At 36.4% G+C, this 62,554-nt stretch overlaps 8 protein-coding genes across 14 annotated transcripts in view; 5 read left to right on the top strand and 3 right to left on the bottom strand.

The window, feature by feature from the left end:
- Positions 1–849: 849 nt before the first annotated feature.
- Positions 850–4,334, top strand: LOC141445494 (proton channel OtopLc-like). The gene is made up of 5 exons (XM_074111335.1): positions 850–975; positions 1,155–1,269; positions 1,345–1,499; positions 3,237–3,383; positions 3,892–4,334. The coding sequence occupies exons 1-5, from the start codon at positions 937–939 to the stop codon at positions 4,060–4,062; spliced, it is 627 nt and encodes a 208-aa protein (XP_073967436.1). The 5' UTR covers positions 850–936; the 3' UTR covers positions 4,063–4,334.
- Positions 4,335–8,418: 4,084 nt separating this feature from the next.
- Positions 8,419–20,061, top strand: LOC141445493 (proton channel OtopLc-like). Of its 5 annotated transcripts, none has more exons than XM_074111332.1 (11): positions 8,419–8,553; positions 9,215–9,316; positions 10,828–10,971; positions 12,425–12,542; positions 12,636–12,720; positions 14,543–14,751; positions 16,033–16,449; positions 17,586–17,804; positions 18,636–18,859; positions 19,216–19,411; positions 19,825–20,061. In XM_074111332.1, the coding sequence occupies exons 2-11, from the start codon at positions 9,225–9,227 to the stop codon at positions 20,002–20,004; spliced, it is 1,884 nt and encodes a 627-aa protein (XP_073967433.1). In that variant the 5' UTR covers positions 8,419–8,553; positions 9,215–9,224; the 3' UTR covers positions 20,005–20,061. The 5 variants fall into 5 exon arrangements, with proteins under 5 accessions (XP_073967433.1, XP_073967432.1, XP_073967431.1 ...); XM_074111331.1 differs by having other exon boundaries at positions 9,206–9,316; XM_074111330.1 differs by having other exon boundaries at positions 9,197–9,316.
- A 3,047-nt stretch (positions 20,062–23,108) lies between these two features.
- Roc1a (Regulator of cullins 1a) lies at positions 23,109–26,096 on the top strand. Its single transcript, XM_074107732.1, has 5 exons — positions 23,109–23,315; positions 23,406–23,433; positions 23,530–23,651; positions 23,777–23,862; positions 25,522–26,096. The coding sequence occupies exons 1-5, from the start codon at positions 23,223–23,225 to the stop codon at positions 25,532–25,534; spliced, it is 342 nt and encodes a 113-aa protein (XP_073963833.1). The 5' UTR covers positions 23,109–23,222; the 3' UTR covers positions 25,535–26,096.
- A 4,399-nt stretch (positions 26,097–30,495) lies between these two features.
- Positions 30,496–34,529, bottom strand: Hmt4-20 (Histone methyltransferase 4-20). Of its 3 annotated transcripts, none has more exons than XM_074107703.1 (3): positions 34,283–34,529; positions 33,626–33,958; positions 30,496–33,233 (listed from the first exon to the last, which is right to left on the bottom strand). In XM_074107703.1, the coding sequence occupies exons 2-3, from the start codon at positions 33,947–33,949 to the stop codon at positions 31,473–31,475; spliced, it is 2,085 nt and encodes a 694-aa protein (XP_073963804.1). In that variant the 5' UTR covers positions 33,950–33,958; positions 34,283–34,529; the 3' UTR covers positions 30,496–31,472. The 3 variants fall into 3 exon arrangements, with proteins under 3 accessions (XP_073963804.1, XP_073963820.1, XP_073963813.1); XM_074107719.1 differs by lacking the exon at positions 34,283–34,529 and adding an exon at positions 34,152–34,230; XM_074107712.1 differs by lacking the exon at positions 34,283–34,529 and adding an exon at positions 34,108–34,201.
- Positions 34,530–35,053: 524 nt separating this feature from the next.
- Positions 35,054–47,950, top strand: LOC141442648 (mitochondrial ornithine transporter 1). The gene is made up of 7 exons (XM_074107692.1): positions 35,054–35,334; positions 35,563–35,656; positions 37,289–37,533; positions 40,318–40,464; positions 41,224–41,356; positions 44,405–44,602; positions 46,193–47,950. Exons 2-7 carry the CDS (start codon positions 35,590–35,592, stop codon positions 46,309–46,311), a joined length of 909 nt encoding a protein of 302 aa, XP_073963793.1. The 5' UTR covers positions 35,054–35,334; positions 35,563–35,589; the 3' UTR covers positions 46,312–47,950.
- A 914-nt stretch (positions 47,951–48,864) lies between these two features.
- On the top strand, positions 48,865–52,972 carry LOC141442637 (uncharacterized). The gene is made up of 2 exons (XM_074107666.1): positions 48,865–52,013; positions 52,224–52,972. The coding sequence occupies exons 1-2, from the start codon at positions 51,703–51,705 to the stop codon at positions 52,456–52,458; spliced, it is 546 nt and encodes a 181-aa protein (XP_073963767.1). The 5' UTR covers positions 48,865–51,702; the 3' UTR covers positions 52,459–52,972.
- SkpA (S-phase kinase associated protein 1 SKP1-related A) lies at positions 52,673–54,869 on the bottom strand (the record flags this gene model as incomplete). The annotated part of the gene is given in 2 exon segments (XM_074107681.1): positions 52,673–54,500; positions 54,613–54,869. A coding segment is annotated over 1 exon segment (489 nt). The 3' UTR covers positions 52,673–54,011.
- Positions 54,870–61,152: 6,283 nt separating this feature from the next.
- Positions 61,153–62,554, bottom strand: part of LOC141445445 (transmembrane reductase CYB561D2-like) — a 5,828-nt gene continuing 4,426 nt past the window's right edge. Inside the window, exon 2 of the mRNA XM_074111290.1 lies at positions 61,153–61,812. Within this exon, the coding sequence (XP_073967391.1) occupies positions 61,229–61,812 (584 nt within the window). The 3' untranslated portion in view covers positions 61,153–61,228. The remainder of the gene's footprint in view (positions 61,813–62,554) is intronic.

Below are 62,554 nucleotides of genomic sequence, written 5' to 3'. Positions count from 1 at the left end.
AATCATGTTTTAAACCGTCATATATGTATGTTCAGTTCTATGTTCTCAGCTCTGTAGCTACGTCAAAATCATAAAACTGTCATAAGCCAGCTTGGGTTAATCGGTTTTGAGGAAACAGAAAATGGTCTCAATTTTTTCCTTGGCCGGATTTTTTTTGAACTTACGACTAGGAATTTGTATCAGTTATAACATGATAATGACTATAAAATAAATAATAATAATTAAGATGATTTAATATTCAGGTAAACCTGTTTTTTTTTTCAGGTCAAATGCACTCCTGAAGATTTCGAGAAAAAGTTTCACTTCGCCAAAAATAAATCGAGAAACAATTCAGTCACTCCCGAAAAAATTCTTCAACAATTTGGTAATTTTAAACAGCTTATTTTCTTCTATAAACCTGCTATAATAGCCAAGTATATAGTGCTTCGGCGTCGAATGTTGAATAAATCGGTTTTAAACGATTATAAAATTAAAGAAACTTTTGCATTTAGTCTATCTAAATGTATAGGTATTCCGAATATTTTGCGCCTTCTAATGATTTTTAATAAATAAAATAAATAAATAATATCACGGGACACTTGACACCAGTTGACCTAGTCCCAAACTAAGCAAAGCTTGTACTATGGATACTAGGCAACGGATAAAATACTTATATAGATAAATACATACTCAAAAACATATGTAATATTGTACCTTAGACACAAGTTCTCCAAGTTCAAGAAAATTAAAACTTAACTTTAAACGTTAACGTTAAGCCGCAGAATTGATGTTAAACTTAACGGTAATGAAATTCAACCTTTCAGCTGGCATGTTGGGTGTGGGTTCTCCGTACGGCAGCCGCGCGCCCTTCACCACTTCTCCGTGGACTGCTCGCACGCACACCGCGGTCTCTTCTCCGGCATTCTCGTCATCGTGGTCACCATCATATCACTCATCATGTTCTTTGTGCTCTCGAGTAATCCTGCTACAATCAATGTAAGTGTACCATGTTTTGTTTAATATTTCAAGGACAGTTCCGAAAGTTGTTAATCTGTCTTGTCCGTTATTTTATGATCAGCCATATCAATTCAAATGGCTGTTACTTGACAACTAACATTTTGTTTTGCAATGTTTATAAAGAAAGGTTTTAATAAATTTTACCATTAATTTTACAGGATGCCATATTCCAAGTGAATATATGCGAGTTGATCCTGTATACATTGACGATAGCTGCTTGTTGTGCAGCGATAAAACAAATGAGAGTACTGCCGTACAAAAGAAAGTCTCAAGGTATAGTACCGCATTATGTTTGAATCCAATCCAATTATTATTAAAGCTACTTACTAATTTGAGTTTTTTTTTCAGCTGTATTGCAACTGGACACTTCACTCCTGATTCTGGCTCAATCCGGGATGTTTGTATACTGTATGTTCAGTCTGATCGGATGCCACCACACTCTATCGAGCGACACTAGCGCCGGCCTTACTGGATTTTTTTCAGAATTCTTATCACTAAACCAGGTACGAGTATATCGAGTTCCTCTAGAAACTAAAAGTACCGAAACTACTAAAATAACTATTTGCCTCCTTTCCACTTGATGAAATTGGGTCTCTATTGTTTCCCATAAAATTTTAACTCCGATTTAAACAATCCATAACGTTATTCATCATAATTTTTGGAAGTCATATTATCTTAAGTCATAACATTAAACAGTATAAAGTGAAGTTCCGATTTTCGCAGGTCATAATTATTGTAAGTCATAAAATTGGTTAGTTTAAACATTCGATATCCATATAGTATACCATTCCATAATATTAAAGGCAATAAACTAGTTTATAATAACTGTTGTAAGGTCTTTTTTCGCAGGTGATAATGATTGATAGTCACCTGATAAGTTAGTCATAAAATTTTACGTCATAATGTTAAATTAAATAAAAACACTCATCCATACTATCCATACTTAATATTATAAATGCGAAAGTAACTCTGTCTGTCTGTCTGTCTGTCTGTTACGCTTTCACGCAAAAACCGCTGAACCGATTTGGATGAAATTTGGTACAAAGATAGAATAGACCATGGGAAAGAACATAGGCTATCTTTTATCGCGAAAAAAAGGCTTTAAGGGGTTGAAATAGGGGGTGAAAGTTTATATGGTGGAAGTTCGTCGCTGTTGGAAATAAAACCATGAAACTTGGCATTTAGGCACTTAATAAGAAATAAGTCGGTATGTGTTTTAGCTTTTTTGAAAATTCGACCTGTGAGGGGATAAATGGGGATGAAATAGGGGATGAAAGCTCATATGGAAGGTCGTCATTATCGAAGATAAATCGATGTTCTTTATGAAACTTGGTATTTGGGCACGTGATAAGAGATAAATAATTGTTCGAGCGTTTTTTTAAATTCTTCTCTTCTTAACCGGTTAAAATCGACTCGAACTCGCGCGTCAAGGGTTCCGTGCATAGGTATTTATGAATATCAAGTGTTAGCAGAGCCAAGCTCATAAGCAAAATGTACGCTATGGGATTTTACATGGCTTATTAACATAGACAGTCAGACATGAAAAATTATGATTTTCAGATTTTACTTAGTTATTTTTGCTATAAAGGGAATAAATTTGCTATAAGAGCTTCCTTATACAAAATTTCAAGTTTCTAGGACAGCCGAAAGTACCCTATAACTATGTTTACGGGATAAAGGGTCTTGACAGACAGACGGACGGACGGACAGCAAAGTCATCCTATAAGAGTTCCATTTTTTTCCTTTTGAGGTACGGACCCTAAAAAACATTTGTTCCGGCTCTTTTCAAATTTCGTCATTTTTCATACCTACTTGAAAATATGCGGATGAAAGTTCGTAAGGAATTCCAAACAAATTTACTATAAGTATAGAAATATGTGTAGCAATGCTTAGTAAGAATGCCGTCTTAATAATAATCCTACCCTCCTAACTTACAATACAGGACGTAAGATGTCAAGAGCTCACTATGAAGAATTAGTCTTTTGTGTTGGCAGGGTAGAATACTTATGTTTTACCAAAGAATGGAAGAACAAAAAAAAATAGTTTAGATATAAAGCAATGTATTAAAATAGGTTATTTTCAGTAAACCGTAGAAGTTTCTATGTGCTATTATTGGCAGAATAGGTACCCTAAATAAATTAAATACTTTCCAAAGTTACTATTCCACGCGGACGAAGTCGCGGGCAAAAGCTAGTGTATAATAAGTATTCATGCTTCTTCTTCTTATTCCAATATTGCAGACAATACTCCAATCGTTGTTCATAATTGACGCTTGGTGGCGACGCAGCAGCACTTCAGAGCAGCGGCGCGATAAACCAGGCCGGCAGCTCGTGACGTTCCTACTTGTCGCCAACATGGCCATGTGGGCTATCAACACCCTAGAAAAGGTCTCTATTAAAAGCAATAATTCAAAAATAATATTTAAATTTGGGATTGGATTCGACTTTGAAGCCTATGTACTCTTTTGGAAAACGTTAATAAACTACATAAGGGACATTGTGGGGATATGGGTACATGTAAGGTACCTACCTATATCCCCACAAAAATATTAAGCTCATTACTTTACAATGCCGAATACTTACGGAAATGTATAAATATTCCGTAATAATTAGAAGAAACCTTATAGTATAACTCTCTACTTTTCATTCATCCAACCTACCATTCTAAGAAAAATACTTTTATCCATTTTATTGTTCCATTGATGCTTCTTATAACTTTCATATATGTTTAATTTTGGAGTTTAAATAGTTACTACAAGATACTACAAAACCACCTTATTATTTTGCTTGGTTTCAATGAATTCTTACAAGAATTTGATTCAATGCTCTAGGTAGTATTAGTTAGATTTGAGAATTACATAAAAAAATATAATCTGTATCATGTTTTTTCTTCTAGAATCGAGCCGAGTTCAGGCCAGCTCATTTGGAGTTCTACGGCCCCTGGGCTTGGACGATCATCACCCACGTCTCAATGCCCCTAGCTATCTTCTACCGATTCCACTCCACGATCTGCCTCTTCGAGATTTGGAAGAACTGCTTCAAGAATAAACCCTTATACATAGCGTAACATCAGAAACGGGAAACATAATAGCATTTAAAATTCAGGAATTTATATTGTTCACTTTGTTCTTAACTTAACTAAACGTTTGTTTACGTTAAGTAGTTGTTAAACGTGAAATGCAAAAAGTTTTTATGCCGATTGAACGGCACAATGTAAGTAGGCCTAATTATATATATATGTAGAAAAGATAATCGATTTAATTTTAGGATATTCAAGAAAAATACAAGTTTTGAATACCTAAGCCATATTTAGGTACTATGACATCTCGTTTGATAGAGGAAGCAGAAACGAAAGCAAAAGACCAAGATCAATTATTGTGGTACAATGTTTAGAAAATAAAGGAGCCTTTAAAAGTGTCGGCTTTGTTTTATTTCCACCTAAACTCTTCCATTAGAATTAAGGTTTTTAACTGATCAGCTAAGCAAATAAAGTGTCGTGATATTGCTCTAAAGTCAACACTTAGGTAGATGATTTTAAGGGACGGTAAACTTGAATGTTTATAAATCAGTTGGTGCAGATATCTGACTTGGTATAGAACATCCACAATTTAATAATCTAATTTCTGGTTTATCAGACTAAAGAATAAGGTAACGAGATCGATTTCTTCTTTGAACAGGTGCTGCTAAATAAAAACGTTTAATTTACATGTTGGGATATCCATATTAATATCATAACGTTATCTGTCTGTCTGTTACATCTTCACACTTCAACCGCTAAACCGATTTAGATGACATTTGGTATGGAAATAGTTTGAAACCAGGAAAGACAGGCTATTTTGTTTCTGGAAAATTCCATAGTTCTAGCAGGCGCGCACTTACTTAGTCGAAAGTTTATTAGGCGAGCGTGCTCCATCTTAATTCACATCTTCGCTTACCATCCGACGTGATTGTGTTAGCCTATTTCTAATTTTCTACATATAAAAAATACGATTATGGGTGAAGACCAAAAAGTTGCACACAGTTAACTTTTTCCATTGTGACTGCGAGTGTGATTAATTAATTATTAATGAATTAGTTTTCGTGTCACAATGGAAAAAGTTAATGGAAATTATAACCACCTGCTAACGCAGCTTCAACGGTGTGCAAATTTTTGGTCTTCACTCTTATATCGATTCAAGTTGTACTTTTACAAGGACATTATGCATTGCATTGCATACCTACATGAGCACATAAAAACATTTATTGAGAAGAAACCTTGAAAGAATTTTATGTAAGTACCTAATCAAATTTGTAGATACGTTTTGCACATGTTCATTACCCACCCTTAGTACTAAAAATCAATCGACGTAAAAATTTTCACTATATTTTATTTATTTATCTCTGAAACGAGGTAGGTTGACCGCGACAAACAAGTCTCGCACATTGCGCTAGCCATGAGCTTCAATTAACGCATCGGACGCCCTTTGTCACGGCCCGCCAGCCCACAATGCCCGGCTAACTGTTTGCATTAACTCCACGGCACTGATAATTATTTCCATTATGTACCTTTCATGCATGACCCAATAAATATGACAATTCATAACGCTTACAGATAATTTACTAATTTCATGAAATTCGTCTGGCTTTGAATTTTAGCTATAACAGACTAGTACACTGTCGATAAATAGACTTCCTACATAAGCTGAAACATAATACAGCAGTAACAGCGATAAAGCCAGAACTGAATGAAAGTTTCTACTGTCGCTATGTTATTATTTGTATCTGGCTAACTTTGAACTACTGAGCAAAATTATTAAGATCGGCATATACGAGTATTAATTTGTCACTCAGTTCAGTACGTCGTTGTCTATGCTTATGTATAGGTATGCAAGTTACAATGAGACAAATAAAGAACAAACACGTTCCAGCCTCTACTTTTTGGAGTTCTGATGTACCTACGTAGGCGAATGCGTTCACTGAATAGACGCACTCGAATAATTCTACTAAACTGAACAGGTGAACAAACTCACGATTAAACATTGGTTATGACAAAGTCATTGTAACCTCCGGGCTTCGAGAAGATCGTGGCAACTGTGATAAGGCAAAAAATTGCTTTGAAAACTTGTTCTGTGTTAGGTATAAGAGGGTACAATTTATGCAATAAAAAAAACGTTAAGTTTTTCTCGATGCAAAATCATAATAATACAACTAAGTAATAACAGTAATTAGATGCGTTACTAGTTGACGTCAGATCTCAGTGATGATCGAGGACGTCACTGATATATCACTCTGAAGCCTAATCCTAGAGATAAGGACTCTAAGATACTAGTCAAGTTTAGATAAAAACTGTGACAACGCTTTATTGTAGCCGAAAATGCAACGTAAACATGGAAAATGTAGATAATATTAAAGAATTGCCCCGCGAAAAAGTAAAACGAAGATTGCATTACACGTGCACAAAAGCAATATGGAAGACGTCATTGAAGAATACGTAGAAATACATATAAAAATAATGCAAGTCTTAGGGGCTGTTTCACCATCCATTGATTAGCGTTAACCGACGGTTAAATGTGATGCCGTCTCCGTCTATTCGAACAAAACAAATAGAGACGGCATCACACCTAACCGCCAGTTAACACTAATTAATGGATGGTGAAACAGCCCCTTAGAAATTAACGCCAGGAACAATAATGAAAAACTAAAATACGCTCTTAGACCAGCTCTAAGTTTTGCGAAATTCGAAAGTAAAAAAAAACGGTGGCTTTCAGTGAAACACATTCTCCCTCAGTTTATTCTATTCTCCTTCGTATTTTAAGTATGTTTATCCGATGCCTAGTATCCATAGAACAAACTTTGACCTAGGTCAATTGTTGTCTATTCTCATGATATTTATCTATATTTATTTACATTATATGCATGTGAATTGTACTTTCATTAAAATAATTTAAGATCTTTACTAATGATTTAAATGCACCTATCGCTATCTTTGCGTACTTACCTAAAGTACGGGTATAAACTGGGTGCCTATAAGTAGTTACGGAGCTAACACACCACCCCATGCTCCAATTTTCCATAACCATCCTCCTTTTATAAATTAAATCCGGATAATCCCTCATCCACCTTCTCGGCAATGAACTTACCGGTACACTGCACACATTATTTTTTTCCCTAAGCCTATTTTTAAATACGACAGTAAATGCAGCATGCAACCACAGAACTAGTAAAGAAATGGAAATGTTATCGTCCCCGACGATACGATACAGATGTTGTCACGTTTCGCCTCTCTTGCTAATTCATTTCCGTGTGTTTTTAGTGTTTTCATAGATTTTACTAAAAAGCCTACTACTTTTTGAGGCCCAAACTCCGCTATTGAACATTTTCTGAGCATTTAACAAAAGCAGCGATCAGGCTTCAGCAGTGAGCCGGAAGAATAAATATTTGGTTTGTAGCCAGGTAGGTGCCTCGCACTTTTGGCTTACGTGACATCTCTGTTCCTCTTATAGTTAATTCTGTGGGTGCAGCCAGGGGGAGTGGGGAGCGTGCGGCTCGTTAGGAGGACTCTGAAAGTGACACCGGTGACGCTAATTACCCGTAAGGACAACATCTTCTAGCCACTGCGAATTCTAAATTATACAGGTGGGGCTAAAAGTAGAGAGGTTTATCTAGAGTTAAGCCCGGTAATGTCGTTTTCTGCTTGGTTAAAAACATAAATACGTATGGTAGAGTCATGTGAGGCAAGGCAAACGTACCTACTGCGTACGTTTACCCTACATGACTCTACTAGCGATGCTTAGCGTATTGTGTCTTATCTTGCGCGTAATTTGAAAAAACGATTTAATAGAAATCTACATAGACTCGTCATTATTGTTCATCATCACCATCATTATTATCTTCAGTACTTATATACTTATACGTCCCTCTGCTTGATACAGGCTTCCTCTCAAAATGTTAGGGCTTATGTAAATCGTGAGAAATCCTGTACTTATCTGCAAAGCAATTCGATCATGTGTGTGAAGTTCCCAATATAAAACGCTTATTGTAGAACAGAACAAATTAATTAACAATAGTCAATCAAAACTTAGTATTGTCATAAACTTAGCTTAGTATTATATTACCTCAGCATTAGTTCTCGCAATTTGCCGTACCCTACACTGCACGTGGCCCGATACGAATTTAGCTGGATTTCCTTTTAAAATACGGTAATTAGGTACATTAATTAAAAACCCTATTTCATCAGTACTTTAATCTTTTTACATTTAATTATAGGCATAGTTACTAGTGTAATTAATTCGTATGATATATTCCTATTACGTTGTAAATCCTTTTCATAACATGTAACAGTCATTTGAAAACATGTTTAGCTGCAGCTTGTTAAAATCGGACTTATTGACTTACATGCTGTTAATGTGGTACAGGGACAGTAGTCACTCGCAGTGGTCAGCCGAGAAGTGTCCGACGCGCCCTCGGTCAACGTCAGAAGCATTTTATCTTAACTCGGAGTTATTAAAATCCTTTTAAACGTGGTGCAGTCGTGAACGTGTGATCCGGATGCGATAAACATTAAACGCGTCTACTCACGGTTTGATTTTGCATTAAAACTTTAGTTTCCTGTTGTTCAGAGTCGAATGCAATGTAAACTATACAACTTGAACTTTATAAGGTGTCTTAAAATTGATACGTGATATTTCGCTGTAGAAGTTTTTCATCGGAAATTTTGATTCAAGATGAAATCGTTCTTTTGACGCCATAGATTTTGTATATGTACCTATACATATATACATAGTTATGGAAACATTAGATATACAATTTTTTTTTTAAAAATACAAATATTTATAGTCATGTTTAAGCCAAGTCAATCGTGCAACCCAACCATTGCTGGAATATTTAATATTTTTAAGACATGTGTAAATAGTTGGTTTCAATAATCGATAAATTAAGCTTAAAGATTGCATGCTCATTATTTATTTATTCATTTTCAAATTAACTTTATTTGTAAGAATATAGTAATATATAATAAGTATATATAATATTTATTTATTATGTTGAACAGTTTATCCCTAGAACAAGTAATTGAGTTGATTCAATTTTCTGCAACTTTCGGTCAGATTGACGCAACTTTCAATCAGTCAAATGTCATGAAATAACCGCAATTTAAAATAGAGCCATGATCAAAGGTGTATCTCGGCTTCGACTTATAAAATGCAAATTCAAACCGTGAGTAGACGCTTTAGCTCTCTCAGGAAGCGCTCTATGGCAAAAAATAAAGATAAATCCAATCAAAATGCAGCTAAAGAGTGGCGGGAGAGGCCCGAGCCGCTCCTGGCCGTGCCTGAGGATGAAAGGTGAGTCCGAGGCGCCTCATTAAATCCACTATTAAGCATTAACAAACAAAACAACTTGCTTTCCATGCAACGCGGTACTCGTGTCGACAAATTAGAAGCTTCGGCGTCAAATAAACTGATAAGGCCTAAAATTTGTAACTTAACCAAAAGCCAACCGGTTAAAAGTTTTAGTACATAATTTTCCAGTACAAATGGTATGACAGACACTGTTTAACCAAATTATAAATTATTTGAGCTATGGAAACAGGACGATTACATTATTTTGATCTCGATAAGTGCTTATTTAATTACAACTATCTATAAATTAGTAGGTTAACGATTTCAAATCCTTATTTTTCTACATTTCGGGTGATCTAAACAAGTAGTAAACCATATCGGATGAACCAACCCTACCGCATTCAATTAGTTAAGATAACTTCCACATAGAATTATATCGTACTGATACTAGTGAGATTAACATTATTTTTATGTTAAAATAAAAAGTATTACATTATATATTTAATAAATGCATGGTCACTCTGCCATTAAACGCGTGGGGTTTACTTATATGTGATTGTGAATTGTGAACGATCCATTATCAAATACTGAGGGCATAGGGCTGGTCATACTCACGTTTCCGGAACACCCAGTAGCGTATTTTTCGTGTTTTTAAAAGTTTTCTTTAGCTTGCCCTATTTGTTACAAGCTTTTATTTAACTTGCCCGTTCGTTTGTTTATATATTTGGGTCAAATCTTTCAAGTTAAATTTGACCCACTTCCAGTAGTCCAATCGACTTGAAATTTGGTAAACTTAGGTACTGGTGACAATACAATAATCTGATAGTACATTCTGGTAGTCCTGCCAGGATCGTCTCCACAGGACGGAACTCTTCAACGGTTAATGGCATCGACTTGAAATTTGGTATCCAAAAATTTAGTTTAGGTGACAATACAAGTACAGTCAGCAAACAAAGCTTGTATCAAAAATGTTTTTTTATCAAAAACTTATTTATTTATTGGTTTGTTTGTTGGGGTCAAATCTTGGAAGCTAAATTTGATCTACTTTCAGTGGTCCGATCGATTTGAAATTAGGTTAGGCATACTTATGTAAATTTGGTGACAATACATTAATCTGGTAGTGACAACTTGGTGGTCCTGCCAGGATCGTCTCCGCAGGAGGAACTCCTCAATGGTTAATAGTACCGACTTGAACTTTGGTACGGATATGTAATTTAGATGACAATGCCAGTATAGTCACTAAAAAGTACAGTCGGAAAAAAGCTTGTATTTAAATTATTTTTTTAACATTAACTTATCTTCATTTTAATTAATCATAGACATATGTTTCCTCTTCGAGGTCCATCTTGAAACATACTACTTCGCACGCTACACTAATCGCTAACTACAGCCGGTGTCTGAATAGAACACATTTTTGCATTCCAAAACGCGCGGAAATCGCACGATTCTGAAACCGCGTGGTTCCCGCCAGTCTGAACGGGCTGTAATAGCTACTCATGCGCCGGGCTTTTCAGAGAGCATCCGCCGCACTCGCTGCCGAGGCTAAGCGTGGTGGCGCCCTGCAGTCACAGCTCCAGTGCTGACCCGCTGCCGCCCAGTCACACCTCCAGTGCTGACCCGCTGCCGCCGCCACCGCGCGTACAACTTTCACATGGCGAGTATGTCAAGCCCGTGGCTTCGTTCCCGGGATACAATAAAATAGCTAGTCCTTTATCCAGCAGGAAATTCTGAATTTCTCTACTTTGATATTTAAGATTTTTTATTTATTTATTTATTTTTTTATTTGAATGGATGGCAAACGAGCAAGGGGGTCTCCTGATGGTAAGAGATCACACCCCGCCCATTAACAACTCTGATTTAATTTAGTATCTTCATACCTTGTATAGTGAAGATATACTTAATCTGCCTAATTTATAATTTCTGGCCACAGTTGTTTAGGCTGTGCATTGTTAGTCAGTCACATAAATAATATGTTATTGTTAATGAAAAGTCCACTCCTTTTTCCATACAAAATTCTTTTTTAGGGTTCCGGAGCCAAAATAGCAAAAACGGAACCCTTATAGTTTCGCCATGTCTGTCTGTCTGCCTGTCTGTCCGTCCGTCCGCGGCTTTGCTCAGGGACTATCAATGCTAGAAAGCTGTAATTTTGCACGGATATATTAGTAAACTATGCCGACAAAATGGTATTTTTTTTTTTTAATTTTTTAGGGTAGGTACCTCCCATAGACGTAAACTGAGGGTGATTTTTTTTTCTCATCCAACCCTATAGTATGGGGTATCGTTGGATAGGTATTTTAAAACCATTAGGGGTTTGCTAAGACGGTTTTTCGATGCAGTGATTTGTTTGCAAAATATTCAACTTTAAAGTGCAATTCATTAAAATCAAGCGTCCCCCCCCCCCCCTCAAAATCTAAACCGGTGGGTGGAAATTTTTTTAAAAATTCAGGATGGTTGTAAGTAAGTATATCAAACTTTCAAGGAAAACTACAACGGCTAAGTTTGCTTGAGAATTATTAGTAGTTTATGAGTAAATAGCAGTTTAAGGTATAAAATATACCTAAACTTGGAAGATTCCGTATGAAATACGAAATCCTTAGAAAAATATTACTTGATTTTTTCGTAATCGCTACGGAACCCTAATTTGGGCGTGTCCGACACGCTGTTGGCCGGTTTTATTGTTAGGTTTTATACCTATCCGTTTTTAATTGTTTTTTTTTGGGACCATAAAATACTTCTTTCTTTTCTGTCTCTCTTTTTCTTTGTTTGTTTTAAATGTTTTTATTAAGATCACCCACCGTACACACTGCTGCTGCTCTAACCAACGACTCCCAAAAGGTCACATAAAGTCCTAGTCTCACTCTACAGTGGGGTAATTTTAAACAACACACATCCACTGCAATAATATACTAAATTTCTAGTTGCATAATTTATAAATTTCTAGTTGCATAGTTAATAATTATAAATTGTCATGCAAGCTTAATATTTATCAGCTCTTCATCAATTAATTTTATTTAATTCAACCAGTAAGCATTTCTAACTAATTTTAATTAGTGTTTGTGTTACATGCTCGTATTATTTCGTTAATTGAAGCAATGTATCATTTTGTTTTAGTGAATCAATGACTGTGGTCCTGTCAGCGTTTTATGCAAAGCTATTAATAGTTCTAGGGGTAGCTTTTCCCATCACGAGCACTATTCAAAATGAAGTTTATACAAATTTCACGTCTGACGTAAGTGTGTTAGCGATTTTTTTATATCTCTTTACAAGCTGTAAATACATAGACAAAAATAGGTACATTGTAGTTTATTCCTTTTGCTTTCAGATCTTCACAATATATTTATATATAGTCAGCATTATGTTTCTGGCATACACTTTTAATCATCTAAGGGTCGCGAGAAGAGCAAATGGTGAGAACTATAAACAATGTCTGTAATGTGCTGTGCCAGATAGACTTACAAGTAAGTTCACACTTGTGGCTCGGCGAGTCTTCCGCTTGTGTGTTGCTCGTTCGAGTTCACAAACTTACTTGGCATACGAGCGTTAAAACGGTTTATTCGTAGTAGTTCCTTTGGCAGTACAAAAAAAGAAGATTTTTTATTATGGAAGGAATTAAAGGAACTACTGCGAGTAATCCAAAAATACCCTGCCGAGCTAACAAGTACGCAAACTTGTTCGTATGTCTATTTAGCTCTTTAAACTGTAACATGTCGTATAATTAGAGGCAACCTAATCACCGCTACTGACGTGGCTCATAAGCCTCTGTTCAAACCCAGAGTGCTGCTAAATTTGTATAATTATTATGCAAATGAGGCCTCTATTATGTTACATAATGTGTCAACTAGAAACCCAAAATCTATCGTTGGCATGAAACCGTTGCTGTCACTTTGTAAGTAATTTCAATGCACAGAATTCCCATGTACATACTTAATGTTTTAAAACACTAATAGTGTAACCGCAAAAACATTTTTGTATTAAGTACCTAAGTATTTTGTAGTACCACGATTTTTTTGTATATGCAAAAGTTCGCCCATTAATCCCTAATAGTACCTATCTATGTGTTTCCTTTGAAAATAAAGTTGTAAGACAGTCGTTTGTTTAGAAGTCACAAACGCAAATTTGATATGATTATGTCAGTGATGATGATGTTATAGATTCCTGTTTTAATTCGTAGTTTTCTACATATACCTGAAATCACAACATTTACTTAGAATTTATTTAAAAAAGCTTATTTTTCTAGAAACAGAAACACTGTGATTGACTGCAAAATTATAATTGCCGTACTTACCAATTTGGATAAAATTTATAATCTACGGAATCTGAACGTATTAGTACCTACCTGTTCAAATAAAAATAAAAACTTTTTCTAATCGGTTCAGAAATTACAATGATCTGAGGTAAAAAGAAAAAACGAGAATAGAAAATACAATCAGGTTGGAAAAAATTTCCTCTTTTCATGAACAAAACTTGTGGTAGGTACCTACTCGGCGATCACGCCGTCGCGCGTAAAAAAGAGAGCTTCATTTATCCGACGCTTACAAGCTATGTGATTGCACTATGTTTATTTTACATATACGTGACGGATTACTTACTAGTAAGACGCAATTATTAATAAACACTAGTCAAAATATCTGTTAAATTTGTGCTAGAGGTATCAACGACTTACGAACGTCAAAAATTCTATTGCTGGTTCTGAAAAGAGCTCTGTTGAGATTGAGAATAAACCGTCGCGAAACTCAAGAAAGCATATTATTTTTAGAAAAAATCTAATGTCTATCACGCACATGCATACGTACAAAAAAAAACTCAATTAGTGAAGATACGTGTTTTGGGTAAATACTTACTTGGGTAAACTCTTTTCTATTTTATTATGTTTTTAATACCTATTTCAACACGCTTTTAGCTTCGATGAATTTAATGGAATCTTTGAACTTTATTTTCATCCACTTGTCATTGTGGTATTGATTAACTTGGCAAATACATAACAGACCAGACAAGTGCCAACACATAATTTACTACCATCAAACGGATCTAATGATGGAGCCTGAAGACACTTTACTCCAAGACCAACGTAACCTAGTGTCGGGGCTTGTTAGAATAGTCTTAGGTTGTAATTTGAACGAGAATGGCATCCAAGTTCTGATGGTCCCCCTCAAGTTGAGCACGACCATATCATTCTTTTATAACTTAATTGTGGATGAAGCAAGAAGTTTGATTTTTTTATTATTACAGTGAACGCGCCTCGTACCCGCTATGGCAGCTTGTACCTCCACATGGGGGTGGCGGGGTTCAGCGTGGGCTCCATCATCTACTCGTTCCTGCAATTCGGCGGCTACTTCGACCTCTCCGGGGACTGCCAGTTGCTGATCGTCGCCATCAAGCCAACTATGCGGATCCTGTTCATGGTGGCGCAGACTGTGTTTATATTCTCCTATACTGACGTAAGGATATACCCACAAACTAAGAGTTATAGGTACCTACCTATACTCAGCTCTCTCTCAGCTCAGCGTGTGATGAAGATTCTCTCGGTTTAATTGATAGACAAATGGGTTACTGAATTTATCTACAATCAAATAAGAGTTACAATTAGGTGGATACAGATTTCTCATATTCTATTAAGTATAAGATGAACTACCTATATCATTTTTATTATTCAGACATGTCCACAAAACTGGGCAAACACTTAGGTAGGTACCTATATCATCATACATTATTCTACATGTTTTTAAAATGAGTCAACTTTTAAAGGTGTTAACAGTATTGCTTTCGTTCATTCAATAGGTACAAATGCCACCCTAATGGGGAAATCACGTTTTCGATATTTTATGCACACTAAATACAGATGCTCTAGCAGTGTTAACACTTAAGGCAAGCAGCTGTCACATGAATGAGAAATGTCTTCAGAAGAGTTTATTAGGTACCATCTGGAGGAAATATTTGATTTGAACTCTACGTCTTTGATTTTAGATTAGATTTCGAAATGTCACAGAAATCGCAAAAAGTCCTTTTGAAAAATACGTGTGCAATAATTGTAACAGTTTCCGTGTTTGCTTTGCACACTGAACATATCGATGCTGCAACTGCGACGTGACGATAGGAATAGTACATTGTGCATTAAGGGGCGTAAGAAGGGTATTACTAACGAGAGTCTATTAGAAGCCCGACACCGAAGGCGGAGGGCTTTTAATGACCCGAGTTTGTAATCCCCTTACGGCCCGTGATACGAGTACACACAATGATTTTCATCACATTGCGAGGAAAAATGCAAAAATTTAAATTATTTTGTGTCCAAACACTTCACAGCTCAGCAAAAACAAGACGCTAAGAAAACAACTGAATAAAATATGGCTACCCGCGAATCGGGGGCTACTACAAAATTCGAAAATCGTGCTTACCGTCCCTCTGACTCTCGTATTAAATAATATTAGCGTCAGGAAAACGATATGAACTTCGATTTTCGAATTTCTTGGTAGCTCTCCTGATTGTCATTTTTTTCGAGTTGTCTACCATAGATAATACTAAGAACCGTGTTAAGTTTAGAATTCGAAAGATCTTACGGCCAGATTATTCCAACATCATTCATCATCTTCATTTGGGACCATTTCGTGATCGTGATACGTAATTTTTTAGTTTTATTATAATGTATTTTGTGTAATCGTGTCACGAATAAATATTTTCTTTCTTTTTTTTCATAATAAAGTAATCGTCTTATTTTCTTTCAGATATTGGATCCAATGCGAGGCGTAGTGCTCGATAGATTCGGGTTAATGCATCTAATTGCCACGAACGTGTGTGAATGGCTAAACGTCGTCATTCAAGAGACTAGAGACGATATAATTGCCGTTGCCTATGACCAGCCAGCGCTACTCGGATACGCTAATATCAACGGACCATCGAAGCTGGTCATTGCTGATCAAGTAGACAATATCACCTTTATAGAACAACATTTCAAAACGAACGCTACATTTGCAAATGTAACGATGAAAAATGAAACGTGGCAGTGCAACGTTTCCGATATGATAACACCTTTGATACGGAATTTTAATCCTTATTTAAGGCCTTGTGGAGTCGAATACAGCCTGCTCTGCTCTGTGATTATTGTTGTATTTTGGAGTGATCTATGCACGGTACCTGGGTCGGTAGGTGTATTAAAATATGGTACTAATTAAGCTTAAGACGCAGTTGTAGTACAGTTGAGTAGGTTGAGTTTATAAACTTGTCAACAAAAATTTGACCAAAAATATACGAATACGACTCTATTGGTAACGGCGTAGAAACGTGTTCAGATATTTTAGATAAAATTTTAGCTTACAAGTTTATGAACTCGACTGTACCTACTAGTGATGTAACGAATGTCATTTTATGAACATTCGCGAATGCGAATGCGAATATTCAGTTTTAGTTCTGGCGCCAATTGTCTATGGCAGTCTCGTTTGAACGAAGTGCGTTCCGTTTGTATTTTGTTACGAGAATTACCGAGTTTATACGAATGCATCGCAAAGTAAATAAATAAATAATACCAAATGATTATACGAGGTTAATTTATTTTTTGTTGTATAAAAAACAAAAGAAATTAACATATTTTGATTTTATTAACCTACTATTATGTAATAATTGTATTTTTTTCTGATATTCATATTCGCAAAACATTCGCAGAACATTTGCGAATGCGAATATGGAAAAATAATGCGAATGCGAATATTCGTTACATCACTAGTACCTACCTACATTGTGTGCACATGATATCGTTACCTCATGTCAGTGGGCACGAATTAGATTTCCAGCGAACTCTGACTCAATAATGAGTGTTATTTAATATTTAATTATAGAGAAAAATAATGAATCAAAAAAACGAACTCTGAATAAGACCTAAGTCCAAGTCTTAAGTTTCAAAAATGAAACAACTTAAGCTACTTTTACATTTCCCAGGTTTCATAATGATATCTTGCTACTTCCACGGTCATCTAGTGATCTGGTTTGGTTTTCCTTATCAAGCCCTTATTTTTGTTTCATAGCTGTCTTCACACGGCACTTGGCCACTTAGAAAGCTATCATGTTCAGTTTTAATAACATGGCATTCGGTGAAACATAGGTGAAAATACGAGAGATGTGAAAAAGAGAAATCAAAACTGATAAAATACTGCTCGTTATCGCAAAATGTGACCATTCCAAGTCAATTCTACCTAGCTAATAGAAACTTCAAGCAACTAAAATTACTCCTTCAGATTCCAAATAGATTGCAACTAAATCTAGAATACGACAATTTTATTTCCAGAAATCACTGAAATCGTGGTCGGTTAATCCGACACTAAGCAGGGACATGAAGCAAACGATTCTGCGAGTAAAGTCGACCAACCACTTCTCGGTGGACTGCGGCAGCGCGCACAAGGGGCTGTTTATGGGCGTGGCGGTGCTCGCGGGCACCATCGTCAGTCTCATGCTGTTTAATGGGCTGTTCCAAAACGCTCAACACGTGGAGCTTGCTCTGCTACAGGTGAAGAAATCGACCAATTTTGGCTTTTACTATAGGATTTGATTGATATACAGTCGAGGAAATACAATCACGTACCAGGATGGAACTTGTTGCCAAAAAAATCAGAGCTAAACATTCGAGCGTAGGTATGATTTACGTGGGCACATTTGTATTTTGTTGGCATGGTAGAAGATTCTGTTATAGTTTTTAGGTTAGGTATCTAATAGAAGTAGGTAAGTACAGGACGTGTAAAAATAATCGAAAATTTCATCAAATTCTACAGCTCATTCAAATAAAAACCGGCCAAGAGCGTGTCGGACACGCCCAAAATAGGGTTCCGTAGCCATTACGAAAAAAATAAGTAATATTTTTCTAAGGATTTCGTATTTTATACGGAATCTTCCAAGTTTAGGTATATTTTATACCTTAGGCTGATATTTACTCTTACTACTAATAATTCTCAAGCAAACTTAGTCGTTATAGTTTTCCTTGAAAGTTTGATATACTTACTGCCATCCTGAATTTTTTCAAAATTTTCCACCCATCGGTATAGATTTTAAAGGGGTGGACGCTCAATTTTAATGAAAATTTGCACTTTAAAGTTGAATATTTTGCATACAAATCACTGAACACACTATAGGGTTGAATGAGAAAAAAAATCACCCCCACTTTACGTCTATGGGAGGTAGGCAAAGCCGCGGACGGACGGACAGACAGACAGACAGACATGGCGAAACTATAAGGGTTCCGTTTTTGCCATTTTGGCTCCGGAACCCTAAAAATGTGACCACGAAAGGGAAACGGTTAAAACGCTCGAATAATGACCCCTCAATCGTAACGTCCTCTTCACAGATCAACGTCTGGGAGACAATCCTCTTCATCCTAATGGCGGTAAGCTCGGCGGCGTGCATCCGTCGCATGCGCACGCTGCCTCTCCGGCGCGCCGTGGCCGCCATGCCGCTGGAGCACGCGCTGCTCCTGGTCACACAGTGCGGCGTGTACTTGTACTACTTGTTCCAGATCATCGGAGCTGGCTTCTTGATACATCGGTACCCTGAGGGCAGGAGAGCAACGAGGTATATTATCATTTATTACTGAGGTTTATCTCAAAAGTTGAATTTAGTTAGTCTCGTTGGTCAGTTTTCAGGACTCTGTCCATAGAAGGACAATTTTATTAGTCTCAAAGTTAGGGGTCATTCGAGTATTACATTAGCAGAATTTCAATAGACCCTCAACTCTCTCTCCCTTATCAACAAACGTAAGTAAATAAGCAAATATCTAGACACACATGCACGTGTAAGTACCCGAACTAACCCAAGCATCCGCAACTGAAATATTGCGAGTTCAATTTTATGACAAAGTTATCGACACTTGTGGACCTCTCTCGTTTGTTTCATTCAATACTTAACTTTATCCTAACTCCCTTGTCCAGGATAATTTCGCCCCTCTGCGCCGTGATCCAGAGCTCGTGCCAGACGCTGCTTGTCCTGGACGCGTGGTCGCGGCGCTGCGCTGACACCGGTCAGCGCGCCGGCCGGCAACTCGTCACCTTCTTACTCGTTGGCAACTTCGCGCTGTGGCTGCTCAACCGAGTAAAGAACGCGCGGGCCGAGTTCCATCCGCTACAGGTCCGTGTGCCGTGCCCCACACAATCGCACTGCTCCTCCATCTATTCATCGCACTGCCTAATTGTGAAATATAGCAGCCACACACTGCACTATCGCGCAAGCCTTCCCTGTCTCTCTTGCCAGCTACGACGAGAGAGAGAACACCTGGTCGTGGTGACGAGCAACGTAGCTACGCGACGTCTCTATTTCCTTGCGTCACTTCTTCACATAAGTCACTCGTTGAGTGTGTGGTGTGGCGCAAGCAAAGATATTCCGCACCCACAGCAACAAATGAGGAGCGAATGATTAATTGAAATGAAGACTAAATAAAACGATAAAATTAACACTACTTATCCTACTATTCCGTGTCTGATTCTATTTACTTTCAAGTGTTTCAAGTATTTTCTGCCTAATTTCTTTATTTACTTATCTAGATGGAGTTTTTTGGCGTGTGGGCTTGGACTCTGATCACACACGTATCCGTCCCGCTGCTGGTCTGCTACAGATTTCAAGCCACTGTTTGCTTCTATGAAATTTGGAAGAACTCTTATAAAAGAAAGAAGGAGTATCAAGAAACTGACATTGACGATATTGAGTTAAAAATTACCACGTAGCATAGTAAAAATCATCAACTTCACTGACTTTTACTTGAACCATTACCACTATTATATCCTACCCAAATTCATGAAAATTAATAAGTATTTAATTTTATTGTGTTAAAATGTCTATGAAATACCTACAGATTGTGATTCTTATTTAACGCTGCGAAGCTTAAAAAGAAACCCAACATCACGGGCCCATAACCACCAAATCAAGATTAGGCACAGTAAAGCAGTATACTTAAGTAAACGGTTATTAAATTATGAAGCTTATTTAAAGTCCTTCACTACATATTTGGAGAAGTTAAAAAAACCCAAACATTATAATTTCAAAAGTCAATATCTCAAAAGCAGCTGAACCGATTTTGAAACATAGTTAAGAACAACCGCAAGAAAACTTGCTTTCGCGGAAAAAGACCGTATCGAAATCGGTCCATACGTTGAGAACTACGATACTACAGACAGACATAGCGTCGAAACTCATAACTCCCCTCTTTTTCGGTGGGGGTTAAAAATACGATGTACTACGCAATTATGAACGCGTGTGTACAACACCGACTTAACTTGGACTCGTAATTAGTGTGAAAATTAATGGAACCAACATCCCTAATCCAAGTCCCATGATTTAAATATTTTAACCGTAGACCTTAATAATGGTTTATAAAATTTTAGATGTATAAAATGTTATGTAGAGGCATCGTAGAATATAAGTCAATGTGTAGAGGTCACTCGCTCGTGTACAGCAGGGCTACTACGAAACTCGAAACACGAAGTTTGTATCGTACCGTCCCTCTCGCTCTCGTATTAAATAGTAAAAGTGTCAGAGGGACCGCACGACACGAACTTCGAGTTTCGAGTTTCGTAGTAGCTCTGCAGGCCTATTACTGCGAAGTGCAAAATTCGAACTTCGTATCTTGCTCTCCCGCTGACGCTAAATGTTATTATACGAGAGTAGGAGGAACGGTACAGTCAGGGGCATAGATACAAGGTGTTCATTAAATAACTGCAATACCTCAGACACCCCAAAAAAAAATTTTTTTTTCATTTTAAGTTTGTTAATTTCATTTATTATTGAATATCTTCATTATTTTAAAAGATATTCGTGTGTTTTGCTAAGTCAATAAATCTACTTTATTTCTAACTCTACACTCATAATACATAATGTTGTTGTTGTTGTTGTTTTTTTAGAAAAATATGGCGCTGTCCATTGAAGGACAATTTTGCCAGTGTTTTGCCGTTGTACGGTAAAAAATTCTAGAAAACGAATTATGAGACGTAATGGTGGATGAACGATGACAGTGCGAAATCCAATATAAAATAGAAATAGAAATCATTTCTTCGTGACAAAGTAACGTAGCATAACAAAAAGGTATTAAAAATTAAGAAAGTTGTATGTCACGAAATGTTCCCAAATCCGCAAAATTGCAAAATATAATGTATGTTTGTCAGTTGCGTTTTGACGTTTTTAGAAAAAAAACACACATTGAAAGCAAAACGGCCAGTAGGTACCTATTAAATTATCGAAGTAGTATGCAACCTCGCTAAATATGTAATTGGTACCTGTTGCAGTCGTAACTTTTAGACTGGGCACAGTAAAAAAGGGATTTAATAAAAAACATTAAATTTAAAAAATCAAAAAACCCGACTGCCTTAAAAACTAAAAGGAAGAAAATAAGTCTCGTGGTTTAGAACTAAAATCTCTTAGTAATGGGTTGAACATTAAAATTTAATGTTCAACAGTCGGGACCCATTACTAAGAGATTTTAGTTCTAGACCATTAGGCTTATTTTCTTCCTTTTAGTTTTGGCCGTCGGGTTTTTTAATTTTTTAAATTTAATGTTTATTATTTTATACTTTTTTGATATTTCTGTGGAAATAGTAGAATAAAAGTATTATAACCCATATATATTTAGAATATGCTAATTATTAGCTTTCATTTGATCCCCATATTGTTACAATACAAAAGTTTTTTTTTTTATTCCTTTGCCATATATTTTTTCGCAGACGCCATATTGAAATATTATATACCCTATGTCACTCCGACAGTCATGACGAATCCAATGATACCTCATATGTTACAATCCGTCCAGCCGTTTAGGCTGCAGCGAGGACCAAAGAAATGGACATACATACCCACATACATACATACATACATACATACATAGGAGTAAATAGCAGCTGAGCAGCTAAGCCCTTCCCCCGTGATGAAATACCTAACGGTGACCCCATGGGGAGGAAGAAGGCAGAGGAAACGAGGTGGTTTTTTAGTCGGTATAGGGCGCTACCAGCCCGAGTCCGACATACGGGGCGCAAAACACCATAGCCCTATGATACGCAATCGTATTTTTCCCCTCAAGAAAAAAAAAACATACTTACATACATACATACATACATACATACATACATACATACATACATACATACATACATACATACATACATACATACATACATACATACATACATACATACATACATACATACTTACATACATACATACATATACGCTCGAAAAACATAACCCTCCTTCGGGCAGTCGGGTAAAAATATCTGTACACCTTTATGCCACTGACAATAAGGTTGATGTATACATATATTTGGACACTATGTACTGCATCTACGCCGTTAAAAATATAGTCGTGTTCAGATATTTTTGATCAAAATTTTGCTCACAAGTTTAAGAACTCGACGAACTATACTAACTTCGATTTTCAAATTTCTTAGTAGCCCCCCTGAAGTTCGTGTCGTATCGTCCCTCTCGCTTTCGTATAAATAGTATATCAGAGGTACCGCACGACACGAACTTCGAGTTTAGAGTTTCATAGTAGCCCTGCTGGCCCTATCCTATAAAGTGCAAAATTCGAACTTCTTAGAATTAGAACGCCTTAGATAATTAACGACATGAGTGTGCGGCGTGTTTCCTCGCCCCCCGGACGATTTGGCCTTGCTGGACGCTAATATTATTTAATACGAGAGTGAGAGGGACAGTACGATACGAACTTCGATTTAGTGTAGTGATAAAATCTAGTCTAAAAAAATAAAAACGATGGTTTTTCATTTGGCTTAAATAACTTCTGCAACAACTCACGTCAATTGTTGTCTGTGGAATAGCGCAATAAAAAAAATAAACGTCAAACAACCCACTAAGCAAGTTAGTCCTACCGCCGTCAAACATAAATTGCTGTACAGTTTTTATTAATTATTTGAAAGTTAAAAGGTATTTTTGAAATAAAATGGCTTCCGCTATGGATGTTGATGAAGAGGAGGTAGAAATGGCTTCGTGTAGCAGCAGCAAAGGTGATAAAAAAAGATTCGAAGTCAAAAAGGTAATTCGCAGCATCATCATGGTTTTTAGATCTTTGTCATTTCTGTTTCTGGTTATGTTTATTAAATAACATCTTTTTTTTCAATTTCAGTGGAATGCCGTTGCTTTATGGGCTTGGGGTACGTAAGAACCTTAATATAATCAACCAATTGTAACCAATCATTTTAAATGTGTCATTTTTTTGTATATAATAAGCCTTTGTTTGTTTGATTCAGATATTGTCGTGGATAACTGCGCTATCTGCCGTAATCACATAATGGATCTGTGCATAGAATGCCAGGCCAACCAGGCATCTGCCACAAGTGAAGAGTGCACAGTAGCATGGGGAGTCTGCAATGTGAGTATAAAAAATTACAGTTAAAAATATTAATTAGCCATCACACAACTATTTTTTTTTTCAAATTCAAGGGTTATTTGATATTTGTTCAATGTCACCAATTTTAATAGATTTTATTTTCACAGCATGCATTCCACTTCCATTGCATCTCACGTTGGCTGAAGACTCGCCAAGTATGTCCTCTAGACAACAGAGAGTGGGAGTTCCAAAAGTAAGTATATTGTGTAATCAGTTTAATCAGAATTGGCACTCTTCTATATACCTAGTAGTAGTAAAATATCAGAACATGCACTCTATTATTCAGCAGGGCTACTACAAAACTCGAAGTTTGTATCATACTGTCCCTCTTGCTCTCATATTAAATAGTATAAGTGTCAGAGGCACTACACAACACAAACTTCGAGTTTCGTAGTAGCCCTGCCGGTATTACAGTTCATGTTTCGATATTTTTGATCACCTTGGCCACACCAAAATATCTGATGGCGACTGTACTTGTACAAAAGCATGCCAGTAACTAGTAATAAAATGCTACTAGTGCATGTATTGAGATTCTGTCTATAGGTTGCATACATACATAGCTGGCCAAATCAGAACTCATTCAATTTTGTTCCCTCGCAGGGAAGTGATACTGGTATGTCTGCACTAGACACATCAGTACAGGCTATATGGGTCTGGAGGTTTTAAAGGCCTTGGGGCCACAAAGGAGTGGGGGGGGCCCTAAGGTGAAAAAAAAATGTCTATTGTGATACACCTTCCCATGTAGAGGCCAAGGCCACAGGGCTGTAGTCCCAGATGCCCTCCCCTAACTGGTACTGGTAGGCCTGGTGGGCCTGGCTACTGGTACTGGTAGGCCTGGTGGGCCTGGCTACTGGTAGTAATAGGGCTTCACAGAATGCAAGTATGCTGGTTGGCAAGCACCTGGCATGCCATTTACTAGCATGTCTATATATTTATCAGTCTTCACCAGCAATGATAGTAACAGTCCCTTATATATATAAGTACATTTTAAGGTGACAACTGTGATAAATAAAATTGCTGTGTCAACAATATTGTTGAAGGAATACTTTAAATACTTTATTGTAGGCAGGTACCTAATTATAAACTTAAATTATTGCCAAGACTGCTGGTCTGCCTCCAATTTTATCTTAAAGGGAAGAGGGCCTACTACATTAACCCTTTTCCAGGCATAGTGCATATAGAAACCACATAAATAAAAAATAAAAATAAAAAATATATATATGGTCAAGGACTTTAATTCATAAGCCACCATGGAACCTTTTCAAAGACGACTTTCCTTGTTAATTAATGCAATGTCACTATGAAGTTTTCTGTGAAATGCTTCCATAGAGGCTCATGAATTAAAATCTTGAACATGCACAAATATTCAACCTTACTAAATATACAATATGGTACAAAACCATTTGAATTTGTCAAAAATATTGTTTGATTTTTAGAAGCTTTTATTTAGTTTCACCTGTGCCATTGTCTGTCTGTATGTAATCAAATCTTGCAAGTTAAATTCAACCATCTTCCAGTAGTTGGATTGACTTGAAATTTGGTATACTTATGTAAATTGCGTGACAAAACAATAATCTGGTAGTGACATCCTGGTAATCCAGCCGGTATCATCTCCACAAAATGAAATTTGGTATGCAAATGTAGTTTGGGTGACAATATAAGTACAGTCAGCAAAAAAAGCTTTTATTAAAAATGAAATTTTTATCAAAAACTTATTATATTAATCCCTCATAGGTAAACAATATAAAACTATGATTTATTTTGTGGTAGCACTTGTAAATTCGCGGGTTTGGAAAAGGGTTAACTCAGGGGAAAAGGCGGCTACATCTAAATAACGTATTTTTTGTTGCAGGTATGGTCATTAAGACTCCAACCAGCAGCCTTCAGCCAAACAGCAAGCTAAACCTTATCCTGTAATGATGGGCTTAAAATGTCAATAATTCATTAAGGATTTAATAAATTCACTCATACTATAAAAAAATGATTATTAATTCTGGGAGTTTTTGTAAACAATTATTTGAAAATGTAATAAAAATTGAAAAACATAAAATCTATTCCATCTTAACTCACTATACTGTTTATTTTATTAGAGGGGCCTTGTTATTTTCAGTGAGAGGGATAATTCATATTTAAATTAACAACTTTGTAATTTGGCTAAACGTGGCTGCAAGACTAATCTATTATAAGTCATGCTAATGTGTTAGGAGCTGTCTGTGAAATAACTATGAAAACATGGTTATGGTCTAGTGATTTGTATCACAGGAACAAAAAGTTCCATTCTTCATACTGAAAAGAATATAGAGAAAGTTTATTTGAAGTAATTCTATGGATGGACCCTTGCCGTTTAGGCATGTGAAATTAACATTTAACATTGCGAACACCCTTCAATGTCCTCTGGGAAAAAATAAATACACTTAAATACTTTTACTATGAATTTATTGAATGCTTTGTCCTACTATACTTTTGATGTAAGTAGGTATCCCATTTTAAATAACTTTTTCAATACATTTTATTATTCAGCAAGACTTCATGCTATTTACAAATAAGTTGTGTCCTAATTTTATCTAACAATAACATAAGGAAATCAAATGGAATTAATTTATTGAAAAGTATTTTAACTAGTTATTTATCACATTTTATATACAAATGATTGGCAGTGTACCTACCTACAGAACCTTCTTTAAACCTATGCATCTTCCTTAGGTAGGAAAGATTCGAGTGTCCTACACCTACACAATGTTTAAACTAATTACTAATCGCGTACTTATTTTGAGTAGGTAAGTTTCAAATAATATAAAGTAGCATCAAGCTATGATACAAAGTTTATAGTGGTTGTATGGAAGCTTGAGTAAAAGTTAGAAAGATGTGATTGCCTAAATCATTTAGACCACTTTTGGGCTTATGCTACATAAAACCTAAACCTTTAAAAACTATTATCAAGACTATCAACCCTCTAACTTTTACCTTAGGTTCCAAACGTCCTTGTGTATTTCATTTGTCGCTACATATTATACATTATAAGCATAAGTATTACATTTGTTAATTTGTTCCTTAATATCGGTTCACTGAACCACATTAAAGAGAAAAAGTTGATTTACACAAATAGTTCAAGAATACCTAAGTCGTCAGCAGCGAATATCAAAAATCTTAAAAACACGGACCAAGGGCGCAAGAAAATTTATTCTTTCACCAGCTAGAAGTTGGAATAATGGCCTCGTCTGGTTAAGTCTTTGATCAACAATAGTACTAATTGTTGATCAAAGGGTTAAGTCATTACTTTTTGTCTAAAAATTGTTGCTGATCTATGTAGCACGTTTGCCTCATTAACTCATTATTACTTTGGTTGTCATCTGTCCGATCTTCATGCATAGATACAGTATCGATCTAAGTTTTCCACCAGTCTAGCACGGCATGATCGGTCCTACTATCTTGTAAGGTTTTTTTTTTAGCAACTGGTGATTGGCGCGATTGGCACTATTGGCACTTGATGCAGATGCAGTGCATCGTATTCCCGCTGGTCCACACCCTGTTTACACTGTAAACTACTGGGAAAAAGTTTTTCGGGCTCCATAGGTACCTCAAAAAAAGAAAAGGAACCCTTAAATTTACTCTTTGTTCGTCTGTCTGTCAAATTCCTTTGTTAATACGTTTATATTACCGCTATTGTGACTAACAATACCTATCGATGTTTACTTTCTTCCAATGGTCAGATTATCCTGAAGTTTCGTACAGATAGACTTCCGGTCACAATGGAGCAATAGTGATAAGTACTGACAACAAAAATAACTCAGTGGTAGTAGGTATTAAGTTAAAATTAAGCCGGGTCTACAATTCCTTGGGACCTGTCAATAATATTAAGTGTCTTGAGCTAACGCGAGCACAAAACCCAACGTGTGAAAGTATGTTTTCATACAAAGACAAGACCATGAGGAGCTATAGGACAACCAATAGGCTGACAAAATTTTAACATTTGGAAGTTTAGGTCTCACAGCACAAGAAAATGAAAAGGTCCGAGAATCACTGATTCGCAAAAAATACTTTATTTTTCATATATTCAATAATCATGAATGAGATACTTATTTTTTGCTTAGTTTTGAATTTGTACTTGTACGGAAACTTCAGTGCGCGAGTTCAACTCTCAGTTAGCCGGTTTTTTTCAGTTATTCACCAGATGGGAAACCAACCAGATAAGATTAAGAATATGGTCATATTATTATTGAACATCCACATTGACAGCCACATTTTTTTTGCGGGTGGTAGGACCTTGTGCAGGGTCCGCCCGGATTGCTCCCACCATCTTGCTCGCTAATCCTGCCGTGAAACAGCAGTGCTTGCACTGTTGTGTTTCGGCGTGGAGAGTAAGACAGCCGGTGAAATTACTGGCACTTGAGGTATCCCATCTTAGGCCTCTAGGTTGGCAACGCATCTGCAATCCCCCTGGTGTTGCAGGTGTCTATGGGTGGTGGTGATCTCTTATCATCAGGAGACCCACTTGCTCGTTTGCCATCCAGTTGAATAAAAAAAAAACATTGAGCGACAAGCGAGAGAAATAGCATGCACGCGCACGCTACGCTAGCCGTTCTAGTAACAGAGAGCCAACTTTGGGTGCACTGTCTTATAACTTGTGTAATTCGAGTAACTAGAATTCGTTTTTTAAACATGGAGTCTTGGCTAAACAGAGATCAGATTTAGATAATACATGTGGTTACAAATTGCCTAATCGTTAGCGGTAAATCGTCGGGATAAAACAGAAGATAGATACACCTATATAAAGTTTTAATAAATGGCCTATATCCGCTGCCAGATATCTAATAAGCAATCATTTCCAAGTTTGCCGGGATCAGTCAGGCAAAAGTTTCATTTACCTGACTGATCCTGGTTTGTAGTTATAGAATTTTGAGGTAATTATACAATGAAAAATGTTTCACTTATAAACAAATTGGTTTTAGTTCACTTGGGCGCATTAACTAGGTAGATTACGCACTAATACTTAACGACTTGCACGTGGCTCCGAAATACACTTCGCATAACAGGTATCTCATTTTTTTTTGCCGAATGATACTTTTGCATAATCATAACTTTGCATAATTATCAGTTCGAATAATAGTCATTTCTCAGAATATTAAATTACATAACACTCTTATCGCCGAATATACTTCTACAGAATATTAAATACCAGAACATTAGTATCGCCGACTTTTATATTGCATAGCATACTAGTTTGGACTATTGTATTTTCACGAAATTTCAAATAGCGCTGACTTTTAACATGGCGAAATGACATATTTAATTTCACTAACAGCTACCATAAGAATGGGTTAAGGTGGGTGGGTAATAAGGTTGGGTTAAGGTGGGTGGGGCGTGCTGTAACAGCAGCAGGCAAAGCGCCAAAACAGAACAGCAGCTACATAGTAGGTTAAGTTAGGTTAGAACTGCGACCACAAAAGCGAGCGAAGCGAGCGTGCCGCGGCAGCGGCCGGCGAAGCTGCTGAATCTTACTGCTGCCAATAAAGGTTAGGTTAATATAGAACTACAATTAATTTAATTGCAAGGAACGTTTAGTAAAATTTTATTCTGCATTTTATTATCCTTATGCAAAGTAATATTATGAGATAATGTATTTCTGCGTAGCAACTATTCGAACATATAAATATTATTCTCATCGATATTATGTGATGCTAATATTCTGCTTTACAAAATTATGACAAAAAATATATGCGAAAAGTAATTCGGTGATATGATGATTCTGCTCAAGGTTGTTATGAGAAACGAAATTATGAGATTCTATATGAATTCTATTTTATGCAACATATTAGTGAACCATGTGACCCAACTCCGTAGGTACTCAGGGAAGAATTCTATACTCAGCGGCACAAAATTTGGCCCACTCTCCATACAAAATAACCTATTTTTGCATACATTTGAGGGCCAGATTTTTTGCCGCTCAGTATATATATTTACTTAATATTTGATTTAAACAATCGAGGCCAATATTTATGTATCTGACGTTTTTAACGACATTTCTCATACTCTATAATCGACGAGCTTCCGCTAATACATGCAGTAACGTCACTGTTGATATAAGCCGCGCCAATAAAGAATATTTTTTTTTACCTTTTAGGCGCCAATTAAATTGTATTTAAAAAAAATGAATAGTACCCTGTACCCTATCTCATTGTGTCGGGTGTACGCTAAAACGGTTGATTTGTACCTTTGGATGTCATGTGGGAGATAACATGCAAGTGGACGATATTCAAATCTCGTTTCTTTATTGGCGCAGTTTAACAATTTTTCTAAAGTTAAAACGTCAGATTAATACATAACTGGTATAACATTCTAAGGGGCTGTTTCACCGTGAATGTGATGCCGTTTCCGTCTATTCGAACAAAACAAACAGAGACGGCATCACATTTATCCGTCAAATAAATTCAATCAATGGATGGTGAAACAGGGGGTAAATGAAATATAATCAAAACATATATCCCAGCATAATGGGCTATAGTTTCCTAAAAAATTGTAATTAGTCTGTCAGGCTCTATACCTACTACGAAGTGCAAAATTTGAATTTCGTATCTTGCCGTCCCGCTGACGCTATTACGTCCCGCTAATACGGGAGTGAGAGGGACGGTACGATACGAACTTCGATTTTCGTAGTAGAAGAAGTAGTGAAAATATTGGACACGTATTTTCTCTATTGTCAATGAAACATAAAATGTGTGTTACAATGTCGCGAGTTGTGAGGGGAGAGCATCCGATCCGGGGCCTCCACAACAACACAACTTCGGTTTTTTTTTTCAAATTCCGAGGAGTAAACACTAGTAAACAACTTTTCATTGAACTAAATTAAAGCAAAATAAAATCATTAGGTACATAAAACATAGTCAAAGGTACCTAAAAACTGATCGCCTTTGCCAAGATACAATATTAGTTCCTGAACAAGTATACTTAACAGAAAATATTTTTAAAATGTTTGTCTGCCCGTTTGTTCCATGCCAGTCTTAAACACTACTGAACGCATTTCATCAAGTACCTAGCCTGTGGTTTTTTTTTATAATTTCTAATTAGTCTCTCCTCTACCTACAAGTGAAGGCCACACAGACTTAGTCGCGGGCACCAGATAGTTAACAAATTAAAATACTGAATGTTGGAAGAATATTATTATTTATCACTGAATGCCAACTGATTGTATAAGACTTCAAGATAAATATTATGAGTCAAATTAAAAAGATCGCACTGTTAATAACAATACCTTATTAAAACATCAACTTGTTGAATTTCAGGAAGTTATTGAGGAAATCCTTGGTGAATTAGAAATAAGCCGCAACTCCTTAGACGGTATTATATCAACCAAATAAAGTAATAAGAGCACAAAATATACAGTCAACAACAACTTTCCTCATCTGGTAAGTCATTCAAAGAAGTGGCTAAACATTTTTCGTGAGGTATCCTAACCTAAGAAAACATTAAGTTTTTTTTTGTTTAAAACAGTCATTTCAACTTTCAACAGGGAAATCATCATCTAGTAAAACATCACAAACTCATGTCTAAAGATTGTAAAATAATCATGATTCTAATTCAGGAAATTTAAAATATCTTAGCTAATGAAATAACAAGATTTAGTGTTTGTTTTAATAAATATTTCATTGAAATTATTAAATATAAAACTGACTCCTATCACACAATACAATCAGAACTTCACATCACAAAATAAATACTAGATAAAATAATCCTAGTCAGTGTCAATTAAACTAATAATTGTATAATAACGGTGGAAATATTATACCCATAGGCTAGTCGGGGCTGTCAGTCGGCTGATATAGCGGTAGGTAGGTCGATAGTGCGGCTCTCGTTGCCGAATATTAATCTTAAGCGTTTCATGGGAGGCAGGGGACGGACGGGGCTATGTTTGCGGTGGCGCTCCTTGGAGCGGCGACGCTTCTTGAGGCGGCGCGCCGTCTCGGGGTCGACACCCTCGAGCCGCAGCACTTCGTACTCGGGAGCCTCAGCCGTGGCGCCGCACTCCAGCTCCTCCTCCACCACCGGGCTCCGCTTCACACGCAGTGTCAGCTTGAGGCCGCGCCGAGGCGGCGTGCATGGACAAGAGCTACTCTTGTTTGAATTATCCACCAGCCATGGAGGACCTGATTCCGATTCTTTTTTCAATTCTTCCACTCTATTTGTTATTTCTACTTTGTTCTTACTCACTTTACTGTCTGTGGATGCACTGGGGTTAACATTTTCTCTAAAGTCATAAATCTCACTTTTCAAACATGTAGTAGTAGTTTCACAGGGAACATCAATGTTTTGTTCTTTCTCCTTTGCCTCAGGTATTTTTTCTGAAAGGTCTGTCTTGACCTCTGTCTGTATTATAGGGTCAGCTATCTGCGGGAGAGATTCTGGCATATCACATTTAATTTCAGTGTCATCTAAATCAGTTTTCGCATTGTCAATGTGGGAATCTACTCTTACATCAGTCTCTTTCTGGATTTCTAATGAGCTCACAGTTTTCACTTCAGCCTCATTTACTTCTAATGTACCAGACAGATTGTGTTCTTCTTTTGGGGTGTTAAGGTTTCTTCCTGATTTAGACTCTGAATTTCCTTTAGGAGCATTTTTCGGTTTTGTGTATACAGGCTGTGAACAATTATCAATAAGTCTTTTGTGACTTCGCAATACAATGCCGGTGTGCGAGTCTCGACTACTGCGCGAGCTGGTGGCGCTGCAGCAGCGCGAGTGCGGCGCGGCCCCGGCAGCCGCAGGCCGCCCGCTGTCCGTACGCCGTCGCAACCGCTCACCTCTACTCGACGCCGACGATTCCCTACTCCCCTGCGCTTCTTTATCTATAGATCCGTCTACTACATCTGCAATGCACCCCTGAGCTATCAACAACTCCGCGTCATATTTCGTTAATCCTTTCTGTTTCATTTCTTTCATACTAAGTGGTGAAACAATGTTTGAATCTTGTCTCCGAGATATTCGTGATTTTTCAGAACCTTTCCCATTAACAGTCTTTTGTCCTTGTTTAGCTTTTGTTCTATTAATCCTATTATCTGTTTCTCTAAATCTGTATCTAGTGGCTTGCTCATCGCTGCCTCCGCTTTTTACAGAGAATGCTCCTTTGCCCCTTCTCTCACAGGTTTCACACTCACAATAACAATTACTGTTTCCAAAAAAGTCTTCACCATAAAAACAGGTTATTTCTTCTCCTACTTCAATATCTCTTAACACACGAACAAAGGCTTTACCTCTATCTGTAGCTTCAAAAGTACAATTAGGTCTACAATCATGATTTATGTATGCAGCAGGGCCAAGCCACAACTGAGCACAATTTTTTCTACAGCTGTACATAACTGAAAAATCATTTTTCCCAGAATGAAGCAATTGCTTTTCCTCTTCTTCAGTCATTTCAGCAATACACCCAACTAAAAAATCTATTCTTTCATGCTTGTTGAATTTTTTGGTTGTTGAAATCTTAGCTCCAACTTGATCTTCTAGAGTGTACCGATAACATGGCTCTATGACAAACCCGGCCTTTTTATCAAACACTCGCAAATAGCGATATATCTGAAAATTTAATAAAATGTCTTAGTATATTACAGATTGCATTCATTTGTGCACAAAGTTAGATAAAATAATCAAGGCTTTGTCTACTTATTTCAGATAATCTATAAGCTAACAATCCCAGATTTATATAAATAGCTATCTGAACTTTCAGATAGTATATACATACAAGAGAATTGTAAATAACAATACCACATCAAACATAGTAAGTAATATTGCATTATAACATGCAAAATTTAGCATCTCATTAGCACTATTTAGCAAATTTTAATAATACTGACATCATGTCTTCTTAATTTTACACTGTCTCTAAAAATGGCTCTAAAAATTATCAGCTGTTTAAATTACTTCTAATATTGTTCTTATAAGAATGTAAAAAAAAGGTAAATACTAACATGTTCTCTGAGCTTGTTTTGTTGATGTTTGTTTTTGCTAAAGTGTCGGGGCATCCACTCGCCGTTGGCTAGTTTTGTGTAGGCTTTGTTGTAATCTTGTGTATGTATGAACTCTTTGATAATATTTTTCAACTCTTCCTTGTTCATTTTAAGAGGTCTGTAGCGAATGTTCATCTTGTGCGTGGTGATGCCGAGGTAGGGATCCACGACGAGCGCCGTGGCCAGGTCGTCGTACTCCGAGAGCTCGCGCGGCGTCATGCCCATGGGCTGCATTTTGTGGACCACTTGCCTCCCTGGATAACCGGCTGATGATCCAACAACCATTCTGAATACCTGCACAACAAAGGACGCGACTTTTAGCTCCCGATCTAAACGATCATGTTAATCTTTTACAAAGGATTTGTCACTGGTAACTAAACAAGAGTGCTGAACTATTCTTCAAACTCCGATCATAGAAGTGTCAGGTGTTTAAATAAACTCACAAACGGTACAAACTCTTAATTTGTAATATAATAAAAGGACAAACATGGCGGCCGAGCACGAATCCCAAATAACGACACGTCAAAAATTTTAGTTATTCACGATTATAATTCTTAATTTGAGTATACCGTCTCCAATTAAAAATAGACGAATAGACAGGCTTTCTTTGACACTCACTTATATCATTGAATAAACACAATAATCATGTTTATTTCCTATCAACTTCCACCAGTACATAAGCACTTCTAGACGCTAACCCGCTAGGTTATTTACATAAATTATACATAACAAAACTTGTAATTTAAAATAATCTAGTTATATTTTCATCTTTGTTATACGTTAACAGAAATTAAAATAAACACATTTATATTGAGGAATCTTTTATGAAAGCTGAAAAACAACCATGATTTCTACGAGCAATATTCTTCGCTCATTCATTCATCTGATTTTCGTATAAAAGCGCATTTGTAAAGATTGCTTGTAGGAACAAGCAATAAAAGTGATCTGTTTTCAATCTTTTTGTACTTATTATTATTGTTTAACTTACATCAGTGAAAGATTCAATCAGTTTTTGCAGTAATTAAGTAGTGATCATATTTAATTCATAATAATTGTGCTAATTTACGATTTTTTCGGAACTTTTATATCGTTATCGTACTTTGTAAACTCATAAGACTAGACAGTTTATGGCTATTGGTCCAAATGGTCGAACGAAAATTTTAGGACGTTTAGTTAGGACCGACAATTGGCTCATGGAAGAATTGTAATTGTTTTCGAAGTCGAGCCATGGGTAAAAACGCTCATAACATGAAGAAAAAATGATGTCTTCTTGGGTGACACTCTTTCCCGGCCCGGATAATACCGGGACGGAAATACCAACCCGGTTTTTCGTGTACACGCCCATAGAAGCTCCTGTCAGTTCCAAAGAGGAAGGAGCGTGTCCGGCTTGTTGTTGTCTGTCATTGTCAATTTTGATAGTTCTGTGAATAATGAGACCGTCTCACTCACTGACTGACATATCAATATCAATCAAATAAAATACTCTACCAAACAAACAAAAGTCGAATCGAATAGCACACGCACACGTGATGTTGTTTCCGAGTTGTTTCCCTTACTTATTTTCCTTCTTGAATGAAAAGTTTGAATTGAACTCGTGGTAAAAGTTGTAAACTAAATTCATTAGTAAATTTTAACATTTAAATGAAGAACTTTGCACCTTTATGATACTGGTAATTCAAATAAAAATACATTGACTTACATTATTCCTGCCAATTATTGACTTCTAATGAGATAAGGATATAAAGTGCGTTAAGGTTGCTCTTTGATAAATCATCTTATATCGGTTGAAACATTGCTGCTGAAGCTGTTTCTTATTTTTCATTTACTTCAAATGAATAAAAAAAAACTAATAAAACAAACAAATCAAGTTCTGTCATAAAACAGTGTTTATTTTATAGTTTTAGCAAAAATTCTGTTTTATAACGATGGCGCATTCTTCGGGATCAGGGAACCTTAAAAATGGACTTATCGATTTCACAGCTGGATCACTGGGTAATTTTTTTTATTAATTTTCATTTAATTTTTTATTAAGTAAGTACTTGTTTAAAAATTTCCTCTGGTAATTTAATAACAATAATTTCAGTCATAAGTGCCACAATATTTATAATTTCTGATTCAAACCTCCCAACTATTGCATCACTGGACCAACATCTGAAAGGTTAATGGCCGCACATGTGATACTATCAATAATGATATTAGAACCTGTATTATTTAAATTTAAATTATTTTCCATATGCTCATACATAATTTACCATGTTCAACCCTTTGTATGTGGAATGTAAAAAAAACCTGTGTTCTAGACTCAATTAATAAAATGTGAATTGAGATAAAAATACAAAAAGATAGCCTTAAATTTGTGACTGATCTGGGACAAAGCATATGAAAGGTTAACTGTCCCTACATTGATATTTATTTGCTTTTGAATCTTTACTTCAAAAGCCCTTAAAATATTTAATTAATCCATATTTGCTTTGTATATTGTATTGAAGATTTTTCATAAAAAAAAATACAAACATTGGAACATAGAACCTCCTCCTTTTTTAAAGTTGGTTAAAAATAACCAGCCGGGTGCAAGTCACTATGTACACTAAGGGTTCTGATTCTAACTATACCTATTTATGTGCAACATTGAAATATTGTCCATTCTATATATCTGGACATCAGAGCCAATAGGTATGTGCATGTTTGATACTTGACAAGTCAAGCAAAATTAAACTTTTAAAGGTTTTAACATCGACTTATTATATCAAATTGAAGAAAACTAGTTATTAAAATAGAAATAGCATATAACTACAAGTATTTTCGGTCATGGCCTGAAAATTTTAAACTTTAATAAAAATATTTGGAATACTTACAATAAACCCTTTCCTTTCATCTGATAATAATTGTCATACAGTATGGTTTGCCATTAGTACCTACAGTACCTATATAGGGTGGAAGATCGAATGCCACATGGATCGCAACTAGTTACCTTAAATATTAGAAATAGCACATTCTGTGTAAAGGAGACTTTCCTCTATTTTTAAAAACTATATTTAGAGATAAATAAACCTTATCAGTAACCCTTTCAATCTGCAACATAAAAAAATACGGCGTTTTATTTTTGTCGCCTGCACAAACCTACGACGCAATTCAATGGTGTGTGTGAAGTTCCCAATCCGCACTGGGCCCGCGTGGGAACTATGGCCCAAGCCCTCCCATTCTGAGGGGAGGCCTGTGCCCTGCAGTGGGACGTATATAGGCTGGGATGATGATGATGATGATGATTTTTGTCACATTTAATGGGTTAAGATAGACGATTTTTCAAAAATCCATAAATGCAGAATTTTTTTAAATAAAGGAAAGTCCTTTACACAGAATGTGCTATTCCAATATTTAAGGTAGTTGCCATCTATGTGGCATTCGATTTTTCCACCCTGTATATTTTTTAGTTTTCTATTATTTATTTATAATATTTTATTAACTTTACATGTCAGTTTTGAGATCACTGAAGTCAGTGTGTGGTCCAAATTTCAACCTAATTTGTTCAATAAATTTGAGACAAATTGGCTGGTGGAGATAATCAAGTGATCCTTTAAAATTATAGTAATATAAAATATGAATTGCTCTCTGTTTGTATGGCAGGCGGTGTAGCTGTAGTTTACGTTGGACAACCCCTTGACACAGTGAAAGTGAAGATGCAAACATTCCCACATCTTTACAAGGGCATGTATGACTGCTTAAAGCAAACACTGAGAAATGATGGAGTCATCCGGGGACTGTATGCGGGCACCACACCAGCCATCATGGCCAATGTTGCAGAAAACTCAGTCCTGTTTGCAGCCTACGGTTACTGTCAGAAATTTGTCTGTCGGCTTACTGGAACAGAGGTAAATGCAAAATAGGTATAATACAATATCTTGATCTATTTTTATGCATCTTGTTTAACCCGTGTGTTGTCGGGTTAGAATTACACCTCTCCATTTCTTCCGTGGATGTCGTAAGAGGCGACTGAGGATATAGTTTAAGGTATACCGTAGGCGACAGGCTAACAACCTGTCACTATTGTACTGTTTTTGTCAAATTTAAAACCTTAAATTGCTAAAAGTGGCTCCGAAGCGGTAACGTTTTGTGTGCTCTGCCTACCCCATTTCCATTTGGGAACACAATCGTGATGTGTGTGTGTTATGTGTGTGTGTTTTACCCCTAATACCATAAGATGAGTTTGACGCCAATGCCTGTCTGTGGCATTGTAGCTCTCAAACAGTCAGACCAATTTAGTTGCTGTTTTTTAGGGTTCCGTAGCCAAAATGGCAAAAACAGAACCGTTATAGTTTCGCCATGTCTGTCTGTCTGTCTGTCCGTCCGCGGCTTTGCTCAGGGACTATCAATGCTAGAAAGCTGTGATTTTGCACGAATATATATGTAAACTATGCTGACAAAATGGTACAATAAAAAATACAAAAAAAAATTTTTTTACATTACCTCCCATAGACTTAAAGTGGGGGTGATTTTTTTTCTCATCCATCAGTGATTTATTTGCAAAATATTCAACTTTAATGTGCAAATTTTCATTAAAATCAAGCGTCCCCCTCCCCCTCTAAAATCTAAACCAGTGGGTGGAAAAATTTGAAAAAATTCAGAATGGTAGTAAATATATCAAACTTACAAGGAAAACTATAACGGTTAAGTTTTCTTGAGAATTATTGGTAGTTTAAGAGTAAATAGCCGCCTAAGGCCTAAGGTATAAAATATACCTAAACTTGGAATATTCCGTACAAAATACGAAATCCTTAGAAAAATATTACTTAATTTTTCGTAATGGCTACGGAACCCTATTTCGGGCGTGTCCGACACGCTCTTGGCCGGTTTTTTTTTTTTCGTAAAAGCGCATTTACCTTGCGGTGGTTCTTAGCTATGTTTCATTAATAGTATTGTGTCTTAAGGGTGGTAAATAAGGAATTACGAACGAGAGTATTTAATGAGTGGATGTTTGTAATTCCAGTACCGCCCGTGCGACATACAATGTTTTTCATCACGTTTGTGAGTACAATAAATATTATTTTTACCAAAATTGGCGATACCTTAGCTGCGCTCTTGGGCAGCGCCAAAATCCTCCGCCAACAGCGCGCCCGAGCCGCGCAGCAGTATTAGTACGCGCAATGACTCATTTACTGACCTTGGATTTGTTTCATGACAAGACAAAAAAGGTCGAGGGTTTTATATGGGGATTACGGCCAAGTTAACCTGTATGTTTTGATACTGTTTACGTGCAAGTGTGATGAAAAATTTGTTTGGCCGTTCTTAAGATATAACTTTAAAAAGACAATGTTGGATTTTTTTAAGTTGGTTAGGCTTTTATAAAATTTCTGTTAAAGGGAAAATAGGTAACTCAAACTATTTTAAATAAAATCAGCACTAACTAACTAACCTTTACCAACTAACTTTTTGCGCGTTCGCGTAAACCAGTAAAATTCCAGGATTTTACTCAATCTCTTATTAGTCTGTGATTTTACTAGACATTCACTTAGGTATTACAACAGTGCTGATTGTAAATTATCTATTTATAAGTAAACTTTATCTGTTGAGGAAGTAATCATAACACAATTATTTGCATGATGTTAACATTCTGCTCCATTTTAATATGACTTTCTAAACTGTATCAAACAAAGATTAATTAGCTAATTAATTATTGATTCTTTGCAAGAAACCATTTCGTTTATTTTTGCATGAACTATATCAGGGGTCACCAAATGGCGGATCGCGGTCCGGATACGGACCGCCGACCTAAGTATTTTGTGCGGACCTAAGTACACGGTAACTTGTATTGTATTACTGAGACATAATCGACAAGGGACGACCGGACCGCGATGATGATTTTATTTTAAAAACTGGACCCGTGAGGGAACTAATTGGTGATCCCTGAACTATATTAGTGTGATTTTACATTCTGAAGTATTAAGTATCTATTTATTATTATAAACGTCATACAATTGTGATAACATTTATGACTTAAATAAAATCATAGCTAGCACATTTCGAAAATATACGTCCCACTGCAGGGCATAGGTCTTCCTTCGAAATGAGAGGGCTTGAGCCCTAGTTTCCTCGCAGGCCCGCTGCGGATTGGTAACATCACACACACTGTAATAAAATAAATAATTAAATACCTTCTTGGGGCATAATGTAAATAATAAGTTTAGGTAAAAAATAAATTATAAAAATATTATGCATATTTTGAATTTAAAAAACGAAGTAGCTTAGAAATTGTTCAAATAGATTTTTGAATTTCTGGTGATGTTGTGGTTGTACCTGGTACCCACACCCCGTTACTCGGTTTACACACTATTTCATAACAAAAACACTGTCCTCTAACATCACCAAAAAATGTGCCAAGTTTGTCCTTCTCGCGCAAAACACAAACAGGACGGCAGCGGGTCGGAAGCGAGTCGGGTAAAGTGCGGCGGGCCTATTTACGTGGCTGTATAACGAACATCACACCAATGGCGGGCGCCGGTCGATTCGTGCGCGGGTGCCGCGGTGTGATGTCGTTCATATAAATAATTCACGTAAATAGGCCCGCCGCTCTCCCGACCCGACCCGCTCCCGACCCGCTGCCGCCATGTGTGTTTTGCGTTTTCAGTTTAAAATACACAATCAACTTGCAATTATAGAATGTAGAGCAGCTGTCAACGTTCGGCAACGCGTCAGCGGGCTTCCTGGCAGCCTTCTTCTCTTCGTTCACGCTGTGCCCCACCGAGCTCATCAAGTGCCAGCTGCAGGCCATGCGGGAGATCAGTGTGCAAGGCTCACAAACAGCTGTATGATGATAACTCTTTTGGGTATTTCTTGCGTATATTTCCCTTTATTTCAGTCATAAATTAAAAAAGTATTTACTCGAAAGCGTTGTCACATAGCGAACCGTGAAAGGCGTTTGTTTGGCATCATCGTGCAGACGCCTTAGACCGTATTATCTAACGCGCGGGCGCTCGCGATTGCATTCATCATCTTTTTCTTCCTTCATCCTACACCATGTGACAGAAAGAAATGGTGAAAGCGATTGTTAAGCCGAGTGCGTTAGACCTCTATGAGGGCTAAAAGACAGGCGAAATATCGCTAGATGGCGTTAGTATCGTGAGGTTTTTTTTGACGTTATAGTCTTGCTTGCTCATTTATTGCTGGCTCATTTAGTTATTAGACAATTGCAAGCATGACCTTAACGTAAAAAAAACCTCACGATGCTAACGCCATCTAGCAATATTTCGCCTGTCTTTTAACCCTCATTGGTCTAACGCACTTGGATCACAATTGTTTCTGACATACGGTATAGGATGAAGGTAGTAAGAGATGATGAATGCGATTGCGAGCGCCCGCGCGTTAGACATACGGCCTCTGGTCTCCATGCAGACCACTCCTGCAATGTGACAAAGCCGAAAAGTATGTTCAATATTTTGAATTCTATTACAAGCTTGCTTGTTTTTGCATTAATAAAACCTTGTAATTCTAATCATTAGAAGTTCATTATCAATTTGATATCATGTTTACACACAATTAACCTTGGTGCGTTATCTTGTTTGAAGGTTAAGATCACGCCGATCCAGCTAACTCAGCAAATATTCAGGCAGTACGGCATCCAGGGATTATTTAGGGGACTAGTGCCGACTATCATGAGAGAAATGCCAGGCTACTTTTTCTTCTTTGGAGGATATGAAGGTAAACATTGTTTTAAAATTTCGTTATTTCATTAAAAAAATATATATACCTATAGAACCAAATTGGGTTAAGCTGCTTGATGCTGCTTCATGGTTTAAACAACACACCCAGCAGGGAGCACCGATTCGACGATCTTCCTGCCGCCGCCCATTAACGGCCCGGCTACGACTTCGCGCGTCCGGCGGCTCACCGAGCGTTTTCTTTGTTCATTGCTTGACCGAGGCGCTCGCCGCTTAGTGGCTTGGCTAGAGTAGGACCAAATCAAAATTAGATTGCGATAAATGTAAAGCTAGGTAATTCACACTCGTTCAAATACGTGATTCAACAAGATATCAACTCGGATTCGCTGGACCTACTCTATGCCATCAATAGATAAAATTGCTCACAAAACATTAACCGGGCCGTAAAAGACCATTCGTCTGTTATGGATGGAAATGATGATCTATACTCTATTTATTAAACCAAGATACTTAGGTACTAAAGTCATAGTATGAAATTTCAAATGTAAAAATAATGTGACCAGCATAATACGAATAGTGCGCTGCTCTCTGATTTCGGTTTTAGACATAATTGTTTTTTTTTGTTATTATTATCTGCAATCAGTGCAATCACTTTTAGCAGATATGGTGCATGCTTCTCTCATTCAGAGTTCGTCCCCCAGCGAGAACATATCTACTCATAATTCATTACATCAAAGGATGTCTTTTCTTTTAAGGCGTTTAACGTAGCGGGTAACTGTGAGTTGTCGTGCAATGGTATTGGGCAGTTGCGGATTAGCCACGTAGCAAGAGTAGCAAATTCTACGGGCCCCGCGCGTCTAGGGGCCCCGCGGACCAATGCTTTCTGATCGTAAAAAACGTAAATTTAGATAGAAGCATGTTTTTTTTTCTAAATCAATGTAATTAAAGTAGGTACAATACTGTCACTACAAAACTAACACAAACCGCCGCCAAAGAAAGAGATGGTATCAAGATGATCGACTATAATATTTTACTTATAGTATAAACTTGAAGCAAATCAAGGGCTACATGATAAAATTTGCTAGAGGCCCTGCGCTGGCTGAATCCGGCTCTGGTATTGGGGCGGGTCTCAAGCCGTCCCCTGTATCTTGTCTTAATGCTAAAGATTTCTTCTCTCACTGTGGGCATTTCCAGATGTTCATGGATCTCAGCATTAGTCACATACCAGGGAACCTTCCTGGTTGTTCGGAGAATTACGTTCTGCATTCTGCATTCGCATGATGGAGGAGTTACAGGCACCCCACAATTGAGGGCCGTACATCCATAATGGTTTTAGGATCGTTTTGTATACTAGTAATTTATTGTCTACTGACAGGCTGTTTCGACCGAGCAACCACTGGAAGCATTTGTATTTAATATTTAGTTCATCTCGTTTCTTCTTGATGTGCTCATTCCATGTCATACGCCTGTCTAGATGCAGACCAAGGTATCTGACAGAGTTCTGGTGTGGAAGGGTGTCATTTTCTAGATTCACCGATGGGCAATTTCGTTTGGGTAGGGTGTAAGTAACCTGCACTGATTTCGAGGTACTAGCCTTGACCCGCCAGTTTCGAAGCCATTTAGTTGTCTCGTGGAAGTCTGCCTGCAGGATTTTTGAGGCCATTATTGGGTCCTTGTTACCTGCCAGGATTGCCAATATCTCTCAACTGCCCATCCCTCACCTATCTCCCCTATTCGCCGAAGGAGTTTTTCAAATAATTGCAAATAATCGATAAAATATAAAATTGTATGGAAACAAAAATAAAATTAAAGCATTCAATATTCTACTTTCCATAAGCATTGAGCTTTTAGGCAGAACTTGCTTAGAATCAAAATGAAATGTAAACATCAACATCTACAAAAGTCGAAATATCTCCTAAACGGTGGCATTTTCATTAAACCCATTTTACTTTTTTTAGAACGTCCTAAGTGCCTTACGTGTGTTAGTACATCAGTACATCACAGATCCGTTCATATCTTAACATTTTATACGTATAACATACGTACTTACCGAACCTTTTCAGTGATGACCGGTCGTGGCTCTATTTATGAGATGTAAATTTTAGTATCTTGGTTTAATAAACAGAGCATAGTGCCTTTTAACACGAGCCGATTCCTGGTTCTTCTACACCAGGTATCCGGTGATATTATGTTAAGGCATGTAGTCGCCATCTAATATTTCGGAGCGGCCAAGGTGGTCAAAAATATCGGCACATGCACTCTATTATTAAGGTATTAGAGTTCATGTATCCATATTTTTGACCACCGTCCACGTCCACGTGTACTAATGAAAATTACCCAGCATACTACCACCACCATTTCACCACCGTGTAGCTTTGACTACCCGATTTTAACCGACATGTGTGAAAAGGCACGAAGGGGCATATTTGTTAAGCCTTCCAACATTGTGTTGCTACTGAACAAAATTTCTTATCGTCATATTTACCTACGTATAGTTAATTGCCTCGCGTGTTTCGTGGGGGGCCTGTCCTATCGTTATCTCTTTCAATTCAACTATCTTACGATGATTTATGATTGAAGACAAATGGAAATAGCAACATAAAACAAATTAGGTACATACAGCTTGCGATAATAAACTGTAAAACATTAACAAAGCAAAAAAACAGATCCACTTTCATAAAATACTTAATGCAAGAAGAATAATTTATTTTTAGGAATTATATTTGATGAACTACTTAAGTCATTTAATTACGAAATACAACGGTTTGTACCTTGTTTCTCCGCTATCACACTTGCAAATCAACTAACGTCTGTGGGTGGGACACACACATCTATATGTAGGTAAATAAGCACTTCTACAGAAATCGAAACTATTAGAATACAAACACAAAATACCAACTGTTTAGAGCCTTCTACGAGCTCATGCGTATTTTGATGAAACTTTTAAGGGACCACCTAAGGAGCATACATCATTCAAATAAAAGTAAAACAAATCGGTCAACAATGAATAACCTGCGGAATAAAATACTTATGTGCTACTTTTTAGAGCCAAGTTAAAAATAAAGAGCTATCTACAAATGGTTTTCAGGCACAAGAGAACTCCTTGCGAAGCCCGGACAGTCAAAGGACGACATCGGGCCCATCCGCACGATGATCGCGGGTGCCGTGGGCGGCCTGATCCTTTGGACCGTCATATTCCCCTCAGACGTTATCAAGTCGAGGGTACAGATATCAAACAAAAGCCAAAAGTTTCTCACTGTGGGATACGAGATTGTGCAGAAAGAGGGTTAGTATAATACTCGTAAAGTTAGCCTTTACCGCTTTGCCTAGACAAGTGCGCCACGCCGCCGCGCTGGCGCTTGCCGACATTATGCCACGACGCCGCCGACAACTGTCCCTTCGGCGCATGTCTTCACACGCGTAAGCCATTAGACCTAGCAGTCGAATTGAACTTCCAGAATTTTACAGAGTTGCCGTGGTTCTTCATTTACGTTTTGTGAAAACTAAGGCACAACGTTCGCTCAAACAGTGCCATCTATTGTTTTTCTTATGGAATAGGATGCAAACGAGCAAACGGATCCTAAGCCTTATGCTAAGGGCTTACCGTCGCCCATGGACACCTGCAACACCAGAAGAGTCAGATGCAGATGCAAACGTCTGCAGGAACAAATGAAGTTATCACTTAGAGAGCACCCTCTATTCTTGCCTAAAATTAAAACATTCCTACGGGAACACATTACCAGCATCAAGACTATCAAAAAGGTATATGTAAAAAAACAACTCAGTTTTAAATCTTCTCTATCAGCTCTAAACAACGATACCCTACTACCCTACCCTACTGGATGGGTACATCAAATCCTTTGTTTCTCGCTGGCAGGTACCTAGTACTTAAACTTAATTGCGTTTAATATTATTCTGCTCTTTGTGTATTGTATATTAATCTACATGAAACGTCGAGTATATAGTATATTCAAACCGCTTATCTATGTTTTGATGATAATTTTATAATGACGCTTGATATCTTACTGCGCCTAAACATGGACTAAGGCAGCGTTTCCACCAGAGATCTGTGAGGAATGTGTTTGTCATGAACCAATAGAAACGCTTCTTTTCAAATAGTCCATTACCTTTGCTTTTGCAGGTGGTAGGACCTTGTGCAAGGTCCGCCCGGATTGCTACCACCATCTTGCTCGCTAATCCTGCCGTGAAGCAGCAGTGCTTGCACTATTGTGTTTCGGCGTGGAGAGTAAGACAGCCGGTGAAATTACTGGCACTTGGGGTATACCATCTTAGGCCTCTAGGTTGGCAACGCATCTGCAATACCCCTAGTGTTGCAGATGTTTATGGGCGGTGGTGATCTCTTACCATCAGGAGACCCACTTGCTCGTTTGTCATCCAGTCGATTATAGGGCCAGCTCAGCCGAGCGAGCATAGGTAAATCAAATCTTCTGTTGGTTTCTATTGGTTCATGTCATGACAAACTCCTTCCTCGCACATCTCTGATGGAAACGCAGCCTAAGCCTATTGAAAGTAAGCGTCTGTAATTAACACAAACCACTAGGCTGCCACAATTAATTTAATCGCGGTTAATTTTCAATGATTACCTAGTTAGGTAACTAAAATTTGATTCGAGTAATGACCAATGCCCAGTCCAACCGTCGGCTTTTTTTTTCATATGTATTCAAAAGTATGTTCTTAATTCAAGTGTAAATATCTTTATTTAGGCTATTAACAACTCTCCCATTCGTTAGGAAAATCCTCTGTTGAGAAGAATCTTTAAATCTTTCCTTAGTTTCTTTGAATCTCTGAAATTGCGATTGAAAATCTTTGAATTGCACGAATGAGGTACGCTTTATAAACTTTATTTCATTTTCAGGTGCGCTTGCCCTCTACAACGGCCTGAAGCCTACGCTCGTTAGGACGATTCCCGCCACCGCAGTTTTGTTCGTCGTCTATGAATATTCCAAGAAAATAATGCACAAGTTAGGGGACTGAAAAAATTTTGTTCCAGGTTAGTTCTACAAGCGGTTCAGCAGCTGTCAGACTCGTCGCATACATTAAAAACTGGCCAAGAGCGAGTTCCGTAGCCATTACGAAAAAAATAAGTAATATTTTTCTAAGGATTTCGTATTTTGTACGGAATATTCCAAGTTTAGGTATATTTTATACCTTAGGCTGCTATTTACTCTTAAACTACTAATAATTCTCAAGAAAACTTAACCGTTATAGTTTTCCTTGTAAGTATGATATACTTACTACCATCCTGAATTTTTTGAAATTTTTCCACCCACCGGTTTAGATTTTAGATGGGGGGGACGCTCGATTTTAATGAAAATTTGCACATTAAAGTTGTTGTAGCAACCCCCTAATCTAATGGTTTTAAAAGACCTATCCAACGTTACCCTACACTACAAGGTTGGATGAGAAAAAAAAACACCCCCATTTTACGTCTATGGGAGGTACTCTAAAAAAAAATTTTTTTTTATTTGTATTGTACCATTTTGTCGGCATAGTTTACATATATATTCGTGCAAAATTACAGCTTTCTAGCAGTGATAGTCCCTCAGCAAAGCCGCGGACGGACAGACAGACAGACATGGCGAAACTATAAGGGTTCCGTTTTTGCCAATTTGGCTACGGAACCCTAAAAAATGAGCCACACAGAACGAGAGAATTCTATAAAACGATAGGTATGCGTGGTTGAGGTTGAATATCAATAATAAGTTGGTTAATGTCCCTAGTCTGTAAGTTAGATTATTAGAAAATGTCGGACACGTATTTTTCTTTTGTCAATGAGGGCTATCGCGTATGAATTCGCCGCTAGAAGCGCTAGTGTAGCGTGAGGTCCCCGAAATGTCAAATCTCATAGTTTTTGGGTGAGCTACGCGGGTTTGTTTATAATTAGAATAATTTTGTGAATATTTCGCATTACCTGAAATTAATTATGGCAATTATGCGTTACGGGGCAATGAATGTCTGTGTTTTGAGACAGCTTTGTCTTTCGGAAACTTTTGTCCTCCCTTTTTTCCGAACAAAACGGGACTACGCAACACTGTGGTTCCTCGATATTTTTATGGTACGGTTTTAAATGAAATTAAATGAAAATGTTTTAAGGTATATTAAATATGATTTTAATCTAAACTTTGTTTTCACGCCCGTAATAACAGACTTTGAAAGCCATACTTAAAAACCTCACGCAACAGTGGCGCCATCTGGAGAGTCAAAAAACGATAGCCCTCATTAAACAGAACGTGATGAAGATATACTTAAGCGGTTAAAGTTCCACGTGACGTCACGCCATGCGAAACTTTTGAGCATCGCAGACATCACGGGCCTCCACTCCCGAACTTTGCGCCCTTCATCTTTATTTGTAATATTTTGGTGAAAAGAAAAATACGTGTCCTATATTTTCTAATAGGTAATCTAACTGACAGGCCAGATAGAATATTTTTTAGGGTTCCGTAGCCAAAATAGCAAAAACGGAACCCTTATAGTTTCGCCGTCTGTCTGTCCGTCCGTCCGCAGCTTTGCTCAGGGACTATCAATGCTAGAAAGCTGTAATTTTTCACGGATATATATGAAAACTATGTCGACAAAATGGTACAATAAAAAATTAAAAAAAAAAACTTTTTTAGGGTACCTCCCATAGTCGTAAAGTAGGGGGTGTTTTTTTTCTCACCCAACCCTATAGTGTGGGGTATTGTTGGATAGGTTCTTTTAAAACCATTAGAGGGTTGCTAAGACGATTCTTTGATTCAGTGATTTTTTTGCGAAATATTCAACTTTAAAGTGCAAATTTTCTTTAAAATCGAGCGTCCCCCCCCCCCCTCTAAAATCTAAACCGGTGGGTGGAAAAATTTGAAAAAAATCAGGATGATAAACTATCAAACTTACAAGGAAAACTATAACGGTTAAGTTTGCTTGAAAATTATTAGTAGTTTAAAAATAAATAGCAGCCTAAGGTATAAATTTACCTAAACTTGGAAGATTCCGTATAAAATACGAAATCATTTTTTTTTTTTTTTTTTTTAATCGTATGGCGTAAAACATTAAACAATTACACTAAAGAAAGCAAATTACAAACTAGCTATAAATCCACATTCAGGGTCCCAAGCCACGACATTAAGTCAGGTGTCAGATTGTAGAGATCTCCAGGAGAGCCCGAGTATGAGTGTAGAGGGCAGCGCTGTACAATGTGCTCCATAGTTTGAGCCTCCTCGCCGCATTCGCAGAGGGCCGAGTCCGCCAACCCCACTTGTGTCGGAAATAGTGACAGCGTCCGTGTCCTGTTCTCAGTCTGTTTAAGCGGCACCAGAGCTTGCGTGGTAGACTGAAACCATCTGGTTTAACCGTGGGGTCTATAGTTTGCAGGGCAGTTCCAGTAGTTTGTGCATTCCACTCGTCCTTCCACCTCTGTTTGATGTCAAAATCCCCTAGGTTTTGGGCTGTTACACAAGCAGGGTGCCGAGATTTTAAGCCGTTGGGGTGGAGGGTGACAGAAAGGACGTGAAGAACGAACGAAGAAGGACGTGAAGGGAAGTGACGAAATCATTAGAAAAATATTACTTATTATTCGTAATGGCCACGGATCCGAATTTTGGGCGTGTCCGACACGCTCTTGGCCGGTTTTTTTTTATTCAAGAAATTACCCAAAATGTTATTTTTACTGTAGCTCTTTTCTTTAATTACTATACCTACGCCAAAAGAAGCCTTGGTAACGGTTGAATTGCTAATAGAACTACCCATATATATTATTTTTATATAATTACATAGTTCTCTCAGTGTGGCACCAATAACAAATGGCCTAATAATCGTTTGTCCTAATCATTAATTGGACCTAAAGAATTGTTTGCTGAACTGATAACTTTTACAGTTCTTTTTAAAACTTAACGTTGCGTACCCGACAGTAACAATAATCTTGAAAAAATACTGTAAGTTTAAATTTCATTTTCTTTTCAGTAATAAATAAATATCTTTAGGTCTAGGTAATAATTAAACCTAGTGATAAATTTATACATTTGTTAAGTAAGGGGATTCCGTTTAGTAGGTATAGTTCTATATCGAAGTGCTGTGAAATGACAAGGTAACTGTCACCTAAGATTTAGTGTAAGGTCTGAATTTCTGTAAAATTCATAGATTAAAGTTTAAACTTTCTAATAATGTGTCATTTATTAATTATTACAGTGAAATCCTTTAAACTAAGTACCCAACTGACACAATGATGATATTTCCTTTAACTAATCATGGTGTAATTTTTACGTTCATTAAGAGTCAACTCCAGCTAACTACATAGGCTATTTCAACTTGCATTGTTTGCGCGATTTGCCGATAATTACAGGAAGTAGGTAAATTAATCGTACTTTGTTTACAGTAGTGATTATGCGTATAGGTGACGCAAACGGGCAGGCGCTCGAAAATATGTAAGTTACATACTTGTATGTACCTACTACGCCAACTGACTTGCATATTTTCGAGCGCCTGCCCGTTTGCGTCACCTATATGCATTATGACTACTGTAAACAAAATACGTTACATAATGTCCTTCCTCTTTGATGTCACTAAAGTCGAACTTTCAAGTTGGCAGACAAGTCTATTGGCATTATTGTTTTATGAATGCAAACGATTATCAACTTTAGGGTGGTAGACCACATATTTGGCTGATGGTACCTATTAGGTTGTACTTGGGTTGTACAGACCAGTCCACAAATTCGATTGCCAGGCTACCACAGCACCCTGTCATTGTCAGTATGACATTCAACATTCAAGTCATTCGACAAGTGTTAAATAGTTAAATACAAATAAAATTATTTACTATGACAGGGTTCTATCTAGCACAGGAGTAACACTGGTTGACTATTCGTGATGTAGGTATTTTTCCTCAATGTCTAGATGGAACCAACATTCTAAGCATCTACTGAACACCATCCAGACAGAGTTTAACATGTATAGTTGATGAAACTGACTCGCGTACCAGAGACCTTATTGCAGTTTTATTACAATGATAGATAAGTAAAATTTGGCAGCTGAAGTTTGTTTACATTTAGTTAAATACCTATCCAAACCAAGTATAGTCTAGTTTGTATTACAATGATAGATAGATAAGTAAAATGTTTAAAATCCTTGAATGTACCAAATCTGGCAGCTGAAGTTGGTTTACATTTTAGTTACAATCCGTGAGCTCTTACAAAAACCTTCGGGTTTCGGGGGTAATCGGAAGGATTCGTGTGTAAATGACAATTGTCTTTTTGACTTCTTCGCGTGATGGATTGCTACTAAGTCATAGATGAGAGTGTGTATACTGGTACTAAGTCAAAAATACAATTGTCATTTCCTACTAACGAATCCTTCCGATTTCCCCCGAAACCCGAAGGTTTTTCTAAGAGCTCACGGATTGTACAGTCGCCAGCATTAATATCTGCCACAGCGGAGCGTGCAAAAATATCTGACACGTCCTTCCGGCCCTAGAAATAGAGTCGTATCAGATATTTATGCACGCTTGTTGTGTCAGATATTGGTGCTGGTGACTGTACATGTACAGTCAACAGTTCTATATACTTCCAAATCGAAATAGTGTGTGAAGGCGGAATAGTGTGTCATGACAAAAAGTCATATTGTATTAAAATTAGAAAAAGATAAAGAAGCGTAATATTATTCCAGTATGGTTTATTTTATACTGATGGTTATTCTTTACATAACTTTTTACGGTAACTTTGAAAAGTTTTGCAAGTCGATAACAGAACAGAACCCCATATATCACGATCACGTGTCATCGTCTCATCGTTTTTTTAAAAGCTCACGGAGTGTATATAAAATACCTATCCAAACCATGTATAGTAGCACAAAGGTTAAACCCTGGTACGTGATTCCTGGTACGTGATTCAGTGTCCTTGACTGTATGGCATAAGATGAGGGTAGAAAGAGATGTTGAATACGACCACAAACGTCAGCGCTTTAAACTATACGGTCTCAGGATAGAACCTTTTCATTGTAAATTTGTCCATGATAGAGATATCCATGATTTCTTCTGCAGCACATGGTACGCGATTCAATTTCTTGACTGTACTGTCTAATAGCTTTAAATACAGGCTGAAGAGTTCGCTTCGTGTACACCCCATCCATCCATATTATTATTGCATAGGTATCCATCCATCATATCCATTCATCAAAATCTCACCCACCACAAAGGTACTATCAAAATAATCATTTACAAAATTCCTGTAAACTACTGGCACATATTTCTAGAATACCGTATGTATGACGTGACATAATTTGTCACAGGTCACAACCACTTTGTTGTCAATTGTGTTATTAGACTAGACATACAATACATAAACATTTATACATTACTTTATTTACACAAATCTTCGCTATTAAGTTTATTTTGTGATGTCATCAGATGAGCACCAAGTACAAAATATCTACCGATACTATAGGAAAAGTTACAATAAGAATCGGAGAGGTACTCAAGATACAGATTTTAATTCACATGAAGAGACTAACGATGTACCTGAGAATTCACCGAGAAGCGAAGCTTATACCGTAGATTCTCCTAGATGCAGTTGTGACTTGGATCGAGAAGGGGATATAGCCAACATTCTGCACAAGAAGTGTCCAGTCATTACACTAGCGCAGCAACAACTTGTGAGGCTACTTGATGAAACCAATAGGATAGTTGTTGATAATAATAGGCATTGGAGGTCAGTTTGATTGACTTATTGCTCTACTAGAAGAGGTCTTTATCTGTCCCTGTCCCCTAAATACCCAGTTATCCATGCAGTTACCTTGAAGAGATCACACAAAGTGATAGGTCAGTCTGTTTTGTTTTTCGGTATTTCTTAGTAGGAGAACCTATAATATCAAAAATAAGTATTATTTCTAGTTAAGTGTGCAATCTGTTTTTTTTTCAGTCCATTTTACCACTGCCTATGCATATGCAAGGAGTTAGCTTTATGCCAAAATAAGAGCCAAAGTGTACTAGTTGGTTTGATTTTTCTGTCTTTCTTTTTTGGCTTACTTCTTGGAGCAGCAACATGTGGTACCAGCTTGGGACAGTTCAATAGTCCAATACTAAATTGCATTGATAACTACTTTGTGCCGGATGCTTATATAAGTATTGAGGATACTTATCGCAGCATCGCATAAGCTGCTTCATATTTATAAGATGTTGAGACAAGTTGGTCCATATAGACGCAGCTACAACTGGCTTCAGATGCCAAGTTGAGTATATTTATTTTACTGTAATTTAAAGTTTCTTATAGTGATTATGTTTAATATTAATCTTATCATAATATTATTTTGTGTGAATGTAAACTAATTTGATGAGATTTCTTTCCTATTATAACAATAAAAGATAATACATTAAGCAATTCATTTATTTTTAAACTACTATCAAATAATTGGGACCCAAGTGTTCATTTATTTAACATTAGGTAGCTGCTGTCCTTAATGAAATTTAATGATGCATAAAATTAATCATTAGTTCTATTTATTTTGTTATGTACTTTTATTACAATAGATATAACAAAGTTGATTGCTCATTAAAATGAATATGAAAAATAGGATTGGCATCCCATGACACTGAGATCTGAAGGTACAAAGACAAACCCAAATATTTTTAGTGCAAATAATTTATCAAATTAATTGATTAGGGGGTGTTCCATAGCCATGGCAGGTTTGCATGCAGATATAAAGAATGTGGCAGAAAAAATGCTGTATTCATAGCATTGAGAAGTTTCTGAACTAATCAACAACTTAATCACTTACAAATATCACCAATTAATGAAATTTGTTGTTGGTTTGTGTCAAGTTAATTGATTTCAAATATCCTTCCATACATCAATAGAAATTCATAGCTCATCTATAACTAATTTGCCAGAAGAATGGGGAAAATAGAAACAAAATTTTTAGTGGTAAGTTACAGAAATATTTCATGGCATCCTTTGTATGCATCCCATGAAATGTTCATGGTATTCATAATTATTACAGATGACACCTTAGAGTAGATACACAAAGTTACTATAATCATAATGAATGTCAAACCAGTCCTCAAATATTCTCCCCACTGCTCAGCTAGTTGAGCAGTAGCACAGTTTGTATTACTGAGCATTTTATGTTCTATAGCTCAATGATTTTTTGCTCAACCTAGTTGATCAGTAGTACAACATTGGTTTAAGGTAATAGAAACTTGGTGCAACTCACATTCAATCAATTTATCACATTGTTCTACAAAATGAACAATTTAGTCTGCTCTATCACAAATCACAACCCTCCTTTTACTCTACTGCAGCCAGGTCAATAACAACTTGGATGCATGACCTATATTATTAATCTGCAGTGTCATTTATTGGAGTAAAAGTGATAGATCCAGACTTAATTTAAACCAAAAATCCTTAAAACAAACTCCTTAAAATAATAACATTTTAATTCAATTGTTAGTGGGCTTTACAAAAGTTAAGTTACTTATAATGTAAACAAGTCTACAGGTTTTCTTAATGAAGCATCACCATCTTTAAAGTTTGCAACATTTCACATGATTATGATCACTCTGACAAACAAATCCTCCGGAGGAAAAAAAACCAACAATGCAAAGGCACAAACTTTAATGGTGGTAATGAATGATTGTTGTTTTTCTGGATTTGCACCCACATCTTGATATACTATAAATAAATTGAATTAGTATAGTCAAAAAAGATAATTTACTTCTCTTCACACCACTCATTCTCCTTTCGCACCTGATCTTCCTCAGCTGCAGTGAAGTCATTCTTAATGTTGAACGTCTTACGGATCTCTTCAGGTGTTTTGCCTTTAATCATATTCGCCACGGTCTTGCATGTGACGTCCAACAATCCTTTGATATCTAAATAATTTGCGGCTAGAATAAGCTCAAATAACGTTCCCTGATCAACTTTCAGGAAGTCAGCATCCCAAGATGAAATGTCATCTGTTCTTTTTTCCTTATTTTCGTCATCTTCCGGTAGCGGAGGATCGTCTTTGTGGTAGGTTGCCCACTGAATAACCTTTTTCAAAATTGCGGAATTCACATTCGGTAATGGTACAACCTCTTCTTCGTCATCGTCCATTCCAAGATCCTCCAACATGGTTTTTATGGTGACTGAACATTTTGCAATCTCTACATCAACATCGAAAATCTCATTATCAGAAGACTGCAGTTTTATATTCGGCATCTAAAACAAAGAAATATGTTAACAAACACCAGTAACCTGTACGAACGCCATCTTCTAATAAAATTACCAAATCTGCTGTTGGTTTTTGGTATTTAACATATAACATACTTACGATGATTGTTTTAGTATGAATCGAAGTTTAATTAAACTAGAAACTAAATGATATTTTAGGTTGCGACTAAGAATAGTACGCAACGATTGAAACGATAATGCAGAACAAGAACACGCAATTTATAAATACAAGTAGGTAGCTATCGCTCGAAGTATGTCTATGGCGATGGCGTTTCCCGGCAGGGTGACCAGGCTATTCTAAATAAAATTTCGTGTCGTTACAGCCATCAATAAGTTCAGAAAAATATTATACCGTGATAAATTGTAGCCATATTTTAATACGAATATTCAATAAATTGTTTGATTAGACGAAGTGCGTTAGCAAGGGAATATTTAAAATATTAAATACTTGGGAAATTATGTAATGTAGTTTGGTCTAGTCTAAAATACGAGCACAGGATTGTGGCGAAATCAAATGATTCACATCACTGATCTCTTTCTGGTTTTAAACTAATCACCAAGCTTGAGGGACTACTTCGAAATTGGAAAATCGAAGTTCCTATCGTACCGTTTCGCTTTAAACACTAAGCGTCAGCGAGACGGCAAGACACTTGCACTTCGTACTTAGTAAAGAAAGGGCCTGTTTATGTGGAACTTCTTCGGGAGAGATAAAATATTTATATAGAAGTAGGAGCACTTTTTATGTGGATTGGAATTAAATTTGAATTAGACTTACTGGTTTATTATTATTCGTAGATACCGAGTGACGCAATTTGTAGCACAGACGAACAGTTATATAAAAATAATCATACATACGGTACCTAAACATTTACAACATAGGTAAGTTAATGTTAACTACATGGAATAAGTAAATTATTACACTTGGTTTGGGCGGGTATTATACTAAAATGTAAACAAACTTCAGCTAGCAAGTTTGGTCAAGGATTTTAAACATTTTACTTATGTATCATTGTAATACAAACTAGACTAGTGTATTTCAATACTGAAATATCAATGTTTAAATAGTTAAATGGGGGAAGCATAACGGGGAATGGGGGAAATATTTACGGCACCAAATGACATTGTTTTGTTTACATTTAGTTAAATACCTATCCAAACCAAGTATCTATGATAAGAAATTGCGTCTTGAACAGGATTTTCTGTAAGCATATAGAATTTATTGAAATAAACCTTTCACATGATAATTCTCGTGTCGCTAATTTCTTATCAAATCGAAGTCAAAATTTGCATGCATACACGGCATTTTTTATACTCCTGGCAATATCAATTTGTGGGGGGGCTACTATGAAATTCGAAAATCGAAGTTCATACCGTCTCTCACTCTCTAATTAAATAATATTAGCGTCAACGGGACGGCAAGATAGAAAGTTCGAATTTTGCACTTCCTACGTAGTATAAGCATAGTAAATAGGGTCCGATTCCGGTGGATGGATACAGATAAAACACAATAGCATGTGGATATAAAACTGTCAAGAAAAAATAAATATGATGAAACAATATTAAATAAGTGTGTTGAAACCAGTTTAAATAATTGTTGAGTAAAAACCTAAAATATATATATTATTACATCATTTTAAAAAATACGATGTAGTTTGAAAATTGTTCATAATAGCGACATCTAGTAGTGGGTAGATATCTGCCAGATCTCTAGGCCCGGCTACACCAACCAACCAACCAATATAAATGCGAAGTTTGTTTAGAAGTGTAGGTATATACGTTACTACTCCTTTGCGCTAAAACGGCTAAACGGATTTGGATGAAATTTGGTATTGTATACCTATATAGGTAGCCGAACGTTTGGAACACGTTTGGAATAGCACATATCTAGGCTCGGCTCCCTATTCTTATCCCAATGTACGAATAAAACGAAAATTAACCGCTTGGCTTGACCGAAAGAAAGTTGTGTCTCGGCATTCAAAGCTCTGAAACTACTTACTCTGCCTTCACTATACATACTTGAAGTAGCTTTGTTTGTCAAATGCAATCCCGATTTGTTTGTGTTAGCATCTCGCGGGCGGAAACTGCCTGTTCGAGCTCAATACCAGCACAACTTGCGTGCCCCCACCAAGAGAACAGCTCTAGTTGCAAAAAGCTTGCTGGGCATGGCTCCCCGCATTTATAATAAGATACCGAAGGACATTATACAACTAGATTTAAAAATATTTAAAAGGAAAATGACTGAATTATTAATTAGTAAATGTTATTACTCTGTTACACATTTTTTGAACGAAGCGGTTAAATAGTTTATAAGTCTAAATTTAAGCTAAATAATTATCATATTATATTTACTCCATCATTATTATACTTATCTCTTGACATTTACTAATTGTTATGGATTGTTTTAATTATAATTTTAATATTGTTTTTATTTAATTGGGATAGTAAAATTACTTAGGATAAATAGATAAATATTTGTACACCTGCATTTGCGGGTAAGACATAGCGACCAAAATGTAAAATACCACCATCCACTATTGTACCTACCTATGTTCTAGCAAATAAAGTTACTGATTACTGATTAAGGATTTTGAAATTTGGCACAATTGTTTTCAATGCAACGCCAATAACGGTTTAATTTTTGGAAATTCCCACGGTATTGTTGTTTGTTACTCTTTCACACTAAAACGGCTGCACAGCTTTGGATGAAATTTGGTGCCTACGTAAATAGCTGGACATCTGGAATAACACAACACGTGCTACTTTTCATCCCGATTATCCCACGGGATCGAAATAAAGACACAAAATTTCAAACGCTAGGATTAGACTTGAAATTTATTGTACATGCAACGTTAATGATTATGAATGCCACGATGTAATTTTTGGGAAGTCTAATTGGGAATTGGGGAATAGTAAAATCTCGGAATTAAATCTCATTACCAGATAGTGTACGCTTGCGCAACCACAGGTAAAGCTTTAAAAAAAAAACGAATAAAAACGGTTATAGATGAATTTCACATTTTTCAATGAGGGCTATCGTTTTTTGTCTCACTAGATGGCGCACTGTTGCGTGAGGTTTTTAAGTATGGCTTTCAAAGTCTGTTATTACGGGCGTGAAAACAAAGTTTAGATTAAAATCTATACACCTTAAACCGTACCATAAAAATATCGAGCATGCCACAGTGTTGCATAGTCCCCGTTTTGTTCGGAAAAAAGGGAGGACAAAGGTTTCCGAAAGACAAAATTGTCTCAAACACAGACATTCATTGCCCCGAACGCATATTTGCTATAATTAATTTCAGATATTGCAAAATATTCATAAATTTATTCTAATTATAAATAAACCCGCGCAGCTCACCCAAAAACTATGAGATTTGACATTTCGGAGACCTCACGCTCACTAGCGCCTCTAGTGGCGAATTCACACGCGATAGCCCTCATTATTTCAGATATTGCTAAATATTCTCAAAACTATTCTAATTATAAATAAACCGCGTAGCTCACCAAATCTATGAGATTTGACATTTTGGAGACCTCACGCTACACAAGCGCTCTAGTGGCGAATTCATACGCGATAGCCCTCATTGCCTCGCAATCAAAGTGAAAAGCAGAGTGTACTTGTCCTACTCTAGTAATAATAGTATAGACAACCAAATACTCAAAGAACAAAGAAATAACAAGTTGTATTCATTGGATAAATATTTAATTTTAATATATGTTTGTAACATTAGACATTTTATGCATTTAGGCTAAACTAAACTGCAAGTTCCGTGCCCATATAAGATATACAAAGAAACATATTGAATAATAATATACTACTTGTTATCTAAAATTAATAAATCAATAAATATTGATTCACAGCTACCTACATTTACAAAAATATTTTCAAATTACTGGTTACGTGATTTAATTAAGGTAGATGTACAATTAATATGTAGGTGTACAGTCGCCATTAGATATTTTGGAGCGGCCAAGGTGGACAAATTAATTGCTAAAATTTATACAACGTCGTGATAAAACTTTGAACTAATTTAAGTACTTAATAAATTTGTTGTGTATATGCGCTTGGGGAGGGAGAGGGGGCAATGAAATGTTACTGCAAAGAAATGAATTAAAAAATGCTGTTTTATGATTGTTTTTTTGGAGTCTTTTCCCAGCGCTGGCCTCTTTTTCTGGTTTTTCTGTGCATCCATATCTCAGTTTGTATTTTCGAAATGCTGTTTTAACAAATGTACGCGAAGATGAAGCTCGTTAAATAACGCACCCGCATTTAGGGTAACCATATATAGTTTATAATTCGTGTAAGTGTTAATAAAAAGGTGTACAGAACACGAGTTCTGATTTGTTTTGCATATGTAAATGTAAAAAATGGTAATCCTGAGACGTCTAAGTAACCACAGCACATACATGTTATATTTCTTTAGCTATCGCGTTTTAAGCGCACTTCTACCATAACCATAATATGCATATTAAGTACCTATAAAACCCCTTTATATTGCACATAAATTGAAAAAAAAAAAATACATAGTCGATACAGATAGTACAGAGGCAGAGGCGAACATATCCCTATAAAGGATTCTCTTCTAAACAAAACTACCTAACAAACTTATTTTATTTCACTGTAATTGAATTGCCTTTTTACAATCCAGTTTAGTAGTGGTCGACCATGAAAGTCACTATAGTGGTCGGTCGTAAAAAGAAAAAAAAATGAGGTGCGCGTCGCCAGCTCGTCGCATTAAGTAAATTTGACGCAGTTTGATTAGGAATTTGATTTGTTGATGAAAATAGACTGGATGTTTTTTTGTTTGGAAATAACATTGAGCTCAATTTCTTGGTCGACTGACATTTCACAATTTGGCACAGCTGTAGGAGTCTTAAATGGTTATAAATCAGGACTATGTACTAAACTTAATCATTAATTAAAATATGAATAACAAATTAAATAACAAATATTTGTGCATGTTCCACTTTCATTTTATTACTAATTATTTATTTCAAAATAAAACTTATTATGAATAATTAAACAATAGCTTTCAAAGCACCAATTAAAACCCAGTTCAATTGCAAATTAAAATAAAATATTACATGTGTATATCTAAATATTAAACATATACCATAATAATACACTTGGTGAGCCTTCAAATGACTAGAAACGTAATGCTTCACACTTTGACAAATCATTTTGATAAAACAAACTGTTTTAATTTTTATTTACATGAAGTAGTAATGAAGAAATTAAGGATAGGTAGGTACAAGTACTTCCCATTTTTGTTCTAAATATAGAACCATGCGATTGTGAAGTAGTAGAGTTTAAAATCGAGCCAAGTTTAGTTTAGTTAACATTATTTATTTACGCAACACATAGTTACGATAGTAATAAAAAGTAAAAAATACATTTATTTATTAACACTTGTTCCAAAAATCTTTTGAATTGTGACAACTTATAAGATAGATCTTCAATCCTTAGCAAATAATAAATCGTATACAATAACTATTTATTTAGTATAAATTAGTTACTGATGGCAAGTTATTATACTTAATTTAATTTGGTAACAATTAAGATCATGCAATTTTAAAATATATCACTGGAAAGATAATGATTAAGATTTAAAACAAGAGAATATCAAAACATGTAAATATCTCTGTTCTAAAATTTTAGTTTTGGTATGATTAATAGTAGTTAAAGTTAAAACCAAATTCCATCCAATTAGCCCATAGTAAGTTTTTACAAGCCGAAAGCCGTTTGAAGCCGTGGTGGCCTAGTGGTTTGACCTATCGCCTTTCAAGTAGGGTCGTGGGTTCAAACCCCGGCTCGCACCTCTGAGTTTTTCGAAATTCATGTGCGGAATTACATTTGAAATTTACCACGAGCTTTGCGGTGAAGGAAAACATCGTGAGGAAACCTGCACAAACCTTCGAAGCGATTCAATGGTGCGTGCGAAGTTCCCAATCCGCACTGGGCCGCGTGGGAACTATGGCCCAAGCCCTCTTGTTCTGAGAGGAGGCCTGTGCCAGCAGTGGGACGTATATAGGCTGGGATGATAAAGTTTTTACAATTTGAATATTAACAAAATGTTATGATTATGACATATTATAATATTAAAGTGTCTTGTGTGTGATTGATCATAAACTATGTCTGTACTTTTAGTCTCTTAATATATTTTTTACAGAAAGAATCTAAGAATGTCTTTGTCTTCTTTATGATAAAAATATTAAAACTACTTTGTGCTATTGGAGAAATCTATCATCAATGGCCTTAAATAACTATAAACTAATTTCTACAAGAGCAGATGTGAATTTTCAGTACATGATTACTATGACATTATAAATGCCTATTTTACTCTCAACCATTTAACATATAAGTTATAATAATAGTCTTGTAGATAGGAAGACAACATATAAAAGCCATATCAACATTAATTAAGTTATTTACCCATCTTAACTAAGAAACTAAAATTCTTCACAGGGTTGTTGTTAACAGAAAATATTATGCAAGTAATATGTGTTCTTGGACCAACATTTAAATTCTAATTCTACTTATCTATTATGTATAATAAACTATATAAAATATTGATCTGTTTGTTTAAAAAACATGGTAGTAAAAATTTTAAAAATTTCTTTCTATGAAATAGTATAACAGACTCAAAAACACAATGCAAGGCCAAGGCAACACATATAAATATGTTTACTCTTTTTCAAGTATGCAATAAATGATTAAACTAATTTCCATTTTCAATTCTTTCCATCAAACGGAAGTAAACTTTTAAAGTTGGGCGCAATATTGTGAAGAGCATGACAATGAGCACCAACACAAGATTAGTGTAGCGTAACACCTCACCAAAATCAAACCACTCTGAGTAAAAGGCTAGAATGATGGTGACAGTGCCAAGAGTGATGGTGAGGAGACCAACAGACGCATGTAATAGTTTAGTGTAAATAGGAGCCAGATAATGCTTTAACTTCAGGCTGTATAAAGCTCCCAGACCTCCTGTCATAGTAATGACCATGAATATTAGAGAAGCTAGTCCAAATTTTGCATGTAGTGTCACAAAGTGATCCTTGCCAAGAATTATTTTGTTTGAAAGTATAACCAAGAATGCAGTCAGTATAACTATACCAGAAATAATTTGCAAGACCCAGTGGCGTGCACTCCTTAGACGAATGGGCATCCATTCTGTTGCTAAATCTCCTGGGGTGATTGAATTCACAGCTGAGGTAATAAAAACAGTCCACTGTAAAAAAAAATACAAATAAAGAACCTCCTTTTTTTTAAAGTTGGTTAACAATAAAACTTGCTTAGTCACTGGTACCCAGATAAAAAAAAGTTGAGAAAGCCAGTGTACTAAATAAACTTAATTCCATTAAAATTTTATAAAAGTTATTGTACAATAAATAAATATAAACAAGTTTAAAGAAACTTGTTACATTATTTATATTTATGTCAAGGAATAGTCACACTATGGTTTTTAACTAATAAAATATTCATTTTATATTTTATGCTTATCAATGCAATCTTTAAAGTTGGCTTCATACCTATGGTCTATTTGTGAAACCTAGATACTAAAATTTAATGACAGTCTGAAATGTCAAATGTAAAAATAATGTGGCCAGCATAAAACAAACAGTGCTGCTCTATGATTTCGGTTTCCGATATAATTGTAAATAATTGGTTAAACATATATTTTATGATAGCAAAAATAACATTAAAGCATTTAATATTCTACTTTCTATTATGAAAATATATTGCACTTTTACGATAAGGTGATAAAATCTAAGCACAGGTAAAAATACAGTGTTCTTTGATTAATTATACCAGGCTACTAAGAAACTCGGAGTTCGTATCGTACCGTCCCTCTCGCTCTCGTATTAAATAGTATAAGTGTCATCTGGAACGCACGAAACGAACTTTGACATGCGAGTTTCGTAGTAACCCTGCTGCTGACAGTGTTCATCACTTAGTGCCAACGTAAAAAATCATAACACAGAGGGGCTACTACAAAACTGGAAAAACAATGTTCGTATTGCACCGTCCCTTTCACTCGCGT

This window comes from Choristoneura fumiferana, chromosome 2 (genome assembly GCF_025370935.1).
Source record: "Choristoneura fumiferana chromosome 2, NRCan_CFum_1, whole genome shotgun sequence".
Taxonomy (NCBI): domain Eukaryota; kingdom Metazoa; phylum Arthropoda; class Insecta; order Lepidoptera; family Tortricidae; genus Choristoneura; species Choristoneura fumiferana.
The sequence above is the reverse complement of the archived record's forward strand: the minus strand, read 5'-3'. Positions and strand labels throughout refer to the sequence as shown.

Coding starts and splice junctions, on each gene's coding strand:
- LOC141445494 (XM_074111335.1), top strand. CDS start 937: ATGTTCTTTGTGCTCTCGAGTAATCCTGCTACAATCAAT. Junction 1,500..3,236: donor AATTCTTATCACTAAACCAG/GTACGAGTATAT, acceptor CCAATATTGCAG/ACAATACTCCAATCGTTGTT. Junction 3,384..3,891: donor CTATCAACACCCTAGAAAAG/GTCTCTATTAAA, acceptor TTTTTCTTCTAG/AATCGAGCCGAGTTCAGGCC.
- LOC141445493 (XM_074111332.1), top strand. CDS start 9,225: ATGGCAAAAAATAAAGATAAATCCAATCAAAATGCAGCTAAAGAGTGG. Junction 12,543..12,635: donor ATACAAATTTCACGTCTGAC/GTAAGTGTGTTA, acceptor TTTTGCTTTCAG/ATCTTCACAATATATTTATA. Junction 17,805..18,635: donor TGGAGCTTGCTCTGCTACAG/GTGAAGAAATCG, acceptor TCCTCTTCACAG/ATCAACGTCTGGGAGACAAT.
- Roc1a (XM_074107732.1), top strand. CDS start 23,223: ATGGCTTCCGCTATGGATGTTGATGAAGAGGAGGTAGAAATGGCTTCG. Junction 23,316..23,405: donor AAAGATTCGAAGTCAAAAAG/GTAATTCGCAGC, acceptor TTTCAATTTCAG/TGGAATGCCGTTGCTTTATG. Junction 23,652..23,776: donor TAGCATGGGGAGTCTGCAAT/GTGAGTATAAAA, acceptor TTATTTTCACAG/CATGCATTCCACTTCCATTG.
- Hmt4-20 (XM_074107703.1), bottom strand. CDS start 33,949: ATGGTTGTTGGATCATCAGCCGGTTATCCAGGGAGGCAAGTGGTCCAC. Junction 33,234..33,625: donor AAAACAAGCTCAGAGAACAT/GTTAGTATTTAC, acceptor TTAAATTTTCAG/ATATATCGCTATTTGCGAGT.
- LOC141442648 (XM_074107692.1), top strand. CDS start 35,590: ATGGCGCATTCTTCGGGATCAGGGAACCTTAAAAATGGACTTATCGAT. Junction 35,657..37,288: donor TTTCACAGCTGGATCACTGG/GTAATTTTTTTT, acceptor TTTGTATGGCAG/GCGGTGTAGCTGTAGTTTAC. Junction 37,534..40,317: donor GTCGGCTTACTGGAACAGAG/GTAAATGCAAAA, acceptor TTGCAATTATAG/AATGTAGAGCAGCTGTCAAC.
- LOC141442637 (XM_074107666.1), top strand. CDS start 51,703: ATGTCATCAGATGAGCACCAAGTACAAAATATCTACCGATACTATAGG. Junction 52,014..52,223: donor GATAATAATAGGCATTGGAG/GTCAGTTTGATT, acceptor TTTTTTTTTCAG/TCCATTTTACCACTGCCTAT.